Here is a 72,089-nt window from a genome sequence, read left to right on the forward strand (position 1 = left end):
TGTATCAAATCCCGATGGCAGTGTGATGTACTTTGACTGATTTTCATGCTATGCTCCCATTGTTACACATGCTATGATTGCAGCCGCTTACATACCTGTGAAGAGTCAGTGGTATGTAGGGCTCGATCGATGGCCGACCCTCATGCAGCACAGTAACGTACTTCACCGACGGGCGTGGCGTCCCATTTGTGATTGCAGCCAGTTAGCATTATGACACACAGCCGCACTACATTGATGTAATTGTGAATGCAAGCGTTCACAGAAGCCTTTTCGACGTAATGTTGCAAGTGAGGAATTCGAAGGCCAGCATTTTTGGTTTTGAAGTAGCGGCGAGGATACGCCCACAGGTCTGGCTGGAAATGTAACGTTCTATTGTAGAATGTCCTTGGGACATGGCCCATAACGAGCAAGCAATGAATGATATGAATTGAATGGGATGCGCAATAGCGTAGTGGACGATAAGGCAGGACGTTCCCAAATCCATCTTGCTTCACAACACTACAGATCCGGCCAGGAGCACAGTGGTTTTTGCAGACTGCATTACGCACAGACGCGATGGAAGTTTCACATATTATGTGAGTGAATATTCATGCGTTTTCATTGCGGGATGAGGGAATGATGAATGGATGCATGGACAGATGATTCCGTTTAGGGTCTGCCATGTACATGGGTTTTTTGAATCACTCCCCTTCCCCTGCGCTATGTGATGCAAGGCTGCCATAGTGGGACTTACGTCTATCTGCCCTTGTCGGATCCTCCCTGTCTCGACGCGCCTTCATACACTTGTGTCTAGGCACGTTACTAATCCCATGTCATGGGTTCTATCTTGACGGACGCATGCACAGTAACCGACGTTGCCAATGGTGTATTTACCTCGATTGATTTCGTTATGAATCGATACTGATTTAGGGGTGTGTATATTCCTTTGGAGTGGGCTAGCATGCATATGGGTGTGGATTTGGTGTGTTGAATGAAGATTGTAATGCATCATGAGTCCCGTAATGCAATCGGTTAATTTGTGTTTCATTTGGGTGACAGGTATCTCCTGCCCTATTGCAGATGCCATCTCTACGCCACTCCTCCAGATGGGTTTTACTCTCGACACCTGCAGCTTCGGGTGAATCAGTGGAGCACCATTTCGATCTTATGGGACGATCGCCAATGGGCCACATGCCCTTACGCTGTACTGGTGGCTAGGTGCAACATTTCGGCCTTTCAGCTCGACTAGTGCCTGCCTCATGGGACGGACCTGCGGTTCTTGCCGCTTCCATGTTGCCTTTTGGAACGTTGATGTAGGCCCTGTGTGCCATGATGGTACAGGGCGTCACACAAGTGGAAGCTGGTCAATTATTGCAGATGCAGCCCTCGGTGATGATGGATGTTTTGGTGTTATTTTGCAAATTGCTGTGGGGCCTTTGTCATTTGGATGTGCATTTAAATTGTATTCCGATATTTGTCGTGTTGCGTTATTCTTTGCAGGTGATGTGGCGATTTTCGATTTGTGGCGGTATGTATTGCGAGATGATCTGCATTGTGTTCCGCCTTCTGAGTTGAGTTGTGTGGTACAGTACTGGCCGCGTTTGCCTACGTAGCACAGTATGGTCATGGATAGGGGCTGCCATTGTGACTGTTTACATGATGTGCTGTTCAGGGGCGGGGGATTGGCTTTTGGCCGACTGGTGCCTGTCAGCCAGGTCGATTGGTGGAATGATGGGATGTTCAGAATGTGGCTGGTCACAGGTGCCTGTGTTTGCGTGCGTTTGTTGGAGGGGGACTGGGGTCATGTCCATTGGAATAGCTTCTGTATTCATGCCATCTGTGCCCTGCAGCTCCCATCGGCCCCTCTTGGGATGAGCCTGGCTGCTCAGTCACTCTGCCAACTTGTGTGGTACATGCTTCTGCTGATGGTTGGTTTGTTTACTGGCAAGAGTACAGGGCTGGTGCAATCCCCCTCAGGATGCTGTTTTGGATGTTGCCTTGCGCTGGTGGCAAGCGATGGGGGACTACTGTTGTTTTGTGTCATGTGTTCTTGATTTTCATTTTGATGTATTGTACCTTCACATGCCTGTGCTGCATCAGTACGGCTATGGTGACATGCCGTACATGGATGCCCACTCACGGGGCGCTTTGAGCCCCTGCATGCATTTCTACGTTGGCATGCATGGGTGAATTGTAGATTTCACTGGTTGCATAGTGTGAGTACATTGCGCCTGCCAGGAGTTGTGCAATGTGGCCAGGGAGTGGAGTACAGGCACTCAGTGGGCCATTTACGGTTGGTTCACGATGCCGTATTTCTCGCCATGGCGGTATGGTACTTTACGACGTGCTTGATGGCGTTCAGTGCATGTCCGCTAGGGTCAGAATTCGCGTACCGTTGCGCCATGGCGGTGATTCCGGTTTTGCAAGGCGCGCGTGCGCGTACTTGGTGCAGTTAGCGTTGCCGTTCACTGCGGTGTCGCTAATGGCATCGTACTTTACGGTGACGGGTCATAATCGCAACGAGCGGTGTTCGATGGCGGTATTGCATTTCCGCCATCATTTTTCCATTTCCGCCAGGGTCGTAATGAGGCCCTTTGTCTTTTTTCCCCATTGGGGCCGGGGTCCGGAATGCCAGGAAGCGGCAGGACCCGAAATGAAATGGGAATGACCCAACAGGTAAGTCTTAGAAGGAAACTGAGCTTTTCCTATTTCCCTTCCTTCTCTCACCTTGTTTTCTTGTCTTTTCTCTCTAGGCTCTGGGAAGTGGGTGCGGATCCGGATGATCGCTGCTGAAGATGGATGCGCCCAGGAAAGGTGAGTGAAATGCAGCGCTGCAGCGATCCAAGCGAAATGCTTTTAAAATGATGTCTTCCCTTTCAGGATCGTCGGTGTGATGTCCCCGTGATGCAGCTTTAGCAGGTAAGGTCTTCTTTCTCTCCAATTCTCTCTTATCTTCCTTTGCAGGCAACCCAGGATGCTGACACGCGTGGCTGAAGTCCAGATGCAGGAGCTGACACGGTGAGCGTCCAGCTGCGAGGAGCAGAACAACGCGAAGCGTGAGTTGCTGATCGGGCGTGGTTTACATAGCTTTGGAAGAAGTTCCAGGCATGTATCCTTCCACCGATCAGGTATGTATCCTTTCCCGACCACACCCAGGTGGAAAGTAGTCCCACAGGTAAAGTAGTTCCATTCAGGCCTCAAGAGGGCCTGGATGTAGCAGCATGGTCTGCATCAGGTAAGTGCACATTAAAACACTTGAACACATGTCTAGCTTTATGAGCCTGGCGCCTAAGGCGCCAGGACAGGGGTCCAACATGAGCCTGGCGCCTAAGGTGCCAGGACTGTGTCCAAAGGGCCGCAGCTTGGGCCCGCTGGCACTTCCCAGGGGGGAATGATGCCTGCCTCTGGGGTTGCTGGGTCGACCTGGCTCCTTGGAGGTAGGCATCATGACAGTTTGTCTGTGCCAAATATCATTAAATACTATACTTCCAAAACAGTACATAGTACATGCCGGCGACCCCTCCTGTGGTGCGGGACGGCTAAATTCCAACGATTGTCTATCACTGCGGAATAATGCCCTAAAGCAGCAGGTAGACAATTTCCAAGGCATATCTCAAATTCTTCTTGTTACCTGGTCAATAATTGTGTCTGCAGATACAATGCGCCAAAATTCAAATTGTCAGGGTTAAATTAAGAATCAGGTCACGACTCACCTGACCAAACCTAAGGAGGACCGATCGGTACTTCTAAGAATCTTACCTAACTAATCTTACCTTGTGTATGGTGATTTCGGCAAATCTGCCCGCCTCGAAAAGTGGACCCTCGTCAAGATGCCGTCTCAGACCACAAGCTAATCGTCCAGGGATCAGGTCGTGCAGCGCTGCTGAGGTGTCACGTCTCATCCAGGGGCCCCTTTATGTCACACCGTCCGATCCCGGTCCGATAGCGTGTGTCAACTTTCAACAATCCGGCATCAATCTTGAGGGTCCCCACTCGGGCGCCAACTGTGAAAATAGAAAAAGAATATCGAGGCTGAGTACCCCAAAAGGAAATACACCGAACACGGGTTACAAAGGAACATACAAAGTACTTTATTCTATACTGAATCCAATTACAAAAACAGAGCAAAATCAGATAGCTATCGGCCCTCAGTACAACACAACGAACTCCAGCGTGGTTCAGTGTGTTCAGTGAGAGACGCTGTACATTAGAATGCATTTGCTTTTTATACATTTTGTGGGTGCGATGCCCAGCCCCAATTCGGGTTAATATTCCTTTTAATATATCATCGATCTAGGGTTCGTGCCAAGTCTCAAATAACCGCATATAACTGGTTTGCCTTTAATACATGTATCAACAAGCGTATGCAATAGCTGTGTATTCTAAAGTTTTCCATGCAGGCATTCTTAAACATTAATACAATGTAGTTAAACAGATGTTCTTTGTTGAGTATTTGAATACATTGTCTCAACATATGCTCGTGGATTAGTTTTTCATTGCACGAGTAATCCTTCTACACATAGGTCAGTGAAGGACAAGGTCTCAGTTCATGACCTCAACAAGTGGCCTGCAGGCAGATTACACATTAGCTATGTACAGAAGTCAAGACAGCCATGTTGTATTCTGCAATGACATCATCCACCATTTTAGCTCACACAGTGACTTTTACACAACGAATCCTAAAATGGCGGTTTGACCTAAAATGGCAGCCTACATGGATTTAAGGTCTGGACCTTGCAACAAGCGAGATTCGAGCAGCTTGGCGTAGGCCTATATTAAATATATCTATGACAATAGGAGGCACAATATACTTTCTATTTCGACAGCTGTGCCGAAGAGGTGGCAGAGGAAGGAGGCAGCAGAGGAGCCAGACAGGTGTAAGAAGGGATAGCAGGAGAGGAAAGGAAGTTGATAAGGCACGGGAATCATCTATCAAAGAGGAGGAGATTGGCCTGAGGCCACTGGGCCAAGACAGTGCCATTTAAGAAGACATTAATGATGGTCTTAGAGGAGTGTAAGGGTGCCAGGAGGGAGACCATATGGGGGTCCAAAGGCCTGGATGGGGAACTAAAAAGGTATCTCAGTGAATGGAGCTGAATAGTGCAGAATGGGAGAAAATGTGCTGGAATGGGGGAAAATGGGCAGGAGGTGTAATGGATGATTAAGAATGATAAATAATGCAGAAGAATGGTAGTAAAGTAAATAAGGCTGAGTGGGGTGGAATGTGGGGAATAAGGAAAATGGAACAGAATGGGATTGGATTCAGCAAAATAGTAAAATGGAACAGACTGAGCAGCATTGGATGGAATAATTAGGAATAAGGCATGAGAGCGATGTAGTAAGGGGTGATTTAAGGGGTGATTTAAGAAACTTTGGCCCTCATTACGACCCTGGCGGAAAGTAACTGACCTGACCGCCATAGCGTAAATAGCGTTTCCGCCATTGCACGATGGAGTAAAGTGCGGCTTATTCTGACCCATCGGGCACGAGCATTACGCCATGGCGGAAGTGCAAAGTCCGCGATGGCGGAAATGTCCCCAAAACGCCCCTCACCGCCGTCGTACGGCGCCCTAGGTGCAATTCCGCCACCCATCATAGCGGTCACCGTAATGAGCGGTAATCGCAAAATACGGTGACCGTAAATATACGGAAACGGAAGTAAAAACATGGGGCCGGAACAGGAAACAGCACGCCGTACACCTATAAAATCAGAATCCCAACTCAACCATTAAAAATCCGACCCTGAGACACATCCCAACCCGTTAGCCACCCTAGTTAAAACAATCAAAATGGGAAAAGTTGCTAAAAAAGCGTGCGACCGCAAGCGGCAGGTCCACTTCTCCCATGAGGAACTCACCGTGCTCACAGAGACCCTCCAGGAGAATGCTGCCGTCGTCTTCTCGACGCAAATGACCAGGACGGCACTTGCGAACAAGAAGGCCATATGGGCCCTGGTGGCACAGCGGGTAAGTGCGGTGGGGACCGCACCCCGCAACCCACAGCAATGCAGAAAGCGATGGGACGACTTGCGGATACGCGTACGGAGCATACTATCAGCCAACCGTAACATTGCCACAGCTACCGGGGGAGGATCGGAATCACCCATCAAGTTGACCCCCTGGGAAGAAATCTGTGCCTCCACCATTGGAATGGAGAGTATAGAGGGAGTCGGAGGGATGGAGAAAGGAGTGCAGACATCCGAAGAATCAGGTAGGTGGGCCAAATAAAACAATGCTAAATCCACAATGTCCAATCATGTGAAGTACCATGTGTCCACATAGTGCAACAGAAACACATGTCCAGGAGAACGTCCACATACATTGGCCTGATAGCAGACTTTAAAAGTCACATTAAATACATAAATAATTAAAAATCCTAAAAACACCCTCTACACGTGCAGCATGCACACCCTAACTGCAGGCTGCAAAACAACTGCATCCTCAATCCACACAAAAATGAAACCACCTCCAAGGCCCTGACCCAAATCACCCTCAGGTACCACCCCAATGCATGTGATACATTGCCATTCCAATTTCCACAGACCCATAAATAACGCTCGCCCTCCTTTACTCCACCACAGGGTCCGATTCAAACGACGAGCTTCAGGACACCCCTACCAGCACACCTGCAAAGAGGGCCAAGACCAACGGCCAAAGACCCTCCACCTCAGCTGCACGGATCAAGACACGGCAGCAGCACAAATCAAGTGGCAGCACACAGGAGGGGACTTCAACAGGCACCCCAGCAGCCAGCATGCCCACAACAGCAGCACCACAGGTCCCCCCAATGGATGCCACAGAAGGCACTGCTTCTGGTGGCAGCAGCACCATAGGTGACACTGCATTAATGCCAGCATGCTCCGACACAGAAAACGGTGCTGTCGATGTAGGACCCATCCATGACCTGTCTCAATCCCCGTTTGTTTCATCCCGTACACCATGAGGATACCACGCAGGGGCACCCACAAGACGACGACTGGCCATCCCCCACAAGCCCTTTGGCAAGGCAACATGAGGTGATCAGCCCCTCTGTGACACCACCGCAAATGGGCATGGCCCAGCAGAGGCAACAGTCCCTCGACCAGGTGATCGTGCAACAGCAGCAACTGGCCACGCTCCTCAAGGAGCATGCTGATGAATGTGGGGGTTCTAAGGCAGCCATAGAAACATCTACTGAGACACTTAGGGCACAAATGGAGCGAAGTACAGAGACACTAAGGGTACAAATGGAGAGAAGTACAGAGACACTAAGGGTACAAATGGAGAGAAGCACCGAGAGCCTGAGGGGGGAACTGCATGCGACGTCCAAAGACGTATGTGGTGAACTTGCCGCTGTGCGCCGTGTGCTCACTGAGCTCTCACAAACCCTTAGGGACATGCATGGACGTGAGCAGGCAGAGACATCATCCGTTGCAAGTTCCGTCCAGGGCAGCCCCCAACGTAGATCTGGGAGGAACCTGCGCTCCACAGGCAGGGGTGCCCCTGATACCCGGAGGGGGGCTTGCAATAGTGTCTGCCCACTGACAATGAGCATCTTTGGACACTGGTGTTCGGGGGGGAGGTAGGAGGGTGGAGGGGGGGTGTCGGGCTTTCTTGGGTGGCGGGTCGATGGGGTGTGTAATATAATTTCACATATGCTATAAACATTTCATAATCATCCAATGAGATGTGTGGACATTGATCTTTGTGTACGAGGCCTTTATAGGCGTACAGTCCACATTGTGCATGTTCCAGACACACACAGTGCCACAAGTCCCGTGTCCATGTATCAGCCACCAGGCGTGAGTGCTAGAAGCATGAATCTATGATATTCTGACGAATTTCACGGGCCTCCTGTGCCTCGCGGACTCCTTGAGGTGCTGCCACATCCCCACCCTCATCATGACCATCTTCAGGTGCTTGCAGTTCTGCGTCAGGGGGCATGGGCACATTTCTACGTACGCACATGTTGTGTAGCATGACACATGCCATGACCATCTTTGCAACCTGCTCATGGCGGTACAGGAGTGCCCCGCCAGACCTGCTGAGGCAGCGGAAACGAGCCTTCAGTAGGCCGAATGCCTGTTCTATGACTACACGGGTACGTGAGTGGGCATGGTTGTAGTCCTCCTCATGCTGGTTCTGTGGGTTCCGGAGTGGTGTAAGGAGCCATCTCTTCAGTGGATACCCGGCATCACCTGTATGTGGACAATAAAGGATGTTTGTGGAATGACATTGCTACGTACGCATCCCCCACCCCCTTCCTGCCAGGTCATTGCCGCATCACATACCCCACATTATCATGCATGAAATGAGACTCACCGAGTAGCCAGGATCTGTTCCCTGCGTGTCGCTCCATGTAGCGTGGTATTGTAGAGTTCCTCAAGACCATAGAATCATGGGTTGATCCAGGTAATCGGGCACAACAATGTGTAAAGATCCTGTTGGAGTCACCACCATTTGTACATTAAGAGAATGATATTGTTTCCGGTTGCGGTACTGGACCTCCATGGCATGTGGGACAACCAATTCCACATGGGTGCAGTCGATGGCACCAATGCAACCCGGTATGCCGGCAATTGCATGGAATCCCACTTTTGTGTTTGTAATCTCCTGCTCCGAGCGTGGTAAAGAGATGTAGTCGTCTGCGTGCTTCAGGAGGGCATCGAGCACTTGCAATAGTGTCACTGACAACAGTGGCTGTGAAATGCCATGCAACTGTCCGACTGTGTGCTGGTAGGTGCCTGTGGCCAGGAAGTGGAGTACAGACACCACCTTCAGTAGGGGTGGGATGGCGGTTGGGCTATCTATCATGCTGACAAGGTCAGCGTGTGTCATGTTCACAATGGCGGTTATGGTGTCCCGGTCCAAACGGTAGAGGGTGTGGATCTGCTCAGCAGTGAGGTTGAACGGATGAGCTCGGAGGCGTGGGATTGCGGGCTGCCTGCGTGGTGGTAGTGGCTGTGCTGGTGGGCCTTGCTGGCCCTACCTTGCCCTCCTCCTCCTGCGTCTCCTCTGTGCGGCCGGTTGTTGTAGTAGTTGGTGTTCGTCTTCTTCTTGAAGTTGGAGTACTTGCAGTGCTATCAGGTCCCCCAGGGCCAACATCGCTAGTCCTGCCGGTAGCATTTTGGAGTGGGTGTGGTTGTGGGAGGGGGTTGGGTGTGCAATTAATGTGTTTTCAGGCTGTATAGCCTCCACCTGTGGTGATTCATTCCACCTGTGCCAGCTGCAATCCCCTTTGGGCGAGCACGTCCCGCACACAACGCTGCAATGTGACGCATGGCATCTTGCTATTACAATCATGTATTTAATCCCGATGGCAGTGAAATATTGGTTTATATGTTCATTCTGCTATGGTCCCATTGTTTCACATACTATCTTTGCAGTCGCGAACAAACTTGTGAAGGGTCAGTGGAATGTAGTACCCGATTAACGGTGGACCCTCATGCAGCACTGTACCGAGGTTCACCGACGGGCGGGGCGTCCCATTTGTGAGTGAAGCCAGTTGCCATTTTCACACACTGCCGCACTACATGGATGAATTTGTGATTTCAAGCGGTCACAGATGCCTTTTCGACGTGATGTTGCAAATGAGGAATTCGAAGGACAGCGCTTTCGGTTTTCAGCTAGCGGCGAGGAGACGCCCACAGGTCTGACTGCTAATATAACGTTCTATTGTTTGATATCCTTGGGACAGGGGCCATGGCGAGAATGCAATGATTGATATGAATAGTATGGGATGCGCAATAGCAAAGTGGACGATAAGGCAGGACGTTCCCAAATACATGTTACTTCACAACACTAGAATTCCGGGCTGGAGCACAGTGGATTTAGCAGACTGCATTACGCACAGACTCAATGGAAATTTCAAATGTTATGTGAGTAAATAATCAGGCGTTTTTATACCGGGATGAGGGAATGATGTATGGATGCATGGACAGATGATTTAATTGAGAGTTTGCCATGTACATGGCTTTTTGGAATCTATCCCCTTCCCCTGCGCTATGTGATGCAGAGCTGCCATAGTGGGACCATCGTCTATCTGCCCTTGTTGAACCCTCCCTGTCTCGTCGCGCCTTCAAACACTTGTGTCTATGCACGTTACTAATCCCATCTAATGGATTCTGTTTTAACAGACGCATGCACACAAACACTCGTTTGTAATAGTGTTTTCACCTCGATTTATATAGTTATGATTCGCAAGTGATTTTTGGGTGGAAATAATCCTTTTGAGTGGGCTAGCATGCATATGGCTGTAGATTTAGTGTGATCATTGAAGTGAGTAATACAAATGTAGTTCTGATGCCCATACTATTCTTTTTCATTTCATTTGGGTGACAGGTATCTCCCCCCTTTTTGCCGCTGCCATCTGTATGCCACTCCTGCAGATGGCTTTTACTCCCGACACCTGCTGCTTCGAGTTAATCAGTGGAGCACCATTACGATCTTATGGGACGATCGCCAATGGGCCACATGCCCTTACGCAGTACTAGTGGCTAGGAGCAACATATCAACCTTTCAGCTGGACTAGTGCCTACCTAATGGGACGGCCCTGCGGTTCTAGGCGCTTCCATGTTGCCTTTTTGAACGTGAATGTAGCCCCTGTGTACCATGAAGGAACAGGGAGTCACACAAGAAGAAGCTGGTCATTTATTGCGGATGCAGCCCACAGTAATGAAAAATATTTTGGAGTTTATGACCTAATAGCTGTATGGGCTTGGTGAATTTGATGTGCATTAAAATTTCATTCAGATATTAACTGTGTAGCGTTATTCTTTGCAAGTAATGTAGCATATTCCTATTTGTGGAGCGATGTATTGTGAGGAGATCTGCATTGGGTTCCGGCTTCTGAGTATAGTTGCGTGGTACTGTACTGGCCGCGTTTGCCTACGAAGCCCAGTAAGGTCAGGGATAGGGGCTGCCATTATGACTGTTTTAATGATGTCATGCTCAGGGGCGGGGATTAGCTTTTGTGTAACAGATGCCGGTCAGCCAGGTGGATTGGTGGAATGATGTGATTATCAGAAAATGGCTGGTCACAGGTGCCTGTGTTTGCGTGCGTTTCTTGGAGGGAGACTGAGGTCATGTCCATTGTAATAGCTTCTGTATTCGTGCCATCTGTGCCCTGCAGCTCCCATTGGCCCCTCTTGAGATGAGCCTGGCTGCTCAGTCACTCTGCCAACTTGTGTGGTACATGCTTATGCTGATGGTTGGTTTGTTTACTGGCAAGAGTACAGGGCTGGTGCAGTCTCCCTCAGGATACTGCTTTGAATGTTGCCTTACACTGGTGTCAAGCGATGGGGGCTTGTTGTTGTTTTGTCTCATATTTCAGTTCATATTGCTGTACTTGAACCTTCACATGCCTGTGCTGCATCAGTACGGCAATGGTGACATGCCAAATATGGATGGCCACTCACAAGGCACTTGGAGCCCCTACATTCATTTGTTCGTTGGCATGCATGGGTGACTTGTACATTTCACTGGTTGCATTGTGTAACTTCATTGCACCTACGAGGAGTTGTGCAATGTGGGCAGGGAGTGGTGTACAGGCACTCAGTAGGGCCATTTACGGTTGGTTCACGATGCCGTAATTCTCACCATGGCGGAATGGTACTTTCCGCCATGCTTGATGGCGTTAAGTAAATGTCCGCTAGGGTCAGAATTCGCGTACCGTTGCGCCATGGTGGTAATTACGGTTTTGCATGGCGCGCGTGCGCGTACTTGGTGCAGTTAGCGTTGGCGTTCACTACGGTGTCGCTAATGGCATCGTACTTTACGGTGACGGGTCATAATCGCACCGAGCGGTATTCGATGGCGGTATTACATTTCCACCATCATTTTTCGATTTCCGCAAGGGTCGTAATGAGGGCCTTTGTGTTTTGATGCATGCCATATGCATTAATTAGAATAATATATGTTATTTTATGCAAGATGGGCGCTTAGAGGCAATATTAAATAAAGCAAAAGTGGTTAGTAACATGGAAACATTGTGTGAAAATTACTTGTATGTCTGGATTATGTAATGCATAAACCCAGAGTGTTAATGCTGTAGAAGAGGTTCTAGGCCCATCTACACTAAACATTGATGGTGTTTGTAATGTCAGGTGAGAAACCACCCACTTGTGGAAATATCAGATGGGCTGCAGCAATTGATAGGGTAGCACTCTATTTTCACTCTATTTACTCTATCTATACCACATATTTATTTATATAAACAGTATGCATTATTTTAATTTTTTAGAGAATCATTTGCTTTTTTGGGCCATAACAAAATGAACATAGTGTAGTTTTGTGTATTAATCATGTACAGGGTACGGGCAAAGAATCTCAAACCCAGACACATTGGGCCTCATTCCGAGTATGGCGGTAAGAAATACATATTACCGCCATGGCGTAAACACCATGTACGATGTGGTTGGAAGGCGCTATTTCCACCATATTCCGACTTCGCGTGCACGAGTATTCCGCCATGACGGTAAACTCCCTTGCGGCATAGCGCAAAAGGTCCCGTCAAACCCCTTACCGCCATAAACCTAGACGTATTTAACACCATCGCCTTCGATGGAATCCGTAAATAGCGGAGACCGTAATTTACGCTAACCGTAAATTACGGCCACCGTTAAAAACCGGAAACGGAAATAACGTCATCGCACAGGAACGGGAAGCATCACGGCGGCCATATTTAAAATCACAATCCATTGCAATCCTCTCCATACAGGACATACAGGACTCCATACAGGACTCTGATCGACCAAATATACTTCAGAGACCAGCATCATGCCTAAAGTTCTGAAAAAGGGCGCTGCGCGCATCCGAAAAGAAAAATTCACCCAGGATGAGTTACAGGTCCTGGTCGACACTCTGCATGAACATGCAGATATCGTATTCTGCAGCGACATGCGTAGGCCCACCATCCTCAGAAAGAAGGAGATATGGGAGTTGGTCGCACAGAGGGTGAGCGCCGTTGGGAACATCCCCCGCAGCACAACGCATTGCCGCAAACGCTGGGATGACCTCCGTCTCAGGGTGCGGGCCATCCTCTCAGCAAACCGTCAGCAGGCCCTGGAGACAGGAGGAGGCCCAGGCTCACCCATTAAAATGATGCCCTGGGAGGAAACATGTGCGGAGATGATGGGCACAGAAGCCATCGAAGGTGTTGGCGAAATGGATTGCGGTGATCCCTCATCCGCTGATGCAGGTGAGTGTCATGAGTCTAAACAGTACATGCATCCCTAATGTAATTCACCGCAAAGGGCCGGCCAAAGAGTCACATCATGTTTGCTTCGTAGACCCCCCTCCCCCCCTGCAATCATGTCGTAACAAGTGGGACCCAGGATGATGTCAGGTGCAAGGCTGACACCCATATTGGCCATGCCACACAGAAAGCTGGTCAATGTCACTCACCACAGTACTCCGCCAACATGATTGACCCCGCCTACAGTATGCTTTTACCATCCAAGCCAAGTTCACTCACCGACCAAATGTCACCAAGACGCTGCTCTCCCAATGTGTTACCATAGGCTTGAAGTCATGATGAACCCCAGATCATTGCTCATGCTGTCTCTCTCTTGCCCCCCACAGGTAGCGGTCATGAAAGTGAGGAGCAGGAAGGCTGCCGGCCAAGTACCTCCCGGTGCAGGGGCAGGGTACAGCGCATACCTGCTGGCAGACATAAGGCCCATACTACACCACCTGCTCCAGCAACCCCCATGGAGGGTACACAACCCCCACCCGCGCACCTGGACATGCCTGCAGTTCCGCCGGTAACATGCCCCACGCTGCACCCTGAGGAATCCAGCATGTCAGGGGAAAATGCTGCCATGTGCCTCCTTAGTGTGCCAGACAGCCCCACATCCAATTCCGTGGTCAACGTGGAGGAGACCAATGACTACAGCCCTGAGTCACCATCGTACAGCCAGGTTGCACACAGCGACTCCGGGTCGAGTGATGGGCCAGGTTTCACAGGCGAAGGGGTAATACCTGTCTCACATCAGCCCACTTCCCCTGCCGAAACACCTGAGAGGCCTGCAGGCCCAATACCAAGCCTGCCAACCACATCCCCCACATCGGCCGCAGAAGCTGTGCACTCCCAGAACCTCACGGCCATGATAGAGGAGTTTCTCCGGGACAACCGGGAATCAGGGTTGGTGCATCACAATGACCTGCAGACTCTGGGCGAGGTCATCACTACATGCACAAACCGGTTCTGTGAGGTGCTCGGCAGGATTGCTGATGCCCTGGAGGCAGCAACCCCCAGACCTCAGCCCCAGCAGGAGGAACCACCCTCCCAGTGCTCCTCCACGCAGACCAGCCCGGTCCGCAGGTCACAACGCTCAATGCGAAAATGATACCCCAGGCTCGGGGAGTGCCCATTGACTATGAAGCCACACACATGTGGCCTATGTAGTATTGATGGGACCATTGTGGGGCTGTTGTGGGGGGAGGGTGAGGGGGGTGAGGGTGTGCGTGGGAGTTGGGGGGAGGGGGGGGAGGGTGTGCGTGGGAGTTGGGGGGGAGGGTGGGGAGGGTGTGCGTGGGAGTTGGGGGGGAGGGGGGTGAGGGTGGATGATTATTTGTACACGTTTTCACATGATTATACAATACACAGTTTGGTCTATCCTGGAAAACAGAGTGGACATTGATCATTGTGCATGTGTCTTTTAATGTCTCACAGTGCATGTAGTACATGTATCCCCACACCCAGTGCCCAATGTCCTGTCATCCTCACCCCCTCAGCTGACTTGTGACTCAGAAATATTGGTCAATCAATGCTTGTCGCACGTAAAGTCCCTCCTGTGCATCGGCCCCGTGATGCTGTCCTGCCATTCCTTCCTCCTCCTCCTCCTCCTCCTCCTCCTCATCTGGTGGTAGCAGACCCACGTCAGGGGGCAGTGGCACGTTCCGATGGATGCACATGTTGTGCAGCATTGCACATGCCATCGTGATCTTGGCCACCTTCTCGTGGCTGTAGATGAGGGCCCCACCTGACCGGCTGAGGCAACGAAATCGTGCCTTCAAAAGGCCGAAGGTCTGCTCTATCACCACCCGTGTACGGGTATGAGATCTATTGTAGTCCTCCTCGTGCCTGTTTTGTGGGTTGCGGACCGGGGTCATGAGCCACGGCTTCAATGGGTAGCCAGCATCACCTGCATGAGAGTGGAATGAAGGTAAGTGTTCGTGCAATCATGGTGGAGAACTGTGCTAATCTAACATTGCAGCAGGTGTTCACTGGCCATGCACACATGTCCCAGGATACAGTCACCCCATTACATCGTACAATGGCGTTGACTGTCCCACCCGTATGCATCTCTCTACCCCCCCTTTACCACCCGGGTGGAGTATGCTGACAACCTACTCACAGCCCCAATGGACTGCCATGGCCCATTCCGGTTACTCACCAAGCAGCCAGGTACGTCGTTCAGCATGTCGCTCCATGTAGCGTGGTAGTGTAGAGTTCCGCAGGACCAAGGAGCCATGAGTTGATCCGGGGTATCGGGCATTGCATTGTGTGATGGCTTTACTGGCATTACACACCATCTGGACGTTGATGGAGTGATATTGCTTGCGGTTGCGATACGGCACCTCCATGGCATGGGGAACCACCAATTCTACGTGGGTGCAGTCGATGGCACCTATGCAATTTGGCATGCCTGCAAGTGCATGGAAGGCAGCTTTGGTATCATATGTCTCCTGGGGAGTCCGGGGGAGGCATATGTAGTCCCTTCTGTGCTTGAGGAGGGCATCGAGCACTTGGTTGAGTATCCGGGAAAATATGGGCTGTGAAATGCCATGCATGTGCCCCACTGTATGCTGGTAGGTCCCTGTGGCAAGGAAGTGGAGCACAGACACTACCTTTAGTAGAGGGGGGATGGCAGTGCTGATTTCTATTAGGCTCACTATGTCGTTATGTATCAGGGCCACTATGGTGGTTATGGTGTCCCGGTCAAGCCGGTACAGGGTGTGTATCTGCTCTGGTGTGAGGTTGAAGGGGGTGGGTCTTATGCGTGGAATTGGGGGCTGACGGCGTGGTAATGGTGGCTGCACCGGTAGGGCATGCTGGGCCTGTCTCTTCCTCCTTCTCCTCCTGTGTATCCTCTGTGGTGGGGGCTGTGGTTGCTGTGGTTGCTGTTGTTGATGTTGTCGTAGTTGCTGCCTTGCAAGCAGGGCCTCCAGCTCCATGAATGCTGCGAGAATTGGTATCATCTTGGTGTGGGAGGGGGTGTGGTGTGTGGGTGTGCTCCTTTTGTGCTGTGCCTGACTCGATGGACTCCACCTGTGCTGATTGGGTGCACCTGTTCCTCTTTCTGGCACTGTTCAGGGTTGTTAACACCTTCTCTACGATGCCGGTAATTACGCCATGGCGTTAAGGTACTTTGCGCCCTTGTGGAGCCCATTTTTACCGTGTCCGCTTTACTTGGGATCAGCACTGGTTAACACCTTAGCGTTATTTCCGACGTGGTGTCTCGGGCGCGCGACACTGGTCCGCTATTCACGCCGTCGTACTTTACGGCGGCGGTAATTACGGTGTGATGGGTCGGAATAGTCCACGGCGGAAAAGGATGTCGGTATTACTTTACCGCCATCGTTTTTCCATTACCGCCGGACTCGGAATGAGGCCCATTGCCATATTGCAAGCTGTACTTTGGTTACATGTACATCTTTTTGAATTAACATGGTGCTTTTTCACAGGGAAGTGCTTGATGCTCCCATAGCTATTATAGTGAACAAGCATGCTCTCATGTGTGCCTATCACTGTAAGATATAAATGTTTGAAGGTACGGCCAAACAGCTGACATGAACTGCAGGCACACCGGAATCACACTAAAGAGCCTGCCTGCGCCTCATCCGTGCCAATTACAAACTATTGAAGAATTAGAAACTGAATTGGAAATAAGTGGTAGATGCAAAAGAGGTAAAGTATTTGTGAGCAGTTATGGGGGAAATCTATTATGCTTGGATCATCAGACAGGTTTAAACTTCAAATTATCCCAATGGGGCTCAACAAGTGTATGTAGTTGAAGAAATCAAGGAATCAAATAGAGTAAGTGTTGAAGGAGAAAAAGTACAATGGGTCCCGGGACATTTCGTGGCAAAGTAGTCTGCTTAAAAGAAGTCATCCATCAAATCAAATTGTATAGAAATGCAGTGCGGGTGATATCTATGGTGAGGACTGTGCCATTGGCCATGAGAAAAGAAGCAGAAGAGGAACTCTCCAAATTACAAAGATTAGGCATTATTGAAGTGGATAAGGTTGCTGAGTAGGTGAGCCCCATAGTGGTGGTTGGGAATCCTAATGGCATGATTAGGTTATGCATAGACCTTAGAGAGTTTAATATGAAGATAATGGCAGACACATTTCCTTTATTCAAGATTGGTGAATTGGTGTCAGAAATATCTGGAGCACAGATATTCATGTTGTTAGATTTAACATCTGCCTATCATCAGGTAAAATGACACCTTGAATCTTCTAGAAATTACCACATTAATACCATCAGTGGGTTTAAGTGTGTTTGAATGCCAGTTGGACGTGTTTCTGCTGCAGTGTGTTCCAAAACATTATGCATGAACCTTTGCATGGTTTGCGTGGGGTGAAAAACTGCCAAGATGAAATCTTGGTTTGGGGAATTGACAAAGAGGAACATGATGTCAGACATAAGGAGGTGCCGAAAAGAATGGGGGAAGTGAAAAGATAGTGGGAACGCGTCTCATACTCACATTAGAGGAATATAAAAATATATAGAAAGTCAATTATTTGGGTCACCAGGTGTCAGTTATGGATCTTCGACCTATGTTGGACATGGTAAAAGCCATTGTTGAAATGCCTAGTCTGAAGAATAATATACCAAAAGGATGGGTGTCCTGTTCATCGTGGACACTGGGGAAAAATTAAAGCAGAGGGAATGAGTAATGTCTCATGGAACAACAAAAAACCTTTTATACAAATTGAGGACTCGTACACCACTTTAGTGATGTGACATTTAGCATTTTAGTGATATGTAGAGGACCATATAAAGGTTCCACATTGAGGGTATGGGAACTGTTTGTCTCTACCATATCACCACAGTATTCTACACTGTGGCATCTATTTGCACATCTTTTTGCACATTTTTTGGATAAAACTCTTTTACTGGATTTGTAACAAACCAGATTGATTTGAATGGTACCATGGATTTGTGTAAATGATAGCAGGAGAATTGGTCTTGTTTTATGATTCTATGTTAATAAAAATATGAAATGAATTGATCACTTTGACTCCTGACCTACCACACTCCTTTCAACTTTTGTAAGCCCTCAATTTGTAAAAAAAGGTTTTTTGTTGTTCCGTGAGATATTAATCATTGCCTCTAGTCTGAATAATAAGTCAGAATTAATGCCCTTCATAAGTTTATTTGAGTATTATTCAATGTTAATGAAGAATTTGTGAAATAAGATGAGGGAAGTATGAGAGAACTCACCAAGAAGCGTGTGATGTATATTTGGTCGGCTGAGTGTGAAAATGAATTCAATCAAATAAAGCAAGAATTAATCATATAACTGGTACTAAATGGATTAAAGGATAGATTGGAGACAAAGGTGTACACAGTTACACCAGTCTAGTCTGGGGCAATTCTGGTACAGAGTGATGGGCAAATGAATATTCTGAGGCATTTACTTCTAGGGCTCTGAGGGAAGCAGACACAAAATTGAACAAGAAGCCCTAGCATATGTATGGGCAATTGACAAATTCAAAACCTATGTTTGGGGTAGGGAATTGACTATACAACCTGATCATAAACCATTAGTAGCCATGTTTAACAGACAAAGTATAGATGGAGTATCGCTAATGATCACCAAATGAATTGCTAGGATACAAGGTTTAAGATTTGTAATGGAGCATGCATAAGGAGGGAGGAATGTTCTGGTGGATGGACTTTCGAGTAATTCTGTATATGCTGCAGAAGAATTAGATTTAGAAAGTGTAGGAGATGATGTACGGGAGATTTTTGTATTTGAAGAAGGATTGGATATGGAAGTTTGGGATAAAGCAAGTCAGGAAGATGAGGCATAATAGGTATTGAAGAAAGGAGTTGAAGACGGTTAGCATGCAATTTATTATGTTAAGGTGAACAAGGTCTAGAGAAGAGTATGCAATGAGTTAGGCATGCAAGATGGTATGTCTGTCATGGGCAAAGGTTATAGTACCGCAAGGGATATGTGACAAGGTTGTAGACATGGGACATCAAGGTTGCTTAGTAAGTGGTAAAACTAAAGCAATAATTCACACCGGATTTTGGTGGCCTTGTGTGAATGAGTTTATCATGAAGGAAGTGCAAGAATGTGATGAGTGAAAGGAAAGTGACAAAGTACTAAAGGTTCAAATACCACCCATGGTGGTACATAGGATGCCGGATTTGCAATGGGAGGAGCTGGCATTGGATTTGTTAGGACTGTTTCATTTTACAAAGCTGAGATGAATATTTATTTGTTGTTATTGATTGGTTTTCTAAGTTGCCCGAATTATGTGTTGTAAAGGCTCCCACATTAGCAAGCTTGGTCAAGTTTTACAATTTGTGTTTTGGAGGGAAGTGTTCTCTAAGAAAGTGCTCATGGATAATGGGCCACAAGTGGTGTTACAAGAATTTCAAGACTGTTTTGCGCAAAGGTAGTATTAAACAAAGCACCTCTGCACGTTAGCATCCGAAGAAAAGAGGGAGTGTGGAAAGATTCAAAAGGACAATTATGGACAGTATTATGATGTCAGTTAGAGATAGAAAGGACGGGGTGCAATAAATAATGAAGAGCATGTTTCAGTATATGATTACCTCTTTGTTTTTGCTTTGTCACCCCGAGTGGGACGGGTATGCCCAGACGTGGGTCCCGTGCCTGCTGGGCCTAGAGACCCAAGCTACTCCTCACTGATGAGGCCCAACAAGGCCGAAACATGTTTGTGGATGCTTGTGGTCTTGTGCAGAAGGTATGTGACCTAGCAGTTCGGGCTGGACAGCCCCTTTTGGGGTGGGACCAAGCCTGATTTGCATAGGGTCTTTTCCCTTCTGTAATGGCTTGTCAGGCGAAGAACGATGGTCTGGATGGTTGCCCAGAGCAATGCTAGTGGTTAAGATTCATTCTAAACCTTCCAGCCATCACCTCTTTGTTTTTGCTTTGTCACCCCGAGTGGGACAGGTATGCCCAGACGTGGGTCCTGTGCCTGCTGGGCCTAGAGACCCAAGCTACTCCTCATTGATGAGGCCCAACAAGGCCGAAACATGTTTGGGGATGCTTGCGGTCTCCTGCAGAAGGGATGTGACCTAGCAGTTCGGGCTGGACAGCCCCTTTTGGGGTGTGGCCAAGCCTGATTTGCATAGGGTCTTTTCTCTTCTGTAATGGCTTGGCAGGTGAAGAACGATGGTCTGGAGGGTTGCCCAGAGCACTGCCAGTGTGTAAGATTCATTCTAAACCTTCCAGCCATCACATCTTTGTTTTTGCTCAGTGTATGATTACACAACATGGTGATATGATATGATATGATATGGTATTTGTAACGCGCCTATACACAGGTGTTTCAAGGCGCGACGAGGCAGGGAGGGGAGGAACAAGGGGAGACAGACAACGATCCTACTAGGCCAGGTGTCATTCAGATCGCGCAAGTGCAGGGGTGGGGGAGGGGGAAAAGTGCAAGGGGAAGGGGAGGGGGGGAAGTGCAGTACAAGGTAAGTGGCGAAAAGTAATAAATAAATAGGGCCAGCTGGTGGCAAGTGCAAGATAAGTGCAGAGCAAGTGCTGGGGAAGGGGGGGGGGCTGTAGGGATACAGAGACAGTCCCGCAGTGCAGAGGGGTTCAAGGGCATCAGTGCAAGTGGAGAGTGGCTGGGCTCAGGACCGAGGCCATTTAGAGTGGTCCAGTTTCAGGATCAGTGCAGTTTCAGTGAAGAATTAATTTGCTGTTCAGCAGGGGAGAGGGAGAGAGAAAGCAGAAGCAAAGAGGAAGGTTTTGAGGTGCTTCCGGAACCGGAGATGGTTCTCCTCAAGTTTCAGGGAGGCAGGAAGGCTGTTCCAGAGGGAGGCCCCTGCCGCGGAGAGAGATCTACCCCCAGCTCGTTGCTTCGAGAAGCGGCTAACCATGAGGGAGTTGGAGGCGGATGAGCGAAGGGCTCGGGAAGGAAGATATTTGGGAAGAGAGAGTTGAAGGTATTTAGGACCCAGGCCCCAGAAGGCCTTGTGGACAATGCAGAGGGTTTTGAACTTTATCCTCGCAGCCACTGGGAGCCAGTGTAGAGATTTCAGTCCTGGAGAGATGCGGTCCCTGGGCTTGAGGCCAAGGACAAGTCTCGCAGTTCTGTTCTGGATGAGTTGCAGAGGGCGGAGAGTGGAGGCAGGCAGATTAAGATAGAGGCTGTTACAGTAGTCCAGCTTCGAGAGAACCAGGGCTCGGGAGACAGTGAGCTTCTGGGGGAAGGAGAGGAAGGGAAGAATACCTCTGAGGAGGTGCAGCTGGTAGTGTGACCTCTTGGCGACGTCAGAAATATGAGGAGAGAAGGAGAGTGTGGAGTCGAAGATGACCCCAAGGTTTTTTGCCCTGCACGTAGGAGCAGGGAGGGGGCCAAGGGAGGCAGGCCAGAGAGCTGCAGGGAAGGAGGGAGTGGGAGTACCGATGAGTAGAATCTCAGTCTTACTGGCATTAAGGCTGAGGTCATTGGCGGCACACCATTCTTGGATAGCAGACAGACAGTCAGAGATGAGGGAAGGAGAGGGGGAGGCTGAGGGTAGCCTGAAAATGAGCTGGGTATCGTCCGCATAGCACTGGAAATTAGGGCAGAAAGCGGCGATGCAGTGGGCAAGGAGTGCCAGATACTGGTTGAACAGCCAGGGAGAGAGATTAGATCCCTGGGGGACACCACAGGTTGAGAAAAAGATGTCGGAGAGGAAGGGCCCCAGTTGGACCTGGGAGGGTCGATTTGAAAGGAAAGAGGTCAGCCACGCCAGAGCCTGACCAGTGATACCTAGGTTTTCCCGGAGACGGTTGAGCAGGATGGCATGGTTGACAGTGTCAAAGGCAGAGGAGAGATCGAGCAGAATGAGAACACACGGAGTGTTGGAATCGAGGTTCAAGAGCAGGTTGGAGTTACTCCTTTTGAGTTACTCAGAGGTGGGAAACCAAATACGTACTTGTGTCCGGGCGGGATGGGGAAGTCTAAGATGGTAAACATTTAATGAGAGTTAAAGAAAGAATGAGTGAGGTGAGCACAGCAATGAAAGAGAGGTATGATGTCAGGAATTGTGTACATGAAATGCTTTATCAATCAGGGTCAGTTGTGAAGATTAAGTTACCCAGGTATGAAAGGAAAGGAGAATCTAGATTTTCTGTAGGAAAATAGTTGCTGAAGACTATGCAAGTGCAGTTAAACTGCAAGGAAGTGGTGTGTGGAACAAAAGCAAGGTAGATTGAATAAAGAATTATGTTGATGTGCCTGCCAGCATGTCAAAAGCAAAAGCAAAAGTCAAATTCAAGTACACAAGGAGACTGAAAGTGAGGGTGTTATGTCTTAAAGTGTTGGATGTTAACTTCTGTAAATAGTTATGATCATTGGGGTCCATTTGCCTCATGGAAGGCCATGTTGCTTAGTGATGGTAGAATGTTTACAGTGGAATACCCCTGCTCACAGGACATGTCATGTTGATGAGAGAAAGGGTTGAGATAAATGAGAGACCTGCGGGAGAAAAGGACTCCAAGTTCAAAGTTGTATCTCTTATGTGTAGAATCTAAATAAATTACAGGGACTGCAGTAGCGACCCTGTAGTTCTGGTTAATTTGCTCAACCCATAGAGCGGCTTATAACTTTGGCGCCATTTGATGAACCCTAATGAAACTTTGCAAAAAAAAGTATAAAGACACCTCTGAATTATTTTGCTAGGTTTCGTGCAATTTGGTCCCACAACCTTTGAAATACAGATAGGCATGAATGAAAATCATTTTTGCTTGCGCCTATAGTCCAAACCACTGAATGTATTTGCACTAAACTTTCACGAGGAGCGGTAGCCTGATCCCAAAAGTGTGCTTTTGCAAATTTGATGTTAATCTTTCTAGTAGATTTTTAAAAAATGCACAAAATATAGGTAAGAAGAATTAGTGATATCTTGGTCCGGTACGCAGACTAATTTCCTGGTTCAGTATCCACGGATGCCTGTGAGCCAATGAGGGAGCCATGTAACATTCATGGATATCGTATGCACCCACTGATTGGTCAATTAAAAACATGACGCGCGTCAAAACTTTTGAAACAGACGCCATGTTGGATTCACGAACTACGCCTGTAGTCCACGAAAACTGCAGCAAAAACATCTTAAAAAACACAGCATTACGCTTGTCAAACAAATGAAACAATCTTTGGGTAGGTGAAGGGTGATGGGGATGGGATATGTCCAGAAAAGACCATAAATCAGGTGCTTGTTCTTCTTCAATATCCGCAAACATCTCAAATGTACGTGCACATTGCAGTGATGTCCGCAAACTTGAGAAATCTTCAAGGACATCCATGCATATGTGTGCATTACAGGGTCGGTAAAGAGCAGTTATTAGATGGCTTATAACTTTGGTGCCGTTTGTCGAAACTGCATGTCATTGTGTAATATAACTATAAACCCAACTTTGAATGCTTTTTGCCATTTTCTCAAGAGGGAGCAACATTAGAGGGGGATTGCAAACGTTTTTGGATGGTTTATAACTTTGGTGCTGATTGATGAATCTGCACATGTTTGCGCAAAGTTTGAAGGGATTTTGTCAAGAGGGGCAAAATTGTAGGGGGGGACCCAAGGTTTTCAAAATGGAATAGGCTTGAATGAGAAAATAATTTCTGCTTGTGGCTACAGTGTTGGAGGGATTTGCAACAAGCTTGTGTGAGGAGCATTGGCAAGGACACAAAAGCCTGCTTTTGTAAATCTGCCCTGTGTTTTATTTTCTGAAATGTTTCAGAATGTAGGCACACAAAATAGTGATATAACTTTGGTGCCTGATGCATAGTCTGTGGCGGTGGCCGGTGGCCAGATTGTCTGGGGGCATAGTCAAAATTAACATCCAACACTTTAAGACATAACACACACACTTTTCTTCCCCTTGCGGACATGAAAAATTGTTCGCATTGCTTTTGACAAATTGGCAGTTACAACAATCTAATGCTTTATTCAAGGCCGAAGGCTATGCAACAGACAATCTGGCCACCAGGGACCAGCTCTGGGAATAAAGTGGTCATGGCCACCAGGGACCAGCCATGTGGTTAAAGTGGGCTCATTGATGATGCCATTTGTGATGTCGTATTTGATGTCCTGGTTGTTAGTCTTAGCAGTGCATGGCTGTGGCATGAGTTAATGCTGCATAGCTTACCGTAACTTGGGAATTTCTTTGGTTTTTCGATTTTACCTTCCAACCATTAACACATTTTTTTCAATGAATTTTATAGGTTTTTATTAGTGCAACTTAACCATAACGTCCCTTTAACAACGGTTTTTCAGTGATATATACAGGAAAATCATCAAACATGCCAAGAGGATTGATGTCCTAAGGGATACTGAACACAGACCCTCTAGTTATAATGCTTAAGATGATTTGTATCCCTCTTTGTACTCTAAGGTGTGTATGAATAGCCATCACAACTCGAGCAAGAGCTGCAGAATTTGATGGCCATAAAAATGGAATACATTTAAGAAATTAGATTATATCTCTAGGGGAAGAGTAAAGGCCTGTTCCCAGAACCTTTACTCTTGTAGACAAAATTCATAAAGCCATATTTTGTTTACATATATTCTTAATTGTCAGAGTGAAATGTGTCATTGCACCAGAACTGCAAAAGTGGGGACTGTGTAGCTCACAGTCCTCAGATCAGTTAAATAAATAAATACATACATATTTGGGGAGCTGGAGGAGGGGTCAGTGTTTTTCGTTTCCGGGATATCCTCCATATGGACTGTGCTTCTCTCTTTCCCATCCTTAGTGTTTATTAATGTTCTTTTTCTTTTAGCAGACATTGGCTAGGTACAACCTTTCCCACTGTTGGCTTCAGGCAAGTGTCCTGTTTAGGAACTGGACTGTGCATGTGTGCCCAACTGCAGACTACTACAAGCCTTTTCACCACCCGGAGTGACTGGAGCAAGGTTGTTAGACTAATGCCAGTAGATCACAGGGGCACAGGCCGGCATAGACAAAGGGTCATTCATTAGGACCGGAAGCACTGATGGGGGGAGATACCCAAAGCCCCTGCCTGAGGAGGCGAGACCAAAATTTCTTTGAAACGACCATGATGAACCAGACGTTTTAGAGTCATGTGTCATTTTATTGTCATTAGAAGAGATGTAGGACTAACATTTGCATGAGTGTTTCATTTGTTCAAGTTGGTGATAGCATTCCGGAAGGCTTAGCCCACACCCTCACGAAGGTTCATGGGTCAGAAGGGTTTTCACTATCACCGAAAATGATGAGTATTTGATTACTCTAAGAACACCTTCATATCCTGTCGCTTTGCCCTGCTTACTATTGTTTGATGTATTCCTCCACCCAGTGGCCTCCATTTTGAGATGTCATGGAATCCATTTTTATCACATATGTGGATGATTCACAGCTATTGCTCATGCTGCGGGCGGCTTGAATAGATGTAGGCAGTGCTTTAAGTGGGGTAAGAAATTGAGGGGGGGCCCTTGTTTGGGGGCATGGCTTTCATTGTGGGCGTGGCCTAAAAGTGCACAAATCATAGTAAGATGCGCAAACAAATATATAAATGTATGTGAGCATTTATATGTTTGTATGCGTACTACTATGATGTGTGTACTTTTCAAGCCATATTTTATAAACATAGCAATGTTACATATTTCTATGTTTATAAAAGGTGGTTTGAAAAGTGCACAAACCATAGTAAGTTATGCACACTTGTGTGCTTACCTTACTATGGTTTGTGTACGTTTCAAGCCACCTTTTATAAACATAGATATTTGTAACATGTTTCTATGTTTCTAAAAGATGGCTTGACACGTAAACAATTCAAGGCATGACGGACAAAACAAACCGCAAGGTGGCTTTGTCCGTCGACAAAGCTTTATAAAAGATGCCTTGAATTGTGCACATTTCAAGCCGTCTTTTATAAACATAGAAATATTTCTACCTTTATAAAAGATGGCTTGAAACGTACACAGTTCAAGGCATCTTTTATAAAGCTTTGCCGACAGAGAAAGGCACCTCGGGCTCTGTGATCTATCTGCTATCACTGAGCCCGAGGTGTCTTTCACCCTCTGCGAACCCGCGGGCTCCATGATTTAATCTGCATATTAGATCACGGAGCCCGCGGGGGTCAGTGACCTGGGCAGGGAAAACAAAGGGACAGTAACTTCCTCTGATGACCCTGATGAGGGGTCATCAGAGGGAGTTACACTAACTGACAGAAGTGCCGCCAGCCTCAGCGTCGCTGTGGCTGGCTGGCACTTCTGTCAGCTTGGCCAACATAATGACGGGCGCATCTCCCGTCGCGGCTGCGGCCGCGGCGGGATAATGCATCCCGCAATGTTGTGTGGGACGGGGGGCCCCGGCTGGGCCCCGGCTCAGCCCCACTTTCTGGGGACTGCCGGGGCCTGGCCCCGGCAGGCCCCGGCCCACTTAAAGCACTGGATGTAGGAAAGAGGTGGGCTCCTGCATGGACATCAGTAAATTGACATTTAATTCTATAATATCTGAGGTCATGCTATGCAACCAGTAGGAGGCAATACTTGGTGAGGAGTTCTGGCCCCAATCTCTGTGTGAAGGCCTAACACTTTTAGGAAGCTGCTTTAAGGTGACCTGCATGGTGCATAGTGTCAGGAAAAGGCCCCAAATTCAGTTCAGGCACGTTCAAATTGTGCATCCTGAAAAGACAGCAATGCTCCACATATGAGACATCCTTACAGTGCCACAGGTTGGTTCCATGTGTTAATATCCCCACAAAAATATTGCGATACAAAATTATAGCCATATTTTTGCTGCAATATTGACCCATGGACACTGCGGGCGACACTGCCACAACCCCCTCATTACTTTAAAATGTGCCGGGGACACCCCCGCAAACCCCTCTCCCACAAATTCTCCCCCCCAAAAATATCTCCTATGGCGATACAAACAGCCATATGTACGGCGATATTTTTGTTGGGTATTTTTGGAGAGATACCCACAGGTCATGAGGAACAGGGTAGGGGTACACACTGACTCCTTCGGGAACTCACTGCCATACTCATTAGGACTGCATGTGGACCACTTGAGATTTAGAATAGCTACTAACACCTACCTATTCTCCAAGTAAGTTGCTTATCACCTTTGAAATGTCAAGCCTCCTATCTTTTCCATAGGTTTATGCCTGGTTTCTCTCCAATATGCTAGTACAAATGAAGGAGCGCCCCATGAATTGCTTTTAACACAACATATCCACAGGGGGTGGTTCAAACCTACAGGACAAGGGTGCACCTCTCTGGCTTGATGGAAGAGCAGTTCTACAGCTGAATAGTCTGGACACTCACACCGTATTTTATTTACTAATCATGATGACATCTGATTTATAGCCTATGAACAACTTGAAGTGTGTGGGACGACCTTTGTTTACGTTCTGCTCCTTACTCCATTGTTGTGCTTCAGTGCTTGATCAGTCCATTGTTGCTGCTGCAGACAGGATTCATCAGTTGTCTCTAAGGACTATTTTTGATTTGGCAATGGATGCCTTTCTTATGAAAAGAAAAGAGAATACAATTCGGCAGAGTACAGGCCACTGGTACAGCATGGTTTTACACAGTAGCAGGAGTGCCACATGTCTCTGGTGGGATTGATTGCATAAATACACTTCTTACATCTCCAAACGTTTGGGGGAAAGAAACCACAGTCGAAAAAGGCCCTGGTCATTGAACATGAAAATGATATGTGATGAACTCTTCTGCTATTTTCCCAGGATCTGCACGTGACATATATTGATATTACACAGCAGATGCATTCCTATCATAATTCATTATGTGCCAGCGGCTCAAACATTTGTTATGTTATGTTATGTTACCTGAATTTACAGAGTGCACGGTCGACCAAAGGCATCATGGCGCAAGTGAGGAAGCTACTGGCTAAAAGGGATCAGTAGGGAGCCAAAGAACTAGAATAAAGTAGTTTTCAAAGATTTCCTGAAGACCAAATGGTTGGAAATAGATTTGAGTAGTAGTGGGAGGGTGTTCAAGAGCTTGGCCGCGGCAATGGAGAATGCTCTGCCGCCAAGTCTTTCCCAGTTAAACCTGGGAACAGTATGTAGGTTGGTGGCTGAGGAGCAGAGGTTATGTTCTGGAATATATCGAAAGAATTTGGATTGAAGGAATTCAGCTCCTAAGCGATGGATTGCCCGATGGACAATACACAGTGACTTAAACTTAACTTGCTGCGCCACTGGGAGCCAATGGAGTCGATGAAGCACTGGTGAGATGTGGGCACCGTAGGGAGAGCCAGTGGCTAGTCTGGCTGCCAAATTCTGCATACGTTGAAGCCGTTGGAGAAGGCCAATCGGTTGAGACAGGTACAGGGAGTTACAATAAGCCAACCGTGAGAGGACTAACGCAGCCACAACTGGAGGACGTATGACTTCCGGAATCATAAGCAGGACCCTCTTTAAAACCCTAATCTGGTGATGGGCGGACTGACAGACAGCCGTAACCTGATTTGTCATGGAGAGGGAGGCAGAGAGAATAACCCCCAGGTTCTTCACTTTATTGACTGGACTAGGCAAAGGACACAGCGACATGGGTCAAAAGGCGGGGGTCCATAGTGAGGGGTTGGGAGGGCAACCCACCAACATCACTTCCATTTTATCGCCATTGAGCTTGAGCCAGTTTTGGTCCATCCAGGCATCGACTGCTTTGAGGCAGTCATGAACACAAGCTGAAATCTCGGTTTGATCCTGATCAAGACAGATTTGAGTAGCATCCGTGTAGGAATAACAATTGAGTCCATAGGAACGAATAAGGCAAACCAACGCCCAGATATAAATATTAAACAGGATCAGGATTAAACAGGATTTGCAGAAGATGGCTGCTCGTCTGTAGAGCCGTTTCTTCCACAGAGCTTTTGTAATGATGTCCGTTTGTTCATTCTTCTCTAAGTACAGAATAGATCGAGCATGGGAGTGTTCAACTATCAGAGATTAAATTTTGTGTTTGCTCATAAACTTCACCTATCAGTTTATCATCCATCAAACAAATATTCTGTATCTTAATTTATTGAATCACTGTGTCACAGAGCTTGTAATATTGATAACTGCAGTGATGCGTTTATTGGTGAACAGCCTTGTTATTTTTTTTTTTTTCCGCAAGGGTATTTATTTGTATGATTCTAATCACGTCACGTCTCTGCCAGCTATAATTTCTACGGCCACCCCATAAACAGAGGTTTCGGGTTATTTCTTATACGATTTGGACTATTGCACTAAAAGGGAAGGGGCTGCACATAGATCACATTTTAAGGTATTCTCCTTGGAAAGTCTATTGATATGACTGCGTCTTTAAAGGAAAAAAAGATCAAATGATTAAAATTCCAGTGCACTCTTTTTGAGCAGGTTGGAGATAATGACAGCTAAGTTGATGTTTATTGTGCCTACCATTGTTTATGGCTTTTCTCTTTTGCCCTTAAAAGTCCCTTATTTTTTAAGTGGATAAAGTATTTTTCTTTTTTTTTAATTTATGTTATGGTTTAACAAAGAAAACCTTACACAAATGGTATTCAAAAATACATGTCAAGTACCGTCAATGCATAAATAACCAAACACAAATGTATACAATTACACTTCAAAATTATAAATGATAGCTAATATCTAAGTTAAAATCCATGTCATCAGTACATGGTAGCTAAAATGTCTTCAATGCATCTGATCGCGGCCAAAGTCAATGCAATTGATGTCCCATTAAAACGTCCAGATCCAATAATCTAAATTGTCACACATGCAGATGAAAATATTTACAGCTTATTGACCTAGATTGCATAACATATAATAAAAGATGCTCAAACCCGGAGCATTACATAGCCTATTTGCCTAATTTATCTGTAAGGAGAAGACTCATAGATTGTTACTCAATAAGCACTGCCCGGACCAGCATCTCCAATTCTTGATCTATATACGTTTGTTTCCATTAACGTCCGACCTGGTTCTTCATACAATGAAATGTAAGCAAGCACAAGAAGAACAGAGTCTAAAGTTTGAGATCCACCCATCACTACTTTACACTGCTTTGCTCAATGACCACGGCAGAGCATGATACAACCAACGCACAACCAGCACACCATCCCGCTAATAGATGACATTGCAACCACACATGCCACCACACAAATTACACACATAACACAAATTTCAACCCTCAAAAGAATATGCTGATTGCACAAGGGCTAACCTCAAGTTAATATCTCCCAATTTACGGAGCCAAACAAATACATGAAAGGCAAGTTAGGCTTTGTCATAGAAAACATGAAGGGGGAAATCCCATTACACAATGCGACACTTTCAATGGGCAATATGCAGTGCTCTGAAAAGCTTCCTGGCTCACCCATGCATCATCAACACAAACATGCCAATACATGGCACACACATGCTCACAGTCATCCGATGCATATTCCCAGCCAACTCACCTGAAGCATTGCAGGCACAAGCCATAGAAAAGTAATGCTATGTGTGCTCCATGCTTCTCTTGCAATGCCATTCGAATCACCTGTAATGTGTGCTCTGGACACACACACAGGCATAACGGCTGATTACTTCACACCATGTCAGTGCTGGACCACAGGTTGAAACAGTCGTAGAGCCAGCCATGGGATGTTGTAAAATGAAACCCTCGAAAATTCTTGAGAAGGTTGTACGGTGTTGTCAGATCTATGCTCAATCAGACACATACACACCACTGCTAGTTTGCTTATGCATGGAATGCGAATGGAGATGGCCTGTTGTAGAAACAGCTTCTTATGCCACTGACCTGTGAGTGCATAGTGTTTACACAATCACTAACTGGCAGCGGAAACAAATGGTCAGTGGCAGAGGACCGGGGCATGCCCTGCCTTTAGCAATCTTCTCCCATTGGTACAGCCAAAGGCATAACCACTCTCCTCAGTGTGTGTGAGGGTGGATCACCTTCCCAATTTTAGCATCTCTGTTTGTGAAATAAACACACTCAAAATAGAGATTTGGCTGGCACAATGGAGTTTTACAGGGGACTTAAAGAGAAATGAGAGAAGAATAGAGACAGGGAAAGGTAAATAAGCACAACAAACACAAGTAGGAGAATAGAAGAATAAACCACTACGGAGAGAACGTAGATTAAAGGGCCACAGGCGTGTGAGGGATGATATTAGGGAGATTGAACATTTACAAAATGTTTTTTATATATTGTGTATGGTCTAAAACATAATGCTGAATGTGAATAGAACCTTGGAACTCACCCCCACTTTTTTTTGTTGATTGAAACTACATGCAAATGTATGTTCAAATGTATCAAAGGACAACAAAATAGTGTCCCCCTGAATATAATTACGCTTTGTCCTGACCACCAGAAGGAATTTGAAATTGAACACTACTCGGAATGCAGAAGAAATGTCTTATATGAAGTGATTACTTTTCCCACTCCAGTCTTTTCTCTTTCCGTTTCTTCTTTCTACCTCTCCTTCCCGTGGTATACCATGACCCATGCTAGGAAGCCGGATAGGTATATACTTTGTTTTAATCGCAGGTTATTTATAACTTTGTTTATGTTTCGAATTGATTTACATTGGTCTGCACTGTTTTGACTTGTTGTTTTAATTTGTATGCCTTAATGTATTCGTATTGCCTTAGTTTACTATAACAACATGTTACTGTCGACAATAAAGTCACATTTAATATGACATCTAATTACCATTATTCTTTGTACAAGTTCTTCTTATTTCCCTTTTCTATTTATTTTCCTTTAATTATTATTTTTTCTTAGAAATTGGTTTACATAATTCACGCATCCATGTTCTAATCACATGGATGCTTACAGTGCAGGTGTTTGGATTTGATGTGATGGGATTCATGGACTTGATGACCCATCCGAAGCTGGGACATCTCGAACCAAGAACTTGTCTTACTACTTTGTATATATATATGTTGAATTTCTCGGTGGTATACCTACTTGTTGACACAGAGTTGTCTTTGACACATTTCTACCAGTGCTCAGATGGTAGAGACCCACCCAGAGATGTGTATAACAGGTTTGAAGTAGGGTTCAGCAATTTCTGCAGCAGCAACAGCTGCCTCCATATCTCAATATTCTGCATTACCTTCAGACCCAGTTCCCAACGTATCGCCTCTAGTGGAACACACTTGGACAGGTGGAAAAAACCTCGCCTCCAACTCAATGCTTCATACTTAATGGCTGGGCCAAGAGAGCATTGGCCATATTTCCTGACAATGCATTTAATTTGGGCTGCAAGCATAATGGCTTTTTGCTTAAACAATTCCCTTAAAAATACCTTATTCTGAATAGCTACTATTGGGTATCCCAAATATGCCGAGTTTATTATTGATTCCAGGCAAAGCCCCTTTAAAAACCAAGTAAACATACAATTTCCCTTTTTCTCGGAAAATGTCCACACTTTAGTCTTCACATGGTTTATTAACAGTTCATTTTCTTTCATATAATCCTCAAAAGCCCTCAATAGTCTTTGGAGGAAAATAGGTGTTTTATAAAATAAAATAAAATTTTCCATGTAGGCGAGCCACATGATTTTCAGTCCCCCAATCCGAGGTGAAACAAAAGAAGTCACCTCTAGGCAGTCCCCAATGTCAGCAATGTACAGATTAAACAGACAGGGAGACCAAACAAATCCCTGTCTCAATCCCAAGCAGGTCCCTATCTTCCTTGACATATGGCCCAGTCTAGTTTAATCTGTATCAAAGTTTCCTGATGTAAATATATTAGGACACTAACGAGTCACTGTTTATCCCCCGTTAATCCAGTTTAGCCCATAATATATTTTGATCCACCTAAACAAAGACTGTAGTCAGATCAAGGGAGGCAACATACGAAAGTGTGGACTCTGGAGCTCACGCCAACTTCTGTATACATAGTTGTTACAATCCGTTGCAATTTTCTTCTAAACACATGTTAGATAAATACTCAAAATACCATTAGATCAAACCCACTCCTCCAATTTTTCCAAAATAATAACTGAAAACACCTACAAACCGCATTGGAGGCCATTCTCCATTCTTTTTAGGAAAGTCAAATCTGGGCATTTTACAGTGCACCCCCTCCCTCACCCTGCACTGTTTTCCACCGACACGACTCCTGCATTCCTCTGTCGTGTGTTGCCTGCTTGTTGCCTCCTGCGTGCCTCCTTCTGTGTGAACGCTCCCCTCTTTTGGCTCCTGTGGTGCTGGGCTTTGGGCAGGGCTCCTTTTCTCCGTCCCTTCTTGCCTCCTCGCACCCTCTATGGTGCTCTCAATCTCTCCACATTCTTGAAGAACTTGATCTGGTATCCTCACTCTCATCGAGACATGGATCATGGCCAGCTCTGTCATGAGTTTTGACACTCTCCTCCCTGATGGCTACAAGATCCTCTCCAAGCCCAGAATCAACTGACCTGGAGGTGGAGTAACTCTGATATTTCTGGAATGGGTCCTTGCTTCTGTCAATGCTATGGAGGCCTACTCCTCCTTTGAATTCCTGGTCTGCAGGCCCTCTATCTCTCCTGGCCGCTCTCTGACTGTGGCCACCATCTACAGTCCACCTGCCCAAGTTGCTCTCTTCCTCTTAGAATTGGCAACCTCTGCAACATTCACTCTCACTCCATTCTACCCTCTGGTCTAACACATTCTGCCGGACAGACCATAGATGTTCTCATCTCCTCAGACGTCCCCCTCTCTAACCCTCTCACCACTCCTCTCTCTCATGGACTGACCACTTTCTGCTTTCCTCTCACCTAAAACTCTCTGTCCCATCGGCAAAGCCCACCCCAGCACTGCCACCTACCTTCAAAGTGATTCGGCCCAGGAATTGTGTGTCAGTGGATGCCTTTGACGCTACTTTCTCTGCTCCTCCTGCAGCGGAATCACACTCTGACACATCGCTCTCTAATCTGCAACTTTCTATCTCCAACACTCTAGACATCCTTGCCCCTGTCATGAGAATCTGTCTGAAGCCTACCTCCAAGTGTAACTCTTGGAATGACTCTGACCTCGCCACCCTGAACTGCAAGTGCAGGGTGGCTGAGAGGAAGTGGAGGGCCTCACGTGCATCCTCTGACAAACTGGCCTCCTGCCTGCTCCAAAGGCAATACAGACTCTCTGTCCTGTGCAAGAAGGGAGTCCACATCCAAGCCTGCATCTCTGCATCCTCTAACAACACGGCCAAACTGTTTGAACTCTGCAAGGGGCTGGCCAATCCTTCTGCAGTCTCCACCTCCTCTGCCTCCTCCCAGGCCCTCTGTATGGCTCTGGCTTCCAAATTCACCACCAAACTCAGGACATACTGTCCTCGCTCTCCTCTTCCCCTCCCTCTAACTCTTGCAGGCCCCCTCTGGCCACCTCTTCCTCTCCTCCTACTTTCTCCTATTTCCCTCTGACAACACCTGATGATTTTTCTAGACAAGTCCGATCTACGAAAGTGTCTTCCAAACAAGTGTTCCCCTGCTACTCCAGAACCATCAAGGACCACATTGACACCCTCGCTCTAGCCTTGGCCAATTTATGCAATCACTCTTTTGCCACTAGATCTTGCCCATTCCCCTCAAGCACTCCCTTGTGCAGCCCCTTATTAAAAGGTCTTTGGCCGATCCAACCTGCATGGCAAACTATCGCCCGAACTCTATCACTTCTTTCCTGGACAGACCCCTAGAAACGCTGGCCATCTCCCAACTTACTCTCCCCACTGAATCTGGTCAAGCATGCCATCCTGATCAATTGACTGTGAAAACCTGGGCATCAGGGATCAGGTCCTGGAGTGGTTGACCTCCTTCCTCCTGGACTGACCCTCCCAGGTCCAACTTGGATCCTTTCTCTCCACCACCTTTCTCTCGACATGTGGTGTTACCCAGTGCTCCATCCTCTCACCCTAGCTCTTCAATGTCTACTTGGCCCCCTTGGCCCATCTGATCTCTACCTTCTCATCTAACATTCTGTGTTATGTGGATGACACTCAACTTTCATTCAGGTACCCCTCAGCCTCCTCTCCTCTCTCTCTCATTCTTGACTGTCTATCCGCGATTCAGGGTTGGTGCGCTTCCAACGATCTCTGCCTTAATGCCAGTAAGACTGAAATCCTTCTCATTGGGAACCCTGCTCCCGCTTTCCCTCCTTCACCCTGGCTGCCCACCTTGGGCCCTCTTCTTTTGCCTTCCAGTGATGAAAAAAACCTTGTTGTCATCTTTGACTCCACTCTCTCCTTCTCCCTTCACATCATGGACCTTGTCAAGAACGACGACTACGAGCTGCACCTCCTCAAAGGTATTCTTCCTTTTCTCACTTTCCCCCAGAAGCTCACTGTCTCCAGAGCCCTGGTTCTCTCTAGGCTGGACTACTGCAAAGCCTCTTTCTCAATCTGCCTCTGCAACTAATCCAGAATAGGACTACAAGTCTTTTCCATGGCCTCAAGCCCAGGGACCATATCTCCCCAGTCCTGAAATCTCTCCACTTCAACAGTTTTTGCAGTGATACATTTCCTAAGATCTATCTTTCCACTGGCTCCTGGTGGCTGCAAGGATCAATTTCTAAAATCTTTGAAACTGGAAGATTGGCTGTTTTACAATATCTACATATGACATTTTGACTGTGGTATAGAAGGAAAAGATTTCAGTTTAGCTGAATTGAGAATTACTTGTTATTATATGTATGCTAAATTTCTTTTCTTTTGTTCCTCTTTCTTTACTGAAATTGTATGAATCGGATATGGTTTCTTTTTGTAATTGTACTGATGTTTAAGTATTGATGTATTGTTCACTTGTAATGATTTTCTTTTCATTTTTTCTGGCTTACATCTGTTAAAGGTTACATTTTCGTATCCATATAACAATAAAAAAGAAACAAAAAAGGCTTGTTGTCTTAGTGATTAAACTGTGTATGGACATTTGATGACATTTTATGTTGATCATTTACACAAGGACAGTCATTATTGGTTCTAGTTTCTTTGGTGGTAGGCCCAACACCATTTTGCTGACGAATACGGTCATTTTCAGCTGTTAGAGTTACTGTTATTACAATGAAGAGTGGTTAACTTTAACGAGTTCTCATTTTAATCCATGCCTCTCCTGAGAGAACTTGGGTAAAATAGGAATTATATGTTGCATTTTACCACACACATTGCAAAGAAACTTGATACAAATCTAGAAGTTGCATTAGGAGTTTCAAAGGAATCTATAATGCGTGATTTGTATTTTAACATGATTAACTGTGCAGGAGAATAGTCACAGTTGTCTTAGCTCTGCTCTGCTAACAACACTCCCTAACTGTAATGTCCTCTGTGTGGCCCCTATATATAGTGCTTCTTTGCACTCCAGCCAGGCTCACCAATCGAGAATCACATGCATACATACATACACAGACACACATACATACATACAGACATCAGAGTACATAGGCAAGTTATGATATTATCTGTCAGATGGTGTGAGTACATGGGCTTATGATCACAAATACTAGCATAGGATGAGAGTACCCCATTATGTGATTCCAACATCTGGAAAATGGCATGAGTACCCAGGTACATGATTGCAATAGCTGTCAATGCCTCAAATAAACGTATATACGAACACATTCTTTAAAGGCTGAGCAAGTTATATCAGTTGATGTCTTCATAAGCCCGAAAAGCTGGCAATGTATGTGACTACCTGCCAGGGATGTAAGTAGGTTGCAATATTTTTTTATTTTTTTATTTTTTTATTTATTTATGTATTTATTGTGCATTCATTAGGCACCTATACAACAAGTAAATTGTGTTTCAAAGCGCCCATATGGCCGCAGGGAGGGAACATGGGATTAAAAACAGAATAAACACTGGAGATGAAGATGAACCTACTAGGCCTTGTGAGTATTCAGAACTTGTAAGTGCTGAGAGAGAAGAGGGGAAGAGGGAGTGGGGGTAAGTGCTGGAGTGTACGTGCTCCTGTGTGAGCAGTCCATGCTCGTGTGTGAACAGCAGATGTAAGTGCCAAGTATAGTAAGTGCTAGGAAGCATTGAGCTGAAATAAGCGGGTAAGTGCAGGCCTACAGTGGAGTAGACCAGTGGGTGTCGAGGCAAATGCTGTGTATAGGTACTGGCTGAGGCAACTAGCAGTGGAAGGCCAGCACCCTGAGGACACATAAGGGCCCTGGTCACCTGGTGAATTTAGCAGAAGTGGAAAGAAGGGAAGGAGGAGGTGAAAAGGAAAGTATTGAGGAGCTTATGGAATTTGAGGTGGTCTGGCTCAAAACAAAGAGGAAGGGGGAGGCTGTTCCACAAGAGGGAGTCATCTGAGGCAAAAGATCTGCCTCCGGCACTCTGTTTAGCAAAACGCTTCACACACAGAGAGTTGGTACCGGAGGAACGTAGAGGTCTAAAGGGAGAATTTTTAGTGATTACAAGTTACAGATAGCGTGGTCCCTGGCCCCAGACAGCCTTGTGGATGATGCAGAGGGATTTGAATTTAATCTGTGCAGCAACCAGGAGCCAGTGAAGAGCTGTTAGGGCTGGAGAGATGCAGTACATGGGCTTGAGGCCAAGAATAAGTCTATTGCAGTAGTCACGTCTAGAGAGAACCAGAGCTCTGGTAAAATGCCGCTTCTGGGGGAAAGTGAGAAATGGGAGAATACTTTTGAGAAGCAAGAGTTGATAGTTGAACTTCTTGGTAATGGCCTCGATGTGAGGGAGGAAGGAGAGAGAAGAGTCGAATATAACTCCAAGGTTTCTGGCATCGGATGAAGGAGACAGGGGAGAGCCCATAGAGGATTGACAGAGTAGGGAGAAGAAAGAGGGAGCAGGGGTTCCAATAGGAAGGATCACAGTGTTGCTGGCATTTAGGAAGAGATCATTGGATGTGCCCCAGGACTGGATGGCAGATAGGCAGGCCGGGATGATGGAAGAAGCAAGAGAGTCAGCAGGAAGTTTGAAGAAGAGATGAGTGTTATCTGCGTAGCACTGGAAGTTGGGGAAAAGGAGGGATTGATGCGTGCCAGCGGAGCAAGGTAAGTATTACAGAGCCTGGGGGAGAGGTTGGAGCCTTGGGGGACACCACAAGTGGAGGAGGAGGTAGGTGAGGAGAAGGGGCCCAGAATAACCTGGGATGGAAGGTCAGTTAGGAAAGCGGTCAGCCAGTCCAATGTCCACTCCGACATAACCAGGGTATCATGAAGCTGTTTTATGAGCATGGTGTCAAAGGCAGAGGAGAGATCAAGTAGAATTAGGGCAGCTCGAGAGTTAGAATCTAGATAAGAGAGCAGTTCTTCATGGGTGTTCAGAAGAGCAGTTCTGGTAATCCAGATTGATGGTCATGGAGCCCGCCAACAAGTTCAGTGTGTGAGGTAAGTTGGGGGAAGGCCAGCTTCTCCAGGATTTTCTCAAGAAAGGGGGCAATAGAAATAGTGGGGTCTGCTGAAGGTTTTTTCAGGAGGGGGCGCACAATGAAGTGCTTGAGAGAGGACGGAGAAATCCAGTAGCAAAAGAGGAATTGCAGTAATCAGCAGGGAGAAGAGAGCTGAAGAAAACATAACCTTTAACAAATTTAATCCAGAAAAAATGAAAGGAAATAATTTTAAGTGAAGAATACATCAATACATGAACATCAATATGACTACAAAAAAGAAACCATATTCCAGTCATACAATTTCAGTAAAGAAAGGGGAAAAAACAGAAAGTTAGCATACATATAATCAATTCAGCTAAATATATATATATATATAATTCAGAAAATAAACTTTGTTAACGGGACGTTATGGTTCCAAGTAAAACCAAAAAACCCCTGAAATTCGCCAGTTATGGTAAACTGAGCAACCATAACTTGCGCCACCACTGTGTACTGCTAACACTAACACCCAGGACATCAAAGATGACATCAGAAATGTCATTGATGCTATACCTGTCCGTACCGTCGCAGCAAAGATGGAACTGTCCGTAGAACAGGCACGTGTCCGGCATGTCCGTAGTCAAACAAAATGGAGATGTCCTAAGGACACTGTACCTGGCCATAAAGTGAGCAGAACATCTACACACATGGACACCCATTGCCTTCGCGGATGTGTTCACGACGTCATCATGTGACCGCACCCACGCTGAGCGTGTGCCCTAATTTGAGCACTTTGTCTGCTTACGCAACATCCCAAAAGAACTTATGCAGACAAGCCAAAGTTACTTTACAATACAAAATCACCATTTCACATGTCCCATACAATAGCCCTAGCTTTCCACATATCTTTTGCTTTTGAGTGATCGATATGGTCACGAGGCGCACGCCTCCACCCCTATAAAAGGCCACACCCCCCAGCTTATCTTCATTGTACTTCTGGCGATTGTAGATTGAGTTTTGCTGCCTTTTGTGCTCTAGTGGAGTTTATCTCACCAACCCTAATGGCATCCATGGCTGCTGTTGCTACATCAAACTCATCAACACCCCCAAACCCTCCACCTCCTCAAGGGCCTGCAGAGGGAAATACGCGTGAGGATGCAGAGAGCGAGGAAGAAGAGGATGAAGAGAATGAGGTGGGGGAACTCCCTACTACCACCACTCGCCGGGAGTCGTGGGCGTGGCGGTTGTTTACCGTTTTTTGGTAACGCCCCAAAAGCATGTGCGAACCTGGTCGCCTGTAAAAAGTGCAATTTGGTGCTGAGTCGTGGGAGACCTGGTGCGTACGGCTTTGGTACGACAACCATGAAGCGACACCTAACTTCATTCCACGGTGCGGACATTCACAAAGTGGTACCATGTAAAGAACGTAGTAGGTTGAGTTCCTCCGCAGCATCCTCCGTGTCTGATCCTTTCTCCACAAGAGACACACCTGTGGGAGAGCGCATCCCTCCAGCTGCCTCACAGGCCATTCACGATGCTGTTGACCCTTACCTTTCAAAGGTCACAATATTGTGTATGTACTGCATTGCAGTACTCTGCAGGGGGGAGAGTCTTCGAAGTGCTTTCAAGACTTTGGTCTCGTAGCACCAGAAGACCTGCAACCTACCTAAATAAGGGCCACCCTATATCTTTCTCTCTCCACCTGCCGTTTCTTATCCCCGTGATTGGTGTCTCTTCCTTACCCTCCTTTCCCCTCCTCTCCTAGTGTGTCGTGTGTAAAAAATCCCCAAAAAAAGATAAAACAACAAAAAATTAAAACAAAGGCTCTTTTCAGAGCCGCCTTTCTCAGTTTAAAAAAGGAACTAGAAAGTAAACAGTGTAGGCATCTGTGCATTTTTTAAAAAAGTCAGTGGACAGTCCTAGGACAAACAAAATTTTAGGGTACAACCGTAGCAAAACCAATGCACTTTTCTCTGGCAGTAAGTGGTGGCTCTGAAAAGTGCCTTTTGGTGGTGTTGTGTGTGTTTGAAAAACTTGGATTCCTCAACATGAAATGCAAAATAGGTGACTATAAAGGCAAAAAAGGTCGCAATGAATTTTGTACATTTCGAAGAAAAATCTGATTGCCAGCATATGTAAGATGGACTCCATCTCTGCGAAAAATTAATGTGTGACGTAACATAATATTTTCATTGTTGAAACAGGAAATACCAACATCTCTTGGAAATGCACACACATCCTTATTGACATTGCGTCTTGCTTTCTCCATTTGTGGACCATATAAAGAAGAACGCAGCCACATTTGTCTTTGTGCAATACGTGAAAAAATTACTTGACAATTTGGAAACATGTCCATGACCTTCTGAAGTCCCTCCTTCATTGCAAATTGCAAAGACATTCCAGACACATGCCCTAAACTGTTTCCTCCACAATGAATGATAATTATATCAGGATGGCGCTCTGTCTGTAAAGTAGCACAGAGAGGTACCAAATCCAGCCACTTCATTCCACGCACCCCATGCCAGTGCACTTCCACATGAGGGAATCCAAGATCTACAGATATACCGCAACGTTCTGCATGCACCTTCAACCAATGTATCCATGAGTCTCCCAGAATCCAGATAATCTGTTTTCGAGCACACACAGCCATAGCTGTCTGTTCTCCTCTCAGGGAAAAGATGTTCTCACTAAATCTCTCCATTCACAACACACCCACTGAACTTTACTGACCAATCCCTAGCTCCGCTCATTCTCATTTGCATGCCTCTTCACCCCAGAATCCCCCTATGTAGTATGCGCTGCCTGCAGACTACCGCCATGTCCATGGACATGTAGAGGATCTGAGTGTGACGACTGTACATTTAAATAGTGTTCCCCTTTTCCCCTTTAAGGTGGGCTCTGAAAAGAGCCATTTATTGTTTTTTTTTTGCAGATGCCTGACAGACACATGTTATTTTGTATTTTTTGTTTTTTTTTCTTATTAGTTTACTTCTACAATCATTACATAACCTTCTTCGAAGCAAGCCTTACATTCCAAAAGAACATAGCATTTCCCAAAAAAGATAAAGAAACACCATCTGCTTCAAAATAAGTCGCATTACTGGAAACAACGTTCTCGTGGCTGCAGAAAAACATACAAGCTCTTAACATGAAAGCACGCATGCCGCGATGGATTGCAAACCTACCAATACTTTGATCAGGACAAAACACAGAACAGTTGTCCCATTTTGCTCTAGGGAGTAAGCCAGAAAAAATTACTTTTGCAGTTGGCAAGATGGTGATGACTGCTTGAACCAACTGTTCCAAATCTCCCAACAAAGAAGGGGAACTCACGTAGCCCAAATGGCAAGCACCATAGTGCAAAACTTCCACATGGGGACTGTTCATCGTACGCATATATCTGCAAACTTGGAGAATTGCCTCTACATTGCAATCCATTGCAGCGCTCCACACCACATCCACTTCTCTCAGATCGAAATTCTTTGCCACATGCCTACATTCAGAATAGTATTGTAAACCATGGACAAAAATGTCTCTGAGCACCAACACCCTGACTGTCTCCACCTCTGCCATCTTCACTACACACACTCTCTTTCTACACAAATCAACAATGTCAACATCTGATTGGCTGATGCCTACAGTACCCTTTCCATGCTGGATTTGCTGTAAAACCCTGTATGTGGCACACCCTACCTGCGCACAAGCGCGGTGTCCGTGCGGCACATAACTCTTAGCCAGTCCTTCTACCCTTTCCACATCACTCACAAATCCATTCCCTCATTGGATACAGCTAAGCAGTCACACAACCATCCACCAATCACATCCAAGACCTCTACATCTAACTCCGTAATTAAAGTTCCGCACTTCAAATGTACTGTTGATCACTCTGAATACAAGTCCCATATCATTGCAAAGCACCTACTACAAAAACTACCGTGCAAGTGTTGCAGATTTCTACTTACAACTCCATGCATACCCACATGCATGATTACAAAGTATAGGTATGCATATTTTATTCAGAGTACATGTGCAACTCTTATGATTCCATCTAAACAAATCAATGCCAGTGAATCTGCATAGTCAATACATACATACTAACGCTCCTGCTTTAAGTGCAAGAATTCCGATTTTTTATTTATAAAATGCACTACGTCTTACTATCTACCGCATAACCTATACATATGTACCAACCCTCCGGATTTAGGCGTGAAACTCCATTTTCCATTAAAGAAGGTCACAATTTTTTACTGTCTTTTGCCTAAATTAATGCTACTTCCAATGCGATCGTATATGAGAAAAAAATGTTCCCGATTGCTGTGGCGCCATCTCCCTCTCAGGTGCTCCTGATTTTTCACATTCCTACTTAGAATATGAGAGTACGGAAATTTTTCCAATCTTCTACAATGACCTACCACTTCCAAACCTTCCTGCTATGTACAACACAGCTGAAAAAAAACAAGGGAATTTCATTAACTGAAAATTGTACTCATTTGCTAAGCAAGTTCAACAAACATACTGCAATTAACATATAAAGGCTGTACATAGTGAATTAAAATGCACGCATACACTGTGTTGAGATATCAAACGAGAATACTTCCACAAAGGCTGAAAAATGAACGTGTACATTAACATCACTGCTTTAAACACACAAAATTACTCATTTCTTCCTTTTACAATTGCAGTGAAGACCACTCTCGTGAAAAGCAACAGCATCTACACTGCAATCAACATATCCGAAGAAACCTAGTCAATCCACAAAAAAAAGTAAGTACAGTACTACCTTTATATTCTTACTCTTCCTCAAAGAGACTGTGGGGGTTATTTATTTAATTTGCGCACCAAAAAAAAAATCGATTTCTGAACCATTCTGTCCACAAATCCCCATGTATTAAACAAAGATTAAAAGGCAGAATGGCACACAAGTCCCTATGTTTTTGGAACACAAACAACATACACAAGCCTTAGAATGTTAGACTACAAAAGAAATAGCTGTTTCAATTCTATACCATTACGTTTACTATTAATGCTTCACCTCACCACTAGCTCACTTGCTACTCTCATCTGAAGCACAGTGCAGTAATATACAAATAAAAAAATAGCCTTCCCAACTCATTGCAACTGCCCAATGCACATTCACATACCACCACAAACATCTTCCCCATCAAACTCATACACGCATGCACACAGCACACATACATTGTAAAACAGACCAACCCATACCTTTTTTTTCAACAGACCCCAAAGAATGCCTACCAAAAAGCAAGTCCATAGAAAGGAACGCAGAAATAGAGCAAATGAAAATAAAAGTGTCCAAAGTAAGGATCCATCTCTAGCAGAGTTTGTACAAAGCGTTGAGATAAAACAGCTGATACAGTCATTTAGTGAAACAAAGGAACCTTCAACTACACAAACTTTGCCTTCTTGATCAAAATGTGGCACAAAACAGAAAATGCCTTACAAGATTTCGGCTAACACTACTGCTAACAATGCTCATATAAATCCTGATATACTAGCAAGAACCCATAGTAAAAAGTTTTTTTAAAAAAATGTTCCACCACGTAGTCCTTCAGAATCTAATAAGAAGAGGAGCGAAATCATCCTCAACCCTTAAAACCTACTGTAGAAAATGTATCCTACAAGCACTCGTAGACAGTGCAATCCTTCTCAAAAGGATGTTCTTTATTTTAGTGTTAAATAGGATGAAACCACTAACAAAACTAAGTACTAAACAACAAAAGAAACTTCTCAATAAACGGAATGTCAACAAAAATAACTTCTTAAATATTTGTGGAAGAGAATGGATTCACACAACGACCACAGAACCATATTTTAATGAAGAAGCATACCAACAAAATCAAACAAACACAATTGCCATCCATAGCAGTGGACGAGGATATTAAAAAGTCAATAATACCACCATGGAACAAGAAACACTGCTTACAAAAGTATCCCCAAAAAACTCAGAATTACCTCTCCATTCGACTGAACCAGACCGTCCAGTATACAAATGGGCGTGTAAGACAATGTGTAACATTCCTAACAAATTTTTCAAATCTTTACGCCAGTTCCTCGATCAGTATGTGAAAGGTAAAGTCAAAATCAAAATGAAACTGCTGCAAAATATGGATACCTGTCCAGTGCGCAAATACACAGGACTACAAGGACATTCATTAGCCTGCATTTCAGGACCTATTTGCAAAAGCACCTGCATGATATCAAAATTATATCAACACGTCATTCAAATATAAGAAATCTAGTGTATAAACTGTACAATGCTAAAAGTCCAGCTGTAGAATTAGCCAATTTAAATAACACTCTTCTGCATGGTAGACCCAAATACCTACAAGAAGAAATCGACCGTATCCAGAAAAAATATTTTGGAAGTGAAAGCCACTTACAAAATGCAATGGTTTTAGAAAAGACTAGCAACAATTCTGCACATAGCAACCTTCTATTACACACATACAAAAAAGAAATACTAAAATGTAAAAGTACATCCGCTGAAGTACCAAACCATGTGTATGTGTGTTGCCGCAAAACTTTTTACAAAATTAACACAAAAACTATAGACGTAACATACAAAATAGAAGACAATGAAGATTCCAAATGGTTTGAATTATCTCTCTACCTTTTAGCAGAAAACGAATACGAAGTAAGTGAACCCTCAATACTTTGCAGTTACTAAACTACAAAACTTGACAGCAGCCAAACTCCTTCACGTGCTATCACAAACAACTTGGAAATATTCCCACTACCAAAACCCCTGCAACAACTCAATTTGTATGAGAGCATCATAATTCAAACAGTTCACCCATTTCAAGCAATAATACGCCTTCAACCAAAAACAGCAAAATTGCCAACCTCTGAATTGATGAAAGGCATTCTTGGCAAAGTAGTTTATTTGCCATTAGATCTGACAGAAAAGTGCACACTCTAGGAGTGCAACGTCTAATAGAGCATTCTTTAATTGTTTTAGTAAATGGTGTACCAACAAAAGACAAAAAGATATGGCAACAACTCATGGATTTACATAAAGTTAGACAAGCCTTGCAATATCTGAAAGACAATAATGCAAACTACAAACAAATAAATATTGAAAAAAGCTTAAGGGAAACAACTGAAATAATTCAAGAGCCATCAGAAACTGGTCAATTTGAACTTCTGGATCCTGCTGCAGTATCCCCTCTTTTGGACCATTATACAATTCATCCATTGCACTCTAATGAGAGCATAGATGATGCACTAGAAACTTACCAATTGTGACAAACCAAAGGGTCACCAATGAGCATATGGGGAAAAACTATAGAAGCACATGCTTTTCCACTGCTATTTCCTACTGGCAAAGGAGCAAGATACGATGATAGACCCACTCAGATAACAGCATCAGAATACCGCTCATTACAAATGTATTCTGAAGATCCCAGATTTAGACAAAATGTGGAATACATATTCCACCTACTCTTTGAAAGTGAACTAGCAACCCTATGTTACGGAGTTGCTCACATATTGAAATATGGAACCCACTTTCAAAATATGTCAGCTACGCAATTAATACAAAAAGTGCAAGAAAAAGATGAGGTTTTACAATTAAGTATAACAAATCTGTTTGCAAACATGCGTGGTACAAAAGAATACTGGTTCCAACGCCACAGAGATGTACGTTGTATGATCAGAAACCTTGGACCACCCACTTGGTTTGTTACATTAAGTTGTGCAGATTATGCATGGGAAGATTTACATGATTTCCTGCGCATATCAAACAACAACAAAGCCAACATAGGTATACTCTCACCTGGAGAACTTTGCACTCTAGATCATGTTAATGTTTAAAGATATTTCCACCATCGTTTCACTGCTATGCTACACTCTATTTGTAATACAACTGTTCCCCCCTCAGAGAAGTGTAACACTTCTTTTTGAGAAAAGAATACCAAGCCAGAGGAGCACCAAATATCCACATGCTTTTATGGATTAAAGATTGACCTAAATTTGGTGAGGACAGTGATGCCACTGTTTTTCAGTTCATCCAAAAATATGTCACTTGTGAAATCCCTTCACAAAATTTCAAAGACACAAATGTGGCAAATATTGTCGTCGCAAATACAAAAGCAAAGGGAAATACTACACCAAATGCCACTTTGGTTTCCCTAGACCAGTTACGGAAACAGGTGAAGTGAACAACTTCATGTCTTCAGTTCGACATAGTGTTAAAGGTAAATCACTTAAGAACATGTATTACATAAAAAGAACTTAAGAATCAAAATATATCAATGATTACAATGCAGCCATTGCCCTCTTATGGAATGCAAACATAGATGTGCAGTACATTGGAGACAATTCCACTGCAGTTGCACGATATGTTACAGCCTACTTAACGAAAGCAGAAAAAACAGACTTCAAGACCTCTGGAATGAGCTATCATCAGACAAAACACTATCTCAGAAATTGTACAGCCTAGGCATAAAGATGCTCTCTCATAGAGAATGTGGTGCCTATGAAGCTGCAGATTGTTTAACCGGTACTGCTTTGTATGGAAAATCAGAAAATATAGTAAGGCTAAGTCTTGGTCCTGCTAAATTTACAAAAATTGTTCTCAAATCATATGAGGACATAGAAACAATTGCCAAAAATGATCCCAACAGCCAAGACATTTTAAAGAACAATTTACTGGACACATACTACCCGAACAGGAGTACCACTTTGGAAAGCATGTGTCTATACCACATAGCCCAAAACATTGCATACAAAAATAATATAAAACCCGAAGAAAGCAAAGGTAGATATAGAGTGACAGATTGTGAAGGCAGCTTAGTGAAACTGACCAAACAAAGCCTAAATAATCATGTCAAATTGTCATTAAAAACTCCTCAACAGAAAGAACTATATTACATGTCCCTGATACAACTTTTTAAACCATGAAGAAAAGAGGAAGAGATACTAGATAACTATGACTGCTATGAAGATGCTTTCAAAGCAAATGAAAGCGCTATCACTGATGTGAACTTTATGCAGTACAAAACAATGTTGCACAATGAACGGCAACACGAAAAGGAACTCCAGGCCCAACTAAATAAGGACACTTCTAACAGTAGTCAACCTTTAGCAACAGAAAGTCAAGAAAAACCAGGACAGCCACTAATATGAGAGAAGTGGAAAACACCATGTGTCACTATGAACAAGATATAGAAGACTTAACTATACTACAATCAAAACTTAACAAAGATCAGCGTACCATTTTTGAAGAAGTAACAAAAGAAATTGCACATGGTGTACAACACGAAAATAAAGAATGTATCTGCCAATATTACAAACGTATACTGCTGTACGTCAGTGGTGAAGCTGGTTCAGGAAAAACATTCTTAATCAAAATCATCAGCAAGTTCCTTCAACAATTGACAAACAACAAACTGACAGCTGTTGTAACTGCCCCCACAGGTTTAGCTGCCTACAACATAGGCGGTGTCACTTTACACCGATTACTACTCCTTCCGGTAGAAAACCAAAACAAATTAGACTATTACAAACTTTCTGCAGAAGCTGCAATGGAACTACGCAGAGTATTAAAACAAATGAAAATGCTACTAATAGATGAAGTGAGCATGGTCTCCAACCTTATGTTGGCTTTGGTTCACCTCAGATTGCAAGAAGTACTTAAAATAAACTACGAAGAACTCTTTGCAGGAAAACACATTATCGTTTTCGGAGATCTTCTACAGTTGACACCAGTGAAAGGTGAACCTATTTTTAAAACCTTAGGACACGAACTCTGCCATAAAACTGTTGGCAGCATAGGAAATGTGAACATGTGGCAACATTTCCAATACATAGAATTAACAGAAAACATGCGTCAATCTGCAGACCTCACTTACGCCAACATTTTAAAAAGTTTTAGAATTGGTATACTATCAAGAAGCACAAGCAATATTGAAAAACCGGCACATCCATGCACTTTATGGGGATAACGCATGTGCTACTGATAGCGCAGAAAAATATCAATTGTATGGCCTTAATGCCAACTCTTGTAAGCTGTTTCAAATTCAATTAAACAATATTAAAAAAGAAATGCAACAAATAATTGAAATTTGCTCCACAGACAAACTGGACGTACATGGTATGACACTACCCATGTGTCAGCAAGCCACAACAAGACTAAGGGGGTAATTCATAGAATCCAGCGCACAAGTGGCGCACGCGGGTGGCGCACGGTGTGCGCGTGCGACAGACTGCGCCAGCCGCGTGCGCCAAAATCCATTTCCGCGCACAGCGTATTCATGGATTTTAACATCCATAACCAGTCGTGGCGCAGAGTGGCGCAGCGACCCTGGAGCAGCGCCAGTTACGCCCCCAACCCCTCCCCGTGCGCCATGTACTGCGCACAAATCCCGTACATGGCGCACAGGCCCCCAACCACGAAAACACCTGTAAAACTCCCTGCGCACCCCTCCGAATACACATACCCCGCTGCGCGGAGAGTTTCACACGCGATTGGCCATGTGCGAGTGAGGTACGTGTATTACTAGGGTGCGCGGGAAGATTCAAATGCGATTGGGCCTGTGCAAGCGGGGTACGTGTATTACTGTGGTGCGCGGGAAGATTCACACGCGATTGGGCCTGTGCGAGCGGGGTACGTGTATTACTGGGGTATGTGGGAAGATTCACACGCGATTGGCCCCGTGCGAGCGGGGTACGTGTATTACTGGGGTGTGCGGGGAGTTCCACATGCGATTGGGCCTGTGCGAGCGGGGTACGTGTATTACTGGGGTGCACAGGGAGTTTCACACGCAATTGGGCCTTTGCGAGCGGGGTACGTGCATTTCGGGGGTGCACAGGAAGTTTCACACGCGATTGGGCCTGTGCGAGCGGGGTACGTGTATTACTGGGGTGCACAGGGAGTTTCACACGCAATTGGGCCTTTGCGAGCGGGGTACGTGCATTTCGGGGGTGCACAGGAAGTTTCACACGCGATTGGGCCTGTGCGAGCGGGGTATGTGTATTTCGGGGGTGCGGGAAGTTTCACACGCGATTGGACCTGTGCGAGCGGGGTATGTGTATTTCGGGGGTGCGCGGAAAGTTTCACACGTGATTGGCCCTGTGCGAGCAGGGTATGTGTATTTTGGGGGGGCACGGGAAGTTTCACACGCGATTGGCCCTGTGCGAGCAGGGTACGTGTATTTCGGGGATACGCGGGAAGTTTCACACGCGATTGGCCCTGTGCGAGCAGGGTGCGTTTATTACTGGAGTGTGCGGGGAGTTCCACACGCGATTGACCCTGTGCGAGCAGGGTACGTGTATTACTGGGGTGCGGGGGGAGTTCCACACGCGATTGGGCCTCTGCGAGCGGGGTACGTGGATTTCGGGGGTGCGCGGGAAGATTCACATGCGATTTTGCTGTCAGAGCGGGGTACGTGTATCCAGTGGGGTGCGCGGGGAGTCCCACACGTGAATTGGCAGTGTGGGTCCTCCCAGGTGTGCCCTCTACCCCCTCTACGGCCCCTGCAGGCAACCCACACCACAGGGGACTACCCTGCACCCCTGGTCATGTCCCGCAGGCAGCCCATCCACCATGGGCATGCCCCCCAGCCAGCCCACATGTCACCTTCCACTAGTGATCACCAACTCATGTCCCCCAGCACCCCCACCCACCCAGCATTGACGGGCACCTGCCAGCAGGCCCCGACTCATGTGCCCCAGCACCCCCACCACCCAGGCGTGAGGGGCACCTGCCAGCAGGCCCCGACTCATGTCCCCCAGCACCCCCATCCCCCAGCAGTGAGGGGCACCTGCCAGCAGGCCCTGACTCATGTCCCCCAGCACCCCCACACACCCAGCATTGACAGGCACCTTTCAGCAGGCCTGACTCATGTCCCCCAGCACCCCCACCCCCAGCAGTGAGGGGCACTTGCCAGCAGGCCCCAACTCATGTCCCCCAGCACCCTGTTATATATCATATGCTATTTTCACGTGCGTTCCGTTCCACCTGAACACAGAACGCTTGTCCTTTCGTTCCACTAAGGAACGAATTGCTCATTCCCTCCCCGACTGCTCCAGCCTCCGGGGGCCGTTAAATAAAGCTCACATTCACCTCAATCTTTGTCGCACTTTATTACATTTGGGCGTTAAATAAAGCTCACATTCACCTCAATCTTTGTCGCACTTTATTACATTTGCGAGGATCCTCTTCCCGTGACACCCGGCCCCCGGAGCTTCAATACCGTGCCCCACCCTGCATCCGGCAACAACGACGGTCTGATGGTTTTTCCCCTCTTGCCGCCGCCCCCCCATCGCCCCAGTCTTGCCATCTGTGGGGAGGGGGCCGTCCAGCAGGCCACCCGGCAAACTCCAGGTACCAGATCGAGGCAAAGAGGTACAATTTTATTTTATATTTTATGTACGGCACTGCATTGCATCTTACGAGCGATGTCCAACGGCCGTTCGAGGAAAGGACCTTGCAACGTGCCCTGCGTGCGGCCATTTTGTCTGGGCCAGCCCCAGTTCTTCGTACATTTCATCAGCTGTCCCCAGCGACCGCCCCAAGGCTGCGCACCACGACGCCCCCACAGGTTGCAGGGGGCAGAGAACAACATAAAGAGACCAGCCAAGTTTTTAGAGAACGCTAAAAAAAAAAAAAAAAAAAAAAAAAAAAATGTTTTTTCTCTCTCTGGAAAAAGCATATAAAGAATTCCCGGCGACCACAACAACGCCACACACATCAACGTTCCCCGCAAATTCAAAAATAGTGAATTTCTAAAACTTTGAGACTACAAGTTGTGCAAACCATGATCTCAAACATGCAGAACATGCCGCATCCCACCAAATTTCTTCCTTGCCCCGGAATCCCAACCTGTCCCTGGGAGCAATGGCTGGACAGCTTCCAAATATACCTCAGGGCCATTGGCGGAAGTAAATTTAGCGACGACCTTAAGGAAGCGACCCTCCTGAACTGCTTAGGAACCGAGGGCCTCAGGATATTCAGAGCGCTCCCCGAACCTGACAGCACAAGTGGAGATAACAACCGGAAGTTCGACACTGCATTAACAAAGCTCACCAAGCATTTTGGCAGCAAGATAAACGTTGTACTACAAAGATATAAATTCTTTTCTCGGAAACAAACGAAAGGTGAGCCTGTCGACGCATATTTAGCCTCCCTCAGAGTACTCATGTCCACGTGCGAGTTCACAGGTGTCAGTGACGAGTACTTGAGAGACCAGCTTGTCCTCAACGTAGCAGACCCTCGCATACAGCAAAAACTATGGCAAACAAAAAATCCCTCGCTCAACCAAGCCACTGAGATATTGAGGAGCATGGAATTCGGGGACCATTGTATGAAAGAGAGGCAGGTCCTGAAGGAGGGTACCGGAGTAGAGGTGAAATATGTAGAAGGCAGTTCCGACTATGAACAAGATAGGGCATTAGTAGCGGCTGTAAAAAATGCCCCCCAAGATACCAGGAGAAGTTCTAAAAGAGGTAGAACATCAGTGTACGATAATCAAAATTCCACGAGTTGTCAAAAGTGCGGATGGTATAAACGCCATGTAGCTGGGAGGATGTGTCCGGCCAACAATGTTGAGTGCTATAAGTGTGGCCAGATAGGCCACTTTGCCAAGCTCTGCCGAAACACCCGAGGGAGACCACGCGGATCTAGCAACGGCAGCAGACGACCCATCAACAGATATGGGTCTGTCAAAACTGTGGACTATGAGCAAATGTCAGACAGTATGCTATCTGTCAATCAGACGCACCCACAGGTACAGATTCTCACAGTCACTTCCTTCCAAGAGGCGAATGGTCCATGGGTTAACATGTACGTCAATGACATACCCTTAAGAGTGATGGTAGACACCGGATCCCCATATACTATGGTGGATATTGAAACCTTTGTAAAGGTACTTTCTGGCAAGATCCAGGACTTACGGAGCTCCTCAGTGAGAGCCACTGGGTATGGGAAAACACCCATTGACATCATGGGATACACCTGGGTCAAACTCAAATTTCGGGACAGACAAACATACTGTAAGTTGTTCGTAGCAAAGAACGGATCCTACGTAGTAGGATGGGAAGAACAGGCAGCCCTCCAAGTGAGAATACATCCCAGAGAACATATCCCCATACTGAGTGTGCTCAAGAACGATACCGACATCAAGGCTAACTTGGCTGAACAATTTCCCAAAGTGTTTTGCGATAAGATCGGATTGCTCAAGGGCTTCCAGCACAGAATAATATTGAAAAGAGGTGCTGTTCCGGTGGTCCATCGGGTGCGCGGTGTGCCCTTTGGGACCAAGGCGGCACTCAAGGATGAACTCACGCGCCTGTGCAATGAGAACATTATACAACCCATAGAGAGTTCTGAATGACTCGCCCCCATCGTCCTTGTAAAGAAACCCGACAATTCCATACGCATGTGCGTTGACCTAAGAGACCTAAACAAAAACATATGGGTTGATAGACATCCTCTTCCCAATATAACAGAACTTCTTTCAACCATGGAACCAGCAAGTTTTTTTAGCACCTTAGACCTCTCCTCGGCATACCACCAAATTGCCCTAGATGACAATTCAAAGGCCCTCACTTCTTTTGTCACACCCTTGGGAGCTTATATGTTCAACAGAATGCCGTTCGGGCTTGCTTCGGCTGCGGCGGTGTTCCAGAGACTCATGTCACATCTCTTTGGAGGTCTTGATGGAGTACGATGGTTTCAAGACGATATTCTTATATCAGCCAGAACCGAGGAAGATCACGATGCCAAACTTATGGGTGTGCTACGGATAATACAAAGAAGTGGACGCACCCTCAAGTTAGAGAAATGTAACATAAAGTGCAATCAAGTCTCCTATCTTGGCCATTCCATCGACGCCAGAGGCATCCGTCCCAAGAAAAAACTATTAGACACGATGTTGAGTTTGGCTGAACCCACCAATAAAGACCAGTTGAAAAGTTTTTTAGAAATGACGGAGTACTACTCCAAATTCGTCAGTAACTATGCTAATAAGACAGAAAACATGAGGAAACTCATGAAGAAAAGTAGCAGATTTCAATGGTCCTGAAAAAATATTCATCATCGTGATCATGGACTATACTTCCAAACGGACTGAATGGGGTGTGGTAGAAACCAGTGTAACCACGAAAAAAGTCATCGACTTCTTAACAGAAATATTCAACAGGGAAGGTGACCCCAGAGACATAGTGTCAGACAATGGGTCCCAGTTCACTTCGTTAGAATTTCGCGAATTCCTTACAAAGAAATGCATCAACCACATCACCACATCACTCTACCACCCTATGTCCAACGGATTGGTGGAAAGAATGAACAGACTAATAAAAAGTGTCATCCAACTAGCCACAGCCAATGGTATGCTATGGAGAGGAACCCTCAAGGAGGCTCTGCTCGCATATAGAACAACGCCGCATTCCACCACCAACTCTGAACCTTTCACCTTGATGCGTGGAAGAACAGCAACCAACCAACTGAGACCAGCATGGATTTTCTTAGATACTGGCGAAGCAAGAATAAACACAGAACAGAAGATGGACATGGAAAAAATACATAGAAATATAAAAGAGAAACAAAGGAAGTACAAAAATTATTATGACCATAAGAATGGAACTAGACAAATGACACTACAGGAAGGTGACTGGGTCTGTGACAGAGAACCCAAGAAAATACTCAAGGGTGAATCGAAATTCAGATCCCCACAAAGAGTCACACACTGCCACGGAAAGTCTGCTACTTTAGAGGATGGAAAGAGATGGTCCCACAACGATCTCGTGAAAATAACGAATGACAATCACAGACCTAGCACTTCCAAAAACAACCACATTGATACTAGGTCAAGAGAAGATGTGGGAAAAACAAACACCGATACCAAAGGACCCAGTACGTCCACAGACTCACACATTGGCACAAGCTGGCACAGCGAACACCGTCCCAACAATGAGAGATCCTCAGCCAGAAGCTTGTCGAGAAGGAACCGGATCATCATCCAGAACTTCAAGAATGATTTCGTTTATTATTGATCAACATCCGTTTACCCCTCCAACCCTGCATTTCCTCTCCCAGTTTCCCCCCCCCTTCCCCTTGTTTTTCTGTTTCCATAGATAAGGAGATGTTATATATCATATGCTATTTTCACGTGCGTTCCGTTCCACCTGAACACAGAACGCTTGTCCTTTCGTTCCACTACGGAACGAATTGCTCATTCCCTCCCCGACTGCTCCAGCCTCCGGGGGCCATTAAATAAAGCTCACATTCACCTCAATCTTTGTCGCACTTTATTACACACCCCCACCCCCCAGTAGTGAGGGGCACCTGCCAGCAAGCCCCGACTTATGTCCCCCAGCACCCCCACCCCTCAGCAGTGAGGGGAACCTGCCAGCAGGCCCCGACTCATGTCCCCCAGCACCCCCACCACCCAGCAGTGAGTGGCACCTGCCAGCAGGCCCCGACTCATGTCCCCCAGCACCCCCATCCCCCAGCAGTGAGGGGCACCTGCCAGCAGACCCCGACTCATGTCCCCCAGCACCCCCACCCACCCAGCATTGACGGGCACCTGCCAGCAGGCCCCGACTCATGGCCCCAGCACCCCCACCCACCCAGCATTGACGGGCACCTGCCAGCAGGCCTCGACTCATGTCCCAACAAACATGTCCTAACAAAACAGACCTATGTCCCTAAAGCCAACCCTAATCCCCCTTGCCCCCAATCCAAGCATGCAGCCATCCACAGAACCCACTCCCAAATTACCCATGCCATGACAGTCTAAATGAACCACTATGCCCATGCAGAAATTCACAACGTAGCCACACAGTGGCAACACGTGACTGAGGAAATGTTCAATGAGACATGCACAAAACCAATGACATAACACAACACCAATTTAGAAGTTATAAAAATTGTACTAAAAACATAAGGAACTGACTTGGAGGAATAGTAAAATGAAAATCAATGTACAATGACCGATTTAGAAAAAAAATATTGTAAATCCAATGAAGTTAAAAAAAAGAAAAATCATGTACAATAAAAAAGTGGTCCATTGGTGGCTTGGCGCCGAGGCAAGATGGCCGCCTAGAGGATCGGCTCCGCCTCACATTAAAATAAAATAGCATTAGGGAACACAATATTTTATTAATACTTACCTTATCTTCATGCCGAGCGTCTTGAACGTCCCGCTCGCACTCGGTGGAACTTCTCCGCGGCTCCGGCGTCGGAGGGGACTTCACACGCTGCAGTTCCAGTCAGGGGCTTCCGCATCGGAGGGACGTCGGAACGCGAACCGCCCCTCGTGAGGAGAGGGGCGGCGTCCTTCATCAGCTGACACCGCTGGCTGGGCCTAAACCTCGAGCACTTTTTCACGGGAACGCCACCTACTGGAGAAAAAAAAAACAACATCTTTAAAGTAAGAAACTGCTTTTAAGCGCACACGCCAACATTTCATATAAAAGCGTTCTGGTGGGAAAGGCTTAGGGAAAAAAAAAAAAAAAAAAAACGTTTAAAACAAACAAGAAAGACTGAAAAGTTTGAAGTATAATAGAGGCAACACAGGTCTCCAGCCTTATTAAGGAAGATAAAAGTTATTAAAGGGGCGAACAGGCTCACAATACTAAGCACGTCAGTCAATCTCCCTTCTACAAAAACCCATTTCTCCGTTAAACCTTATATTACTACCATGCCTTCTAGTTGCAACTTACCGATATTGGTCTGTCAAGCAGGATTATAATCTCACAGCAGGTTTATACCTACAGCTCCACTAGTCCAAACCCTATCTATGTACAACAGCTATAAACAACAAATCTATTGCAACCTTCAGTAGTATATTCCTTATTATTCAGGGCTTTTCCACGTTTTGGTCTCTCCAGGTCAGAGGTAAGCTTTGGGAATAATATGGATGTAATAATTATATACTACTCGTCAGCATAAATATCTTCCACAAAAAAAAAAAAAAAATTACACGCCATAACTACTCGCACATATTATCATCTTCTCAGTTATGGCAACCAGCAAGGCAAATCTAAAAAATGGCACCTCTACCAAAGACGCCACCGCCTCCTCAACTACTCTAAAAAGACCCAAAAATGACTCCCCACCTCCAATTGGATTCTCAGACTCCGCGATTGAAACCATTCTAGCTGAAATAAGGGCACTCAAACCCTTTATGGAAACCACTAACACAAAGTTACAACAACTTGATGAAAGGTGGATGGGAGTTATCAACAGAGTAGATGAGGCAGAGAAAAGAATTGGCGCGCTTGAAGATTTATCACCCAAGGTTGCACAAATGGAGAAATCCATCAAAGCACTTCAAAAGCATAACGAAGATTTGGAAAATCGGAGTAGGCGTAACAACCTATGCATCTCGGGCCTGCCTGAAAGAGCTGAGGGCACAGACCCCATTGCCTTCCTACAAAAATTCCTACCGGCCATACTACATTTGCCTTTGGAAACCACTTTTAATATACAACGTGCCCATAGGATTGGCCAACCCTCAGCCTCTCCCTCAGCTCGTCAGCCACCAAGAACGCTCATTTTTTACCTGTTAGAATACTCTCAACTGCAACTTATCATCTCCACAGCTAAAGAACGTAAATCTCTAATCTGGCATGGTAGTAAGTTATTTATCTCACAGGATGTGGCTAGAAGTACAGCCCAAAGAAGAAAGGTCTTTCTGGCGTTCCGGCCTGCCCTTAAACAACTTAATGTGCGATACGGCCTGTTCCACCCTTGCTCCTTTAAAGTTACATACGAAGGACGCTCTGCAGTCTATGATGATCCCGCTGACCTAAGGCTCTTCATACAATCCATCAAAAATGAAAACATGGACATCTCTTCTCCAGCGACGGCCTCTAATTCATCTACTACTTGAAACTGGTTCCCCATCACTTGACTTTTAAACTCATAAGTATCTAATTACCTAATGCTTTGAACTTACATTGATATTAACTATGTGGGGTGGGCACTCTTTTGGGTCCATCTTCCACAGGAAGTCGCTTTTTCCTAGTTAGCGACTCGGTAGGCGTTTCCAATCCCCCATATATATATCCCCTTAACTCCTTATCCCATGTCCTGTTTGATCCCCAAATTCATTCATTCGTCATGGTATACTATCGGTCAAGATGTGATCAAACCCCTATCTCCCTTCCCTGACCCTCAATGTTCCTTCCTTCAGCACAAATATTGGTGTATACATTATTTCAATCGAATGACAATGGTATATGTGTATTTTTGTACGATAGCTATAAGATGTATGAATATCAAATTTCCGCCAGCCAGATGATATTTAAATGCATAACATGGAATATTAAGGGTTGCAAGAATCCAATGAAAAGATGTAAAGTACTATCTCACTTAAATAAATTTAAACCAACAATAGCTTGTCTACAAGAGACACACTTATCCCTCAAAGAATCAATGAAACTCAAATCTCTTTGGGTGAAGGAGGTTGTTGCTAGCCCAGCTTTATCCAAGAAAAATGGTGTTGCGATACTTATTAGCAAAAAACAACCCTACAAAATCCTTGCCCAAGATGCAGATACAAATGGTAGATGGGTTTGGGTGAAACTGCTAATTGACACGACACAATTATCAATTCTCAACATTTACGGACCTACACTACCAGATCCCTCCTTTTGGAATAATATCAAACAAATGATTTTGAAAAATGATTTCGTCAACCTGATAATGTGTGGCGATGTCAATCAGGTTCTTGACCCCTTTTTAGATCGAAAATCCAGTTGCATATTCAAACCCAACAAAACTCACAAATCCTTTATAAATTGTCTAGGAGAGACAGGACTAATTGATTCATGGAGGATATCTCATCCTTCACATTTGGATTATACCTACCATTCTCCCCCACACAACACATTGTCACGTATTGATTATATTTTTGCTACAAAAACTCTTTCGGGATCCATTATAGACTCAAAGATTGCCAATATCATTATCTCTGACCACGCTCCTGTCATTACTTCCTTCTCCCTTACAGATATGAAAAAGGGTTCTCCTAGATGGAAACTTAACAATTTTCTTTTAAATGATCCTAAATCTATTCAATCCATCAACGCTTTCATTCAACAATACTTTAACGAAAACCAAGATCAAGATACCTCCACTGTCAATAATTGGGATGCTTTCAAAGCGGCTCTTCGGGGCCACATAATGGCCCTATCAGGCAAGAATAAAAAAATCAGGAAAAAACATCTCGACGATCTTTACTCTAAACTCACTATTGCAGAACAACATTATTATACTGACACTAACTCAGCCAATCTACGACAAGTCATTAAGATACGCTTTGAAATCAATAAAGAAATTACCGAGTTGGCGGCAGGAACCATTCTTAAGTATAAAACTAAGATCTATCATACTTCTAATAAAGCAGGTCAAATGTTAGCCTCTTATCTAAAAACCAAAAAAGAAAAAGTTCAAGTCTCTCACATTCAAGATAAGCTGGGCAAGATGCATCATAGGCCTGATGAAATATTGGAATGCTTTAGAAGATTTTATACGGAACTATATACTCCAGAATGCGCTATTCCCAGAGAAAACATTGATTCCTTTTTGAACAACATCAGTAGAACCACCTACCCTGACATTGATCTATCTCATCTAGAAAAAGACATCACGTCTATCGAGATTACCAAAGCCATCCATGGCCTCGGAAAAGGAAAAGCACCAGGCCCTGATGGACTATCCACAGAATTCTATAACACATTCTCTCAATCCTTAACACCTAAGCTCAAAAACCTTTTTTCATATTTTATCTCGCAAAAATGTTCGTCGGGATCATTTTCTGAAGCTTTGCTTATCATTTTTCCAAAACCTAACAAGGACCCTACTCTTCCTAGCAACTATCGACCCATTTCCCTTATCAATATTGAAAGCAAAATTTTTGCCAAAATACTTGCCAATAGAATCGAATCCTCACTCCCAAGTCTAGTTAAACCAGACCAAACAGGATATGTAAAGGGACGTAATATATCCTCTAATGCAAGACTCCTATTAAACGCCATCAACCTTGCTGCCAATGACAAAAAAGACACACAAGGCTATGCGGCCATTGCATTAGATGCGGAAAAAGCTTTCGATCGTGTCGACTGGAATTTTATGTTTCAAACTCTACGGTGGCATGGTTGTGGTGAAAAATTTATTTCACTGGTCAAACTGCTTTACTCTGCCCCCAATTTGGCTATTTACTTAAATGGTCAAACTTCCTCCTCCTTTCACTTACTAAGAGGAACGCGTCAAGGTTGCCCCTTCTCACCATTACTATATATCCTCTCTCTTGAACCACTTCTAGAATCAATAAGATCTACCACAAACATCCCAGGAATTCAAGTCGGTGCTTCAATAAATAAAATAGCTGCATATGCAGATGATATTCTTATATTAATTAAAAACCCCAAACTTCACATTCCCAACCTCTTGAGTATTTTATCACAATTCGGTCAAGTATCAGGATATAAATTAAATACACAGAAATCAGAAATTATGCCCTTAAATCCATACTGCCTTAAACATGATATCGTCACTTTTGGCCTCAAATGGTGCAATAGCTCAGTCAAATACTTAGGTCTTCGTTTTGCCCCAACTATCCCAAATACGATCAAACTCAACACTGAAACACTACTGGGCACCCTCAAGGATCTAACATCCAAATGGTCTCCACTATACCTCTCCTGGTGGGGGCGCTTAGATACTATCAAGATGATGCTTACTCCCATAATACTATACTATCTGCAACTTCTCTCCGTCCCATTATCCCTTTCCTTTTTCAAATCCATTTACTCTATACTACTTAATTTTCTATGGGGAAAAGGAAAAAGTAAGAGAATTGCCCTGACAAAACTGAAAGCCCCCTATGATATGGGGGGAGTTAGATTCCCTGACTTTAAATCATATCATCATGCATTTCTCATAAAACAATCTCGTCAATGGTTCATTGATCCTATATCCGCTGATATCCCAACCTGGTGTACATTAGAAAAACAAGTAGTTTTACCACACGAAATCACGGACTACATATACATTTTCAAACATTCAACTAAAAAGATTTCAGACCCTATTAAAGCTTCAATATCTGCTCTACAAACCTTTCTTTTTCCTCACACTATAACTCCTAGTAAGCATCTTTCCCCACTATTATGGCATAATAAGAACATAGTAATTAATAACAAGATCCTTAACCGCAAAACATGGATTCAAAAGGGTATCAGATTCGTCCAACAGATTATAGATGACACGTATGTCCTTTCCTTTCAGCAATTCTCCACCACTTTTAACATTACTAAGAAAGACTTTCAATTTTATAACAACTTAATTAATTCCTGCCTTGATGCACTTGCCCAATTTTCCAATGAAATTCTTACTCCTGATGCCCTTAGACTAATGCACCTTACCACAGGTGGTGAAGTTCGAGCCTCAAAAATTTACAATATGCTCACCTCAAATTTTAAGATTTGCCCTATACGTCTGAAATGGGAACTTGATTTGGGCTTCATGTTTGAAGATGAAATATGGCATCGTCTGTTTGCTAAAATTAAACAAATATCGGTATCAGCAAATATATCACAACACTATTATTTCTTCATGCACAGAGCATTTATTACTCCAACCAAATTGGCTAAGTCTAATCCGAATTATAATGCTAAGTGTTGGTCATGTGGCATATCTCCCGCCACGTATATGCATATGTTTTTTGAATGTTCATTTACTGTTAAATTTTGGCAGGAAATCTGGAAGCTTCTTAAATGTATCTTCTGTGTTGATGTGCCCTTTTCCTTTGTTAACATATTTTTAGGAAGTATAGCCATTACAACTTATTTCCCATCTGACTCTGCAAGACTTTATGACTTATTCATCTGTATAGCTTTAAAATGTATTACGGCTAACTGGAAAGACTCTAGTTCACTTTCCACCAAAATCTGGTGGAACACCATTTGTAACACTCATAAACTAGAGATGTGCATGGCCAATAATCACAACACAATTCCTAAATATAATGCTAAATGGTATTTTTTCACCAGGTATCTTAACTGTTTTAATGCAACTGCTCATGGTACATAAATTTACATTCCTATATTAGCATCATTATTCATATTGCCATACTTATTCAAAAATGCTAGAACTTGATAATGTTTGAAATGATTAGATTATTTTGATGAAATAATCCAATATACCCATTCCCCCCCCTATCCTCTTCCCTCCTTATCCTTATATGTCTCTAGTCTGTCTCCCTGTACGTCTCCCCCCAAATCTCTATTTTCACTATATATTAATCACTCGTTGCAGACCTGTGATATAATTAATTCTAAACTACATGTTATATTAATGCGGTTTATATCTATTATAGTTCATATTACATTCGCAAGTGAATTTAACAAATGATTTAGCCTTATAGAAATACTATTACAAAGGATCAAAATCAATTACCATGTCATTTCTCTGTTGTTCTTGTTTTATTCAAAGTCTGTAACCTGTTGATATCTGTATCAAAATCAATATTTTAACAATAAAAATCATTAAAATGAAAAAAAAAAAAAAAAAAAAAAAAGTGGTCCATTGCCAATGTCCATAATAAAAACATAATCCAAATAAAAAATAACCATTGATCCATGGGAATATAGAAAAAGAAAGTATGTAGAAGTCTGCAACTATATGCAATGTAAGTCCAAATGGTCCATGATCCACAAACAAAAGGAAACCTACAAAAAAGTCCTATGAAGAAAAAACTATATACAAATGAAGTAGAGCAATGTCCATTAACTCCAAATTAAAAGAAAAACAAAGGAAACCTAACACTATCTAACTATATACAATGGCGGCGGGCAAGTCCTGCGGCTCACTCTGTGATGTCTCGCAGGGATGCACTCATGGCCTGTTCCAACTCCCTGCGAGTTGCCTCGAGGCACTCTGCCTGCCTCAATGCCCGACACATGGAGAACTCCACCCTGACCATGGTGAGCTGCGCCTCTTCCGCCCGCCGTCGCTCTGCAGCTATACACTGGCCCAACCACAGCCACACGGAAGACACACCCATTCCAGGGTCCTCCTGCCCTCTGGCCGATGCCTGCCCCTCTGATGTCGATGGCCCCGAGCCATCATTGCTCCCACCTAGAGCCTGCTGCTGTTGCTGCTGTCCATGTGCCCCGTCCGATGCCTGCACATCCTCCATCTGCTGGTCTCCAGTGGTTGGGGTGTCCACCCCTGCTGGACCTCTGACTCCCAACTGTGGCAGGGGTGGGATCTCCACCAAGCTGGCTGTGTTGGTCAGGCCAGGTCCACAGGGGGCCCTGGTGGAATCTGGGCCGGAAGACGGCAGGGAGAACGACTGGCGCATAGTCTCCACAGAGGAGGAGAGGTCCGCCAGAGTGCGTGACACATGTAGGAACCCACCGACCAGGGCCCCTCCCAACTGTGCCACGTCACGACGCTTCTCTTCGTGATGGCGTGCGTGCTCCGCCCAGGAAGCACGCACGTCATCACGAATGTCACGCGTGCGCAATGCGACACCAACCAGGACGGAGCCCATACGGTCGTGGGACCCCTCGTCCGCAGGTAGTGGAGAGGCAGATGACGTGGCACTCTCCCCTACCTGCGGACGGGCCTGGGACGTGGCATCCCTGCTGGTGCATGGTAGTGCAGTCACAGGATCAAGGACAGTGACATGCACAGGCCCCTCCGCGGTGACTGTGCTGCCTCCTGATCCTGGCCCTGGACTGCACCACTTGCACCAGTGCTACTACCCCACCCAGGCCCCATGTGCAGCTCAGTAGCCGGCTCCTCCTCCTCTGTGGAGTCCACCAACCTGGATGTCTCTGCACCGTCTTCCGCCATTGGAAGCCCCTGTGGGGGCTCACCCAGCCCTACCGCTACAGCCATAGTGGCAGACGCGGCACCAGTCCCTTTGCTCCCGGATGATGGCAATTCCTGGGAGGGTGGCTGGGCCTTGCGTCGCCGCCCGGTGGAGGCCTCCCCGCCGCTTGGCTCCACAGCGCTGTCTCCGCCCTCTTCTTCACTTGACGCTGCATAGAGGGAGACATAGAAAACAGGCATCAGGGTACAGTACAATATTCCCCTAGACAGGAAGCAATAACACATGAGTGGCACTGTCAAATGTCACTTCCATCCTGTCCCTCCACGACACATCGGTGAATGCACGCAACACACATGCAGAAACAGTCCCGGCGCCAGCAATCAACATCAGCATCCATGTACAAGGGCCTCTGTTAACCAAAATGTTGCCTTCAAACTCACATGCATCTTGGCTCACACTGATCCCATGCACACACATCACCGGAGGGTCATGCATCATGGCTTGTACACCACAGACACAGTGGATAGACACAGTGGATACAACGGTGACGGCACTGCATGAGTGAATCTACACATAATCACGGACATGTGTCATGTATCCATGGCGTTTAAAAGTCACACACACATTTCTCAGACACACACACATGTGCACCATACATGTACATGACAGCAGCAACCATCCCTCACACCCCCTCCATGTCCAAGAACAGAGACTGGCATGCTTTCATGTGTGAATTCCGCATACAGCTCCCCATGTTGCATTGGAACACATGCACCATCCATGTGGTTCACACATTACTGGTCTCACATGCATGACCATGATGTCCCTGCACACACACATCCATACATGGCCTATGTCACACATACAGGCAAATATCAGACTACCAGCACACTGCAACATGCCCTGTCTCACACAGCAATGCTTGGCCACTCACCGCTCAACTCCAGACGGGTCTGCCTCCGAAGGATCTGGGCGTGGAGCGCTGGTCCTACGCATTCCAGGACCCTCATCTGGATGTCGCTCATGCTGACGCAGCCCCCCTCCGCGAGGCGCAGGGCCTTGTAGAGGGTCCCGGACCTGACGTCCTCCCAGCGCTTCCGGACATGCTTGATGTTGCGTGTTGCCACCCCCTCTGTGTTGATGGCAACCACTACGTCCTCCCAGATCCTCTCCCGTCCTTCCTTGTTGTCACGTGATGTTCTGAAGAGGGCATCATAATGCCTCAGGACATGCCCCACCAGGACACCAACTTCCTTCTCACTGAAGCTGGTGACCCTCTGCCTCTCTGGCTGGGGGTCGCCAGTGGTCTCAGATGGTGTTTGCCCCGACATGGCGAGGGTGGGCAACTGGGTCCTGGGGCTGGGCTGTGGAGCAATGGTATCCCAGTCGGGAGTCTTCTATTCCAGCAGGGTTGGACACAGCAACTAGACCCCTGCAGATGGCTGACGTGCAGGCACCAAATAGCAGGGCACGTGGGCAGCAGGCAGGCAGGCAGCAGCAGATGGCTCGGGGGTCTTGGGGGCAGGAAAATGGCTTTTTGGGCAGGAGCGTGGTCTTCCGTGTGTTTTCGTGTGGCCAGCTTGATATGGAGTGATTTGGCACATGAAAAAATTTCACATCAGCGTGTAATTTGAGGAAAGGCGCTTAGCATGTAAGTGCGTCTGTGACATAGCGCGCACGGGTGTTTCCCTCATGACGTGGGCATAGTGGTTCAGCGCACGCGTGAAAAAACTGCACATCTGCATGTGAATGCGTGTAATCCGAGGAAAGGGGCTACCTCAGCACTGGTTAAAGGTGAGTGTGGCCAGCAGTTCACTGTACATGCCTTTCGTGGAGACCGAGGTGTGTTGCTACTTTGTGTTGTTTTGCGCGCCATCAGTGGATCAAGGACGTATATCTTCTTTTGGCGGGAGTATTGGCTACGCATGTTTTTCATTATCACGCTAGTCAGACGGTGAGTCGCGCACGCTATTTTTCCCACTGCGGGTGCCCCTGTGCATCGCACCCATTTATGAGCTCATAGTAGCCTGCGTGTCCCACGCGTATGCATTTTTCGTGTTACTGGGTGCTACCGAGGACTGCGGGAGGTTGATTCCACGCACATAGGCTGCAGGGTTGTGTGCATGGTTTTACTGCAGTTTTGGGGTGCCTGAGCATTGTGTGACCTGTCACTACATCACCAGGGTCACATACAGCCTTGCAGGTGCAGGGGGGCTGTTAACATCTTGCATCCCACCACCTTCACCCCAATTACCCAGGACAATTGAGGTGTACACCTCCCATTGGCACTCCTCCATCTGTGCCGGCACTACTCCATCTGTGCCATGGTTGGGAGGCCACCAAAGGTGAGGGGCGCCTCAGCTGGGGGTCCTCCTCATGGCAGGCGTGGTCAGGGACGTGGCCGGGGTGACCAGGGAGTAGGGGGACTCCAGGGTGTCCACGGTGGCTGCAGAAGGGGAAGAGGCAGGGGTGCGCCACTTGAGCACGATGTTGTGCCATGTGTCGGTGCAGTCATTCCACCACCCCCTGTGGTTCAGGGAGATGCAGCTTCTGCATCTGGCACTGGCGCCCGTGTGACATGGCAGTCTGTTTCATCGACTGCCACGGGCCCAATGGTAGTGGTAGCTGCAGGTGCAGCTGTGGACACCACCACCCAGGCTCAGGGTCTGCCAGCGCAGGCTGCGTTGGCACTTGAAGACCCCTTGGAAGATTTCCAACAGGCCAGGAGGGAAACCGTAGGCTGCCCTGACCAAGACTCTTGGGGCAGTAATGTCATCTGCTGCCCCGAACAGCCGGGTGTTGGCAAGTGCAGGGGCAGATGCAGCCAACAACACCCCGGTTGTGAGTCTGCCAACCAGGAAAGTCGCGGTCAATGACCCTGCCACAGCGGATGTTGCTGCGCAGGGTCCATTAGAGGGCACCCAGCTGCCACTGACACAAGTCAGGCCTTTCGTCGTCCCTCCACCTGCCACTCCCTTGGCTCCATCCACCGGTGCTACTGGCCATAGTGATCAGGGCGGCATTTGCCGGCCAGGGTCTGCGCCACAATCCAAGAGGAGGAAGGTTGCACCTGCAGCACAGGCTGGGACCCGACACACAGCCACAACCTCCTGCATGTCGAGGAAGAAGCCTTTCTGCAACCAGGAACTGGACTACCTTGTGGACTACGTGCAGGACCACAGCCGTGACATGCTAGTGGGTCCTAATTGTCAGACTACGGCTTCCCACCGTGATACCCACTGGAAGCAAGTTGCGGAACATGTGAGTGCATTCGGCCATGAGGTGCGCACGGCGCAAGAGTGAAAAAAGTGTTGGAATGACCTCAAACGCAGCGCTAAAGCTAAGCGTGCCTCAAATTACAACTTGACTCTGGTGACTGGCAGTGGGCATGCACCTGAGGAGGAAGACCTCACTCCGCATGAGTCACTCATCGCGGAGTTCATACCATCTGAATCAGTCGAAGGAGTGAGAGAGATGCCGGACTTTGATGCCCAGTCCAGTGAGTGTTGCTGAGTGTTTGTTGTGGACATGTGTGTTTTACTTGTGTGATGTGTTGTGCATGACTTCCACTATATGTCACGTGTACATGATTCTGATGTGCAAGTAATGCAATGCTTCCCTGATGCATGTCTGCTCTGCTGGATGGTGGACATGTGGAGCGGACGGGGACTGTCCGCATCACCACTATTGCACCCTACTCACATGCTGGTCACCAGGATGCCCCTCAAGTCCATGTTCCAGCTCACTGGCCCTTCTGCATGTAGTGTGGGGTGACCTTCCTCTCAGCCCAGGGACTATGTCATAGCATGACTGACGTGCATGTGTCCTCTGCCTGCATGCGGGTACTCCATGTAGGCATGCTCCCTTGCCCCTCCAACCCCCCTCTGCACCCCAATTCAATATTAGCACTGGTATGCTTCAATTTTGCCATTGAGTACTTCCATGTTCATGCGTCCTGTGTACATGTTAACTTCCAGCAGCCAATCTGCCAGACATATGCTGTGTGGTACATCCTTTGTACTTGATGCAGGGTGTCTCACTTGGACTGTGCAGAAGTCAGATGCCCCGTAGGGACATGAGTGCCCATTCATGCGCCATGTGTATTCCACTCATGCCCATATGTGTCCTTGACTGGATGGTCATTGTAGTACGAGTCCAGGGGGACCTAAATTTCATGGCATTTCATCAGCCTTCCCATGTCCACTGTGGCTCAGTCCTGTGTCACACACATGTTTAGGGTGTGACAGGCTGTGTGGGTCACAGGCCTCAGCCTGTTTAATGGCCAATAACTCTGTCCAACTGGTGTAGTGTCTTCTTCACACGTGGGTGTACTCCGGAGGTTTCATCATGTGTCCTGCTTACTGTCCCATCATCATTTGCTGTGTTGTCTCTTGACTCACATGATGCAGTTGATGCTAGTCTACACTGTCTGTCAATACACAAGTCTATGGTCAGCCTTTTGATAGCATGCTAGGCATCCCTGCATTTGAACTTGGGGGGAGGGTGGTTTGCTTTCAGCCATGCTAGCCATTGAATACACATTGCACGTGATGGCTGAAGTTGACCTTGCACTGCCTTCACATTTTCAGATACACATCATGAAGTACATGTAGACAGTGAGTAACATACACATTTGCTGCACTGCATTGACCCACTTCAGTGCAAAATGACACCATTCTAAATCCTAATCACAGAAGCAGTGTCAAGTTGACCCAGCATGCATGGCAGGTTCTCTTTTGTGTGTGACATGTCTGCTTGATGTGTTTGGTGTCTGTGTGATGTCTGTGCGTGTGTGTGTTGTGTGCTTCTAACAAGTGTAGTGACCTTTTTTCTCTCTACTTTTCAGATGATGACGCAATGGAGCCAGAGGATGGTGTTGTCATGCCAGGCACAGGGTTGTTATCACTACAGCAACCCGGCACAAGTGGGGGTCGTGGGGTGGTAGGCCACGAAAACCCACATGTGCTACAGCCCATCTTGTCTCTGGCTGGAAATGAGTCCAGCCCTAATGACCATTCTGACGTCCATGTCGAGTTGGATGAGCATCAGGTCCATATGTAAGGGGTGAGTGATTCTGATGTGGGCACTCCTCTGTCCGCGACACCTGCACTGAGGGGTCAGACAGTCTTGGAACCTCCACCCGTGGTGGATCGGGTCACAGGGTCACCCTCCACACCAGTCACTGATGTGCCTGGGCCATCATGTAGAGAGGGGCATGTAGTCAGGCGGGCGGTGACAACACAACAAGGACACCCAGTCCTTGGGTCCCACAGGGGTCAAGCCCAGCAACGCGGTCGCCGCGCGCAACCGCTGTATACTGAGTGGGAGCAAGACATGACTGCCAATTCTGAATGCCAGGGGGCAGTAATGGAGAACATCGCTGTGAGCATGGAGCGTGTGTCCCAATCCGTGCTCCCCCTGCTAGGCAGGAGCTTCTCCAGCAGCAGGCAGCACGGTCCATGGCCCGCTCGCTCAGGCGGGGCATGGCGGCCTCAGACAGGGCACGCCAGGCTGAGATGGTGTCTTTGCGTCGAGCAATTGCTGCTCACGAAGAGGCACACATGGAGACCCTGAGGGAGGAGTATGCTTCCCTCAGATCCACTCTGGGTGTCCTTATGATGTCCCAGAGGGAGCGGGCAGAGGAGAGGTTTGCGCAGCTTGAGCGTATCATCTCGGCTGAGCTACATGCTTGCTGGGAGGTGCAACAGTTGTCCAGCCAGGCCTTGCAGGAGGAACTCTGTGTTACACGTGTTACCTTGAAAGCGGAAGCACCCGTATCACGTGAGGTCCTGCATGCAGACCTACGTGTGATCACCGCACAGAACCAGGCTCACCCGTCCGGCAGACTTGCTGCCGACGAGGGGCAAGCTGCGGCTAGGCGTGGTCAGGCTCCTGTGCCACGTCCTCCTTTCCAGGAAGAGCCAGACTCTGACGACAATCTATCTCCCACATAGGTCGGGCTGTGCAGGCATTGAGCCCATGGAGTTTTTTTCCTCAACATCATCGCATGTGGGTGTTGAGCACCACCCTGTATCTCCCCCCTCCTGGGTGCCCGCCCCCCGGGTCGTATGTGGCCATTTTTGATTTTTCTTTTAGTTTACTTAGTTAAGTTTCTATTTGATAGTTAGTTTAATTAGGTAATGTAGGTTTTTCATAGTTAGTGTAATTAGTTAATATAGTTTAAAATTGCTTGTCTATTGTGCTTTCATGTGACGGTGTGGTGCTTTGTGGCTTTTGAAAGCATCCACTGTCTGTTCCAGCTGGGCCCTTCAAGCTTGTCTTGTGTATGTGTTTGCAGCTTGGGGTTCTTCACTCACATATGCCACTCCTGCTTCCCTTATCCATGGGCTCGCAAGGATGGTTCGGTGTTACAGCCTATTACACAAGGGCTTTGGACTGTCATATCTGTGGCATGTCTGCTGCTGTCCAACTTGTGTTAACACCCCTAGTGGGGATGATAGGGGTGTTATTGACCACTGTTCTTCTTTCGCTAGATGGGGGTTTCATGATTCATGTGTACATTCATTGCTATGCATTGTGTAGTATGTTTCTTATCTTTACTGTACATGTGCTTGTTGCAATTCATGCCGTAGATAGTGTGTTCCACACTCTGCCTGTGAAAGACGGACTGATGGTGTGATTTCTGATGTACGTCTCTGACATGGTCCAGTCATGAAATGCCTGAAGAGACACACACAGATGAATTTAAAGCATTAATCATGTGTTTCATGCCCTTTCTACAGGGGGATGAGCCTCCAGACCACCTTTGCCAGCAGACATGGGCCATTGGACGTCTGGAAGCTGGACACGTTTGGTGGTGCCGACATGCGCATGTGTGCGCAAGCAGAGGCACAGGGATTGCGCTCATACATCTGAAAACAGCTGACGTCTTTCAAGGGACTCCAGGCAAGGTGAGCAGCACAGGGGGGCCACAAGACAGCAACACTTCCACCAGGCCAGTTACACATGCATGCTTATTAGCAGCACTGACGGTGAGCTTGGACAAATATTGGTGTTGAAGCGCACAATAAAGCTGAGATGTGTTGGTGGACTAATGGCTAGTTGATGGGAAAGTTGTCTGGGGCATCTGCAGGGGCAGTGGCACATACCCTCCGGTCCACCATGGTCCATTGAGGCACTTGTATTAGCCATGTAACGTTCCGAGACATGGAAAGAAGCAGCTCACAGGGACAGACAGCAAGGGACAGACTTGTGTGCAGTGCATTTCATTTTCATGTAGAATTGGACACATGCACTACCTACTTTATTTCGGTCATGGTGGAACACGACTTGTTCTGAAGTCATACCTTGCTATATGCGTCTGGCTGCTTACCTAGGGGGCATTGCATGTTGTGTAAATCGTGACACATTGGTCTTCCAATTGCCACGCACCCACCGTCAGCTGACTTACTGCATTGACTGTTTATGAACCATCACAGGGGTAATGTTACGTATGGGTACGAAGGATCCACACCAGATTGTTTGTTTGTGGAGTAGTTTGTTGGTTTGGGGCATATATGGTGGTGTGTTTGTGTGTTATGGGCACACACAGATTAGTAACTGTGGCTCTCTTTGCAGCATTGAACTGCTCCTGTTACCAGACCTGAGAGTGCGCAGGCACGAGGCCAGCACTCACCCCAGAGATATGTTTCTCTTTGTCTTCCATTTGAGTAATTTGTTACTATGTGCATGATGATCAAGTTTGGTGTACTTGTGTATGTGTTAATGTGAGTAGTACAGTTTTGTGCATTTCCTACTTTCCCGTGTCAATCCTACTCCCCTCTCCTGTCCCGCATTCTGGTTATCCAGTATAGCAAACCCTGTCCCGACTGCATATCCCTGACCCTCCTTCCCCACCAGGGTCTCAGAGGCCTGTGTGAGTTTGACCTTGCAGGCACCCAGACCATGGTGGGGGTGGTTGGTTCGTGCCACTCCTGCGCCTGTACACAGGAGCTGTGACATTACACATCGGTTTGTGGTGTATCATTCTGTGTTATGTACCACACATGGTACACATCCTTTTGTGACATTGTTATACTGTGCTACCTTGGTTGTTACGTCATTGTGGTAGTACTTGGGCTTTGTGACGTACTGCTACTTCAAGTCTACTGGAGGCTCTTCTGGTTTGTTTTGCAGCCTGCAGGCTTTTTGCTTGGCTTCTGTGTTGGCCTGCTTTGAGTTCTCTTTGATGTGGTGATTTTGCAAGTCAAGGTGGCCTCTGAGGATGCTGGACGCTTTTTGCACACAATGTGGGAGATGGTGACAAAGGGGAAGGGTGATCCTGTGGCTAGGTGGAAATCAAGGATGAAGGCTACATAACCCAGGTGCAGTTGTTCAGTGGGTCATGGTGATTTGTGAGGGGGGGGGTGTTTTGTTGTTGACAGTTGCCTTGCCCTACAGTGTGATGCACACCCTGACATTGTAATTGCGGTATCCTATGTACATGATGTATTCTGATGATCAATGCCTGTTCATGTGTTGTGTTTACCTTTCAGGTGTGACAGAATAGTTGTGGCTTGACATGCTGGGGTGTACACATGGTGAATGTTCACATGTGATGTGTAGAGGAAACTGATGGTCACTTGATTGCACATGCATATATTGAGTGCATGTCCCTACTGACCTACACACTCGCACTATGATCCACTACATGTAGAACCACCCTTGCATGTCCACATGTACACTCTGCCTGTCTTCTGGTGCCCACTGTGTCCCTGCAGCACATGATCTATGACCAATTGTGGATCCTGTACATGCGTAATTTGCTTTTTGATGTAGTTTGTTGCTTAGATGTGATGCTCAGGGTGTGCGACGCACACAATGGCTGTTCACTATGCTGTGC

Source organism: Ambystoma mexicanum, chromosome 2p (genome assembly GCF_040938575.1).
Source record: "Ambystoma mexicanum isolate Mex_15411 chromosome 2p, UKY_AmexF1_1, whole genome shotgun sequence".
Classification (NCBI taxonomy): domain Eukaryota; kingdom Metazoa; phylum Chordata; class Amphibia; order Caudata; family Ambystomatidae; genus Ambystoma; species Ambystoma mexicanum.